Raw genomic sequence first — 67,667 nt, forward strand, 5'->3', positions numbered from 1 at the left:
TCACCACAGTGAAACATAAAGAAAGGATTCTAAAATGTGCAAGAGAGAAACGTCAGATTACTCTGAGAGGATCTCCAATTAGACTCACAACAGACTTCACATCAGAAACCCTACAGGATAGGAGGCAATGGAGAGATATAGCCTAAGTACTAAGAAAAAAACTGCCAGCCCAGAATATTATATCCTGCAAAGCTCTCATTTGTGAATGAAGGTGAAATAAAGACCTTTCATAGGAAACAGAAATGGACAGAATTTATCTCCACTGGTCCAGCCCTGCAAAAGATGATTCAAGTTGTGTTACACACAGAAACACAGAAACATGGCCATCAATATGAAAGAAGATAAAGGAAGAAAATCTCTCAATAAAAAATCAGAGGACGTTCAAAGCATATATTAGAAATATCTTTGGGAAAATGGCAGGGCGAAATCACTTCTTATCAATGGTCAAATTGAATGTTAATGGCCTCAACTCTCCAATTAAAAGGCACAGACTGGCTGAATGGATGAAAGAACAAAACCCATCTATTTGCTGCTTACAAGAAACATACCTTTCCAACAAAGATGCATGCAGACTGAAAGTGAAAGGTTGGAAAAAGATATTCCATGCCAACAGAAATGAAAAAAGAGCAGGCATAGCCATCTTAATATCAGACGAAATAAACTTTAAAACTAAAACTGTTGAGACAAAGAGGGGCACTATCTAATGATTAAGGGATTAATTCAACAGGAAGATATTACTATTATAAATGGAAATGCTCCTAAATGCAAGGCACCAGTTTATTTAAAAGATTTCTTAAGGGACTTAAAGGGAGACTTAGATTCCAATGCAATAGTATTGGGGTACATCAATATTCCACTTTCAATATTAGGCAGATGAATCAGACAGGAGATCAACAAGGAAACAGCATATTTAATTGACACTATAGTACAAATGGATCTAACAGATATCTACAGAACTTTTCATCCTACATGGAAAGCATTTACATTCTTCTCAGCAGTACATGGAACCTTCTCTAGGATTGACCACATACTAGGCCATAAAGCAAGTCTCAGCAAATTCAAAAGAATTAGAATCATATAATACAACTTCCCAGACCACAGTGGAATGAAGCTGGTAATTAGCAACTCAGGAAACCCTAGAGCATATGCAAATACATGCAGACTGAACAACATGCTCCTGAATGAACAGTGGGTCATAGAAGAAATCAAAAGAGAAATCAAAAACTTTCTGGAAGTAAATGAGCATAATAACACAACATATCAAAACTTATGGGATACAGCAAAAGCAATGTTGAGAGGAACGTTTATAGCAATAGGTGCCTACATCAAGAAATTGGAAATGCACCAAACAAATGAGCTATCAATGCATCTCAAAGATCTAGAAAATCTGCAGCAAACCAGACCCAAAACTAGTAGTAGAGATACAATTAAAATTAGAGAAGAAATCAAAAAAAAATTACAAAAGAACAGCAAAACAAAGAGCTTTTTTTTTTGAAAAAATAAACAAATTTGAAATCCCATTGGCCCAACTACCAAAAAAAGAAGAGAAAAGATGCAAATAAATAAAATCAAAGATGAAAAAGGGAACGTAACAACAGACACCACAGAAATAAAAAGAGTAATCAGATATTACTACAAAGCATTGTATGCCAACAAACAGGGAAATCTATCAGAAATGGATAGGTTCCTTGACACATGCAACCTGCCTAAATTGAACCAGGAAGACATAGAAAACCTAAACAGACCCATAATTGAGACAGAAATTGAAACAGTAATAAAGGCCCTCCCAACAAAGAAAAGCCCAGGACCAGATGGATTCACTGCTGAATTCTACCAGACATTTAAAGAAGAACTAACTCCAATTCTTCTCAAACTATTCAGAACAATCGAAAGAGAGGGAATCCTCCCAAATTCTTTCTATGAAGCCAGCATCACCTTAATCCCTAAGCCAGAGAAAGATGCAGCATTGAAAGAGAATTACAGACCAGTTTCCCTGATGAACATAGACGCAAAAATCCTCTAAAATTCTGGCCAATAGAATACAGCAACACATCAGAAATATCATCCACCCAGACCAAGTGGGATTTATCCCTACTATGCAGGCATGGTTCAATGTGCGCAAATCAATCAATGTGATACACCACATTCACAAACTGCAGAAGAAAAACCATATGGTTATCTCAATAGACTCAGAGAAATCATTCGATCAAATACAACACCCTTTCATGATGAAAACTCTAAGAAAATTCAGTATAGAAGGAACATTCCCCAATAAAATCAGAGCAGTTTATGAAAAACCCATGGACAGCATCCTATTTAATGGGCAAAAGTTGGAAGCATTTCCACTGAGATCTGGTACCATACAGGGATTCCCACTCTCATCACTGCTATTCAATATAGTACTGGGAGTTTTAGCCAGAGCCATTAGGAAAGAAAACGATATTAAAGGGATACAAATTGGGAAAGAAGAACTCAAATTATTCTTATTTGCAGATGATATGATTATTTATGGGAACCAAAGAACTCTACTCTGAGACTATTGGAACTCATAGAAGTGTTTGGCAAAGTAGCATGATATAAAATCAATGCACAAAAATCAATAGCCTTTGCATGCAAGGCAATGCTACGGCTGAGAAAGAACTGCTAATATCAATCCCATTCACAATAACTACAAAACAATCAAGTGCCTTGGAATCAACTCAACCAAGGATTTCAAAGATCTCTGCGATGAGAATTACAAAATCTTAAAGAAAGAAATAGAAGAGGATAGCAAAAAAAATGGAAAAATCCTCCATGCTCTTGGATTGGAAGAATCAATATCAACAAAACGTCCATTCTCCCAAAAGCAATTTAAAGTTTCGATGAGATACCAAGCAAAATGTCAAAGATATTCTTCTCAGATCTGGAAAAAATGATGCTGAAATTCATATGGAGGCACAGGAGACCTCGAATAGCTCAAGCAATCTTGTACAATAAAAACAAAGCCAGAGTCATCACAATACCAGATTTCAGAACATTCTTCAGGGCAGTTGTAATCAAAACAGCATGGTTCTGGTACAGAAACAGATGGATAGACCAGTGGAACAGAATAAAAACACCAGAAATCAATCCAAACATCTACAGCCAACTTACATTTGATCAAGGATCTAAAATTGATTCCTGGAGCAAGGACAGTCTATTCAACAAATGGTGCTGGGAAAACTGGCTTTACACGTGCAGAATCATGAAGCAAGACCCCTACCTTACACCTTACATAAAAATCCACTCAACATGGATTAAAGACCTAAATCTACGACCCGACACCATCAAATTATTAGAAATCATCGGAGAAACCCTGTAAGGTATAGGCACTAGCAAAGACTTCTTGGAAAAAACACCGGCGGCAAAGGCAGTCAAAGCCAGAATTAACAATTGGGATTACATCAAATATAGAAGTTTCTGTACTGCAAAGGAAACAGTCAAGAAAGTGAAGAGGTAACCGACAGAATGAGAAAAAACATTTGCAAACTATGCAAGCGATAAAGGATTAATAACCAGAATCTACAAATAGATCAAGAAACTCCAAAACAACAAAACAAACAACCCACTTAAGACATGTACCAAGGACCTCAATAGACATTTTTCAAAAGAGGAAATCCAAATGGCCAACAGACACATGAAAAAATGTTCAGGATCACTAGCCATAAGGGAAATGCAAATCAAAACCACAATGAGGTTTCACACCACCCCAGTCAGAATGGATAACATACAGAAATCTACCAACAACAGATGCTGGTGAGGATGTAGGGATAAAGGGACACTAACCCACTGTTGGTGGGAATGCAAAATGATAAAGGCACTATGGAAGTCAGTTTGGAGATACCTCAGAAACCTGAACATAGGCCTACCATACAACCCCGCCATCCCACTCCTTGGAATTTACCCAAAGGAAATTAAATTGGCAAATAAAAGAGCTGTTTGCACCTCAATGTTTATTGCAGCTCAATTCACAATAGTTAAAACATGGAATCAACTTAAACGCCCATCAACAGAAGACTTGATAAAGAAATTATGGGATATGTACTCCTAAGAATACTGTACAGCAGTAAAAAAAATGAAACCCAGTCATTTGCCACAAAATGTAGGAATCTGGAAAACATTATGCTGAGTGAAATAAGCCAGTCCAAGAAGGACAACTATCCTATGTTCTCCCTGATTGATGACAACTGAGTACTTAAAAGGAAACCTGTTGAAGTCAAATGGACACTGTGAGACACAATGACTTGATCAGCCCTTGTCCTGACTGAAGAGGAACAACTTAATATTTTATTCCTTTTAGTAGTTTTTGTTCTACTTAATACCATTGATTAAACTATTTAATTAACACACAATTATTCTCGGGTGTTTAAATTTAACTGAAAAATGATCCCTGTTAAATGTAAGAGTGGGAATAAGAGAGGGTGAGATGTACAGTTTGGCACATGCTCACTCGAACTTACCCCTAATGGTAGAGCTAGAAATGTACCAGGGGATTCCAATTCAATCCCATCAACATGGCATGTACCAATGCCACCTTACTTGTTAAAGTGATCAGTTTAAGTTCATAATTGATCAAAAAGATAGGATTAAGTGTCAAAGGATCACTTAAATAAGACCAGTGTCTGCAAATAATTGATAGAATTAAAAAGGAGAGAATGATCCTACATGGGTAGTAGCATCCACGGCAGACTCAGAATGGCAAAAGCCCTAAACAGCACTCTGGTCTCAGAATCAGCCCTTAAGGCATTCGGATCTGGCTAAAAAGGCCATGAGAGTTTCGCAAGCATGGAAAGCCAAGACATTGTGGCAAAAAAATAAAATGACCTAAATGAAAGATCTCTGCTAGTGAGATCCCAATGGAAAGAATATACCATCAAAGAAGGCAATACCTTTCTCTGCAGGGAGGAGAGAACTTCCACTTTGACTATGGCCTTGTCTAAATAAGATTGGAGTTGGTGAACTCAAGAGGCTTTCATAGCCTTGAGAGCTCATGACAAGAACCTCGGGTGATTACTGATGTCATAAATAAGAATATCAATTGTTAAATCAACAACAGGAGTCACTGTGCACCTGCTCCCCATGTAGGACCTCTGCTCTTAATGTGTTGTACTGTGAGAATTAATGGTAAAACTACTACTCAAACAGTACTCTATACTTTGTGTGTCTTTGTGGACACAGTCTGTTGAAATCTTTACTTAGTATATACTAAGTTGATCTTCCATATATAAAGATAATTGAAAATGAATCCTCAGTAAATATCAAAGACACATTGAAGGATGGCCTATAAATTACTGTGTCAGCACTATTTGAAAAAGCATTGGTGCCATAAGGACAAGGAAAGATCGAAGAATGTGACAGCTGGGAGGAGACTAAGGAGATTGAACAGCCAAATGCAATGCAGGGCCCTGGATCATATACTGAGCCAGGAAAAGGTCACCACTAAAACCTAATGATATTTAAATAGGCCTGTAGCTTAGTTAACAGTACTGTAGCACTCCTAAGTTCTGGTTTAGATCACTGCATGGTGCTTATGCAAAATGATAATATTGAAGTGTGGACAGATTATCTGCATTGTTTCTGTAACATTTCTGTCAATCTAAAATCATTTCAGAGTTTTCAAAAATCACTCTTACTAGCATAATGCCAGTACCCCTTGCGGGGGAAGTCTCTGAAAGGGGAAGATTCTTTATCCACTCAGGGTCACAGAGCTAAAGCATGCTTATTCAATAGCCAAAGAATGGAGAAGTGGAAGCTTAGCTCAAAAATCAACATCTCAACTCATTGAGTGTAGAGGAGACTTAGACATAGGGCAAAAGGATGTGGAGGGGCAGAAAATGCTAACGAAGCATTTTTTCTTGGAATAGGTAGGGCTACTCAAAACTTGGGTGCCATTTTTTTTGTCCTTTTATGGTCTGATGTTTCCAGTCATGGCAGACAGTGGGTGTGCCATTTAGCAAGGAAATTTCATTACAATGTACTGTGAGCTCTGTGGAGGCTGCTAAGGTGGTCATCTTAGATCAGCTGGTGCTGGCCAGTTGGCCTGAAGAGGACTACAAAGCTTTCTGTTTGCAAAGATAAACACTGTGAGAGTGGAGGAAGAAAGTTAGCTAGGCCACACAGGCATTACCCTAGATAACAATTCCTCCTCAGATTCATCTAGAGAAGGAGGTAGAGGAGGAGGAGAAGAAAGACAGGAAGGAAGGAAGGAAGGAAGGAAGGAAGGAAGGAAGGAAGGAAGGGAGAGGACCAGAAAGAATCTGGGTTTCTTGGTTTTCCTTGTGTTTGTTCCATGAATTTTTATCATCAGGTTGATCAGAACAAGTCAGCCACATGGTGCAAAACCAATCAATATCAGTCTCTGAGCTGTTACAAATCTCTGATCCACTAACCATGGTTTGTTATTCATTAGGGTTGGTGGTATTCCTCTATATTTGCTTCAGATTTTGTTTGGAGATTATAATCCTTCCAAAAAAAAAAAAAACCAAAAATGTGTATTAAAACTACAGAATACATTCTTATTTTAAAAAAATGCATGTAGATGAGAAAAGCAAGCATTCATACCTTCATCCATCAAGAACCCACCCATCAAGGTCACTGATGTTGATGGAATGACAGGGTTTGAATTTTTTAAAACATATAATACCACTGCAAACTAATCTGCTTGTTTTGTATAATATTTGTGAAGCTTCTTCCTTGTAAATGGCTACAGGTTCATAACAAAAATGTTTGCCATGGGTCCTCTACTAGCAGACACTTAAATTGCTGTTACACAAAATATGATCAGGAAGTCTCATATGAACATTTCTGTGCAAGGTAAGAGTACAGCCATGGGATAAAATCCTAACAGAGATGGCCAGTGCAGTGGCATAGCAGATAAAACCACTGCCTGCAGTGCCAGCATCACATATGGTCCCCGTTTAATGTCTTGGCTGCTTTGCTTCCAATCCAGCTCTCCACTATGGCCTGGGAAAGCAGTAGAAGATGGCCCAAATACTTGGGTCCCTGCATCCTCGTGGGAGACCTGGAAGAATCTCCTGGCCCCTGGCTTCGGATCAGCACAGCTCCAGCTATTGCGGCCAATTAGGGTGTGAACCAGTGGATGGAAGACCTTTCTCTCTCTGCATCTCCTTCTCTGTCTGTGTAACTCTGACTTTAAAATAAATAAATATTTTTTTAAAAATCCTAACAGAGGACTGTCCCTTGAAGTACTGACTTTTAAAAAAATTTAGCTTTTATTTAATAAATACAAATTTCATAGGTACAGCTTTAGGAATATAGTGCTTCCCCCCCCCATACCCTCCCTCCCACCTCTACTCCCATCCCACCTCCTACTCCCTCTCCTATCCCATTCTTCATTAAGATTCATTTTTAATTATCTTTATATACAGAAGACCAACTCTATATTAAATAAAGATTTCAACAGCTTGCACCCACACAGACACACAAAGTATAAAGTACTGTTTGATGACAAATTTTACCATTAATTCTCACAGTACAACTCATTAAGGACAGAGGTCCTACATAGGGAGCAAGTACACAGTGACTCCTGTTGTTGATTTAACAACTGACACTTATTTATGATGTCATTGACAACCTGAGGCTCCTGTCATGAGCTGCCAAGGCTATGGAAGTCTTTTGAGTCCACAAACTCCATCAATGAAATACTGACTTTTCAGTTTTGATGTCAAACTGACCTTCAAAGAGCTGAAGTAATTTAGACTTACACCAATGGCATAATTTGAGACCTTGTTCCTCACCCTATTTCCAAAAATAGATTTTATCAAACCTTAGCAGTTCTCACCAATCAGATGGCTAAAAACGACATATCAATATTCTTTGATAAACATTCATCAAATTATGCATGAAGCTATAAATTTTAGCATGTGTATGGGTCATCAGTATTTCTTTCCCTGGACTGTCTCCTCTGTGTCCACTGGTTTTAGAGTGAGTTGTTCAAGTTTTCTTACAGATCTGAATGCACTCTTTCTATTTTAAGGAAATTACACTGTTGTCTTTTATGTTTTAAGTATTTGTCATCTTGCATTTTGCCATTTAGTTTTTTTTTTTTAATTTTTTGACAGGCAGAGTGGACAGTGAGAGAGAGAGAGACAGAGAGAAAGGTCTTCCTTTTGCCGTTGATTCACCCTCCAATGGCCGCCGCGGCTGGCGCGCTGCGGCCGGCGCACCGCGCTGATCCGATGGCAGGAGCCAGGAGCCAGGTGCTTTTCCTGGTCTCCCATGGGGTGCAGGGCCCAAGCACCTGGGCCATCCTCCACTGCACTCCCTGGCCACAGCAGAGGGCTGGCCTGAAAGAGGGGCAACCGGGACAGAATCCGGTGCCCCAACCGGGACTAGAACCCGGTGTGCTGGCGCCGCTAGGCGGAGGATTAGCCTAGTGAGCCGCGGCGCCGGCCGCCATTTAGTTTTGTTGATGGCATTTTTATGCAGAATTTTCTTTCTTTATTAGACAAATTTAGTTTTTAAATATACTAAAAAATGGGCCAGAATTGTTGAGCAGCAAGTTAAGCCACTGTCTATAATACTAGCAGCTCATATGGGCACCTGTTCAAGTCCCAGCTGCTCCAATTCCAATCCAGCTTCGTGCTAATGCACCTGGAAAAGCAGTGGAATACAGCCCAAGTGCTTAGCTGCCTCCACCCACAGAGTAGACCCAGGTGGAGTTCCAGGCTCCAGGCTTCAGCCTGGCCCAGCCACAGTTTTAGTGGCCATTTGGGGAGTGAACCAGCAAATGGAAGTTGTGTGTGTGTGTGTGTGCGTCCCTTTCTCTACAACTGTTTCAAATCAATAACTAAATCTTTAAAATAAAATAAACTTATTCTAAAGGTAGAAAGAGTGTCCATTCACTGGTTCACTCCCCAGGGGCCAGCAATGGTCAGAACCGGGCCAGCCTGAAACCAGGAGCTGGAAATTCAATCTGAGTCTCTCACATGGGTGTCAGGAACACAAATACTTGAGCTCTCACCTGATGCCTCCAAGGTTCTACACTGACAAGAAGCTGGAAATGGCTGCCAGAACTAGACACAGAACTCAGGCACCCTGATACGAGACACAGGAGTCTTGACTGGTATTTTAACCACTAGTTCAAATGCTCACTCCAGCCAAGTTTATTGTTTTAAGAATAAATTTGGGGCCGGAACTGTGGTGTAGCAGATAAAACCTACACCTGAGGAGCCAGCAACCCATATGGGTGCCAGTTCGAGTCCTGGCTGCTCCACTTCTGATCCAGCTCTCTACTATGGCCTGGGAAAGCAGTAGAAGATGGCCCAAGTCCTCGGGCCCCTGCACCCATGTGAGAGAATTAGAAGAAACTCCTGGCTTCAGATCAGTGCAGCTCCGGCTGTTGTGGCCATCTGGGGAGTGAACCAGCAGATGGAAGACCTTGATCTCTCTCTCTCTCTCTCTCTCTCTCTCTCTCTCTCCATGTCTCTCTATCTGCAAATCTGCCTTTAAATTAAATAAATAAATCTTTAAAAATAAAAATAAATTTTACTGGGGTAGGTGTTTGGGAGCTTCAAAAGTTTTGTCACTTTCAGAAATGATTTTGCCACAAAATTTAACTATCCTCATTTTCTTTTTGGTTTCAATTTTGCATTGAAACATTTGGTCAAAGTTGATTTTATTCTTTTACATATTTGATGAGGTGGCTTAAGTTTAGATCAACTCATAAAACTCTTCAGGAGGTCCCAGGAAGAGGCCCTGGTGTTTTGGGTCTCAGTACTTTGTATTTTGTGATCTCCTCAGAGGCCCTGAGGGAGAGACACATAGCTTTCTGCTCTGGGGTCTAACTTTAGGGATAATGAGTATTAGGGAGAATGGTGTGCCTGACCTTTTATTCCATGGTGACTTCTATTTTCTTAATATACCAATACACACATAATACACGCCTCAATCCAGAGATGCTATGTAGACAGGAAAGCCTCTAGCAGAGGGAGCTAAGGTTGCCAGGCTCTTCCTGCAGCCTTACCTGCACTGCAGCCCCAACTGCACCACCCAAACCACCCCTTCCATGCAGGAGGAAACTGAATCTTCTGCTGTTTTGCTACTTACAGCTGGTGCCAGGTAAAAATAGATAACACGGCTGCTGGGTGCATCCCCACAATGACATGTACTTCATTATAAGGTCATTATAATGTAATTATTATGGCTGGGGCTGGCATTGTAGCACAGCAGGTTAAGCCACATATAAGCATCCCATATGAGCACCAGTTCAAGTCCCAAATGCTCCACTTCAGATCCATCTTCCTGCTAATGCACTTGGGAAAGCAACAGAACATGGCCCAGGAGCTTGGTTCCCAGCCACCCACATGGAATACCCAGTGGTAGTTTCCAGCTCCTGGCTTTGTCTTGGCCCAGCCACGCTTTTGCAGCCATTTGGGGAGTGAACCAGCAGCAAATGATCTCTCTCTCTCTCTCTCTCTCTCTCTCTCTCTTTGTGTGTGTCTTCCATTTGCTCTTTAACTCTGGCTTTCAAATAAATTTTTAAAATCTTTAAACAATTGTTGTTGACACCCCTACTCCTATCATGTACCTGATGCCATGACACTTCTGAGATTTCAAAAAAAGGGCAAGAAAATGAGTGTTACTCACCCCAAATTCTACTGTCCTTGAATATTCAATTAAGCTCCACCCCAGGCACCAGCTTCTATGCCTCCAGATCATAAAGGGTGGCACTGAACTTTATGGAGCACAGCTGTCTCTTGAGCCTTTCTCCACTCCTTTCTGGGTGTGTGTATTCACGCTGGTGTAAAAAAATCTTGTTTATCTGCTGATCTTTACCTACAACTCATCCTCAAGTTCTTTTCTTGTGGTGGAGATGAGAACCTGGACCCAGTCATTCCATGGCAGATTGTGTTATGATTTTAATATCTTTACAGTCTTTCATCTGTGAATTTGTTTACATTATTTTTTAAAAGATTTATTTATTTGAAAGACAGAGAGACAGAGAAAGAGGAAGAGAAAGAGAGTGAGATCTTCAATCTACTGGTTGATTCTCCAAATGGCCACAACAGCTGGAGCTGGGACAAGCCAAATCCAGGAGCCCAGAACTCCATTCAGGTCTACCACATGGATACAGGAGACCAAGTACTTGGGCCATCTTCTGTTGTTTTCTCCAGGTGTATTATCAGGAAGCCAGATCAGAAGCAGAGCAGCCAGGACTTGAAGTGGCACTCTTTTATATTGGATGCTGACATCATAATCATTGGCCTAACCTGCAGCATCACAACGCTGGTCCCTATACGCATGTCTTTTTAGGAATAGATTCCTTTTGCACATCCTTTGATTTTCTTTTTTTTTTCCATTTAAAAGTATGGCATCAATACTTGCTATCTCTTTTTAATATTTATTTTATTTATTTGAAAGTCAGAGCAGGGGCCAGCACTGTGGCATAGTGGGTAAAGCTGCCACCTGCAGTGCCAGCATCCCATATGGGCACCGGTTCAAGTCCCAGCTCCTACACTTCCAATCCAGCTCTTTGCTATGACCTGGGAAAGCATTAGAAGATGGCCCAAGTCCTTGGGCCCCTGTACCCAAGTGGGAGACCCGGAAGAAGCTCCTGGCTCCTGGCTTCGGATCAGCACGGCTCTGGCCGTTTCGACCACTTGGGGAGTGAACCAGCAGATAGAAGACCTCTCTCTCTCTCTCTCTCCCTCTCTCTCTGTCTCTCCTTTTCTCTGTGTGTAACTCTGACTTTCAAATAAATAAATAAAATCTTTTTTTTAAAAAAAAGGCAGAGTTATAGAGACAGAGAGAAAGAAATCTTCCATCCACTGGTTCACTCTCCAAATAGCTACAATGATGGGGGCTGGTCCAAGCCAAAGCTAGGATCTTCTTGAGGGTCTCTCAGTGGTGCAGGGGCCCAAGGACTTCACCAATCTCTACTGTTTCCCAGGCACATTAGCAAGGAGCTGGATTGGGAGTGGAGCAGGCAGGACTCGAACTGGCTCCCATATGGTGTGTTGGCACTGTAGGCCACAGCTTTAACCCACCATGCCACAGTGCCAGCTTCTTGCCATCTCTTTGAATGTTCTCTGTAGCTATGTAATGACTACGTAGGATTCTGTTTTTTTCACTATACCACATTTTAATCCAGTAGATCTTGAGCCAAATCTAGCTCAGGGCTCATTTTCCTACATGCACTAAAAATGGTTTGCATGTTTTGAATTGTTAAGAAAAACAAGCAAACAGGAAGTTGTGTGTGGCCAAGAAAGCCTAAAGAATTTATGGTCCATTACAGAAAGGGCACTGAGCCCTGGTTAAACCAATCACCTACTGAGAACTATTTACCACAGTTACAAGTTTTACTAATATAAATTCTGAGGCAACAAACACCTTGCTCAAGCACTAACAATCTGACAGACTAGATAGTCTCACAGTTCTCTGCAAACACGTAAAAAGCAGCAAAACAAAAAGGAGAGAGAACATACTCCCTGAATTCAAGAAAAAAAATTGGTGCCAAGTATTGGAATTTTTTCCCACTTCCCTTCCAGCTTCCTTCCCTCGTTCCCTGATATGGCGTTAATAGGCAGGCAGCTAGTTAGGCCTAGGAAGCTGGACTTCTTGAAAGCCTTTCAACATATACTATCTCTTTACTTGTCTACAACACTCACTTTCCCAGGATGCACCTGTGTCTCACCCAGGACCACGAAGGAGGAGACGCCATGATGACCACATGGCTATTAAACTCCAGGCAGAAGTGCCATAAAATTCCCAGATGTCTTTAGGCAGAGCATTTTTTCTCTCCCTGTGTGCCTAAATTGCCTCTCCTTATAATATTTTTTCCCATAGAAACCTTTTGTCTGGGGCCAGCGCTGTGGCACAGTGAGTTAAAGCCCTGGCCTGAAATGCCGGCATTCCATATGGGTGCCGGTTCTAGTCCCAGCTGCTCCTTTTCCAATCCAGCTCTCTGCTATGGCCTGGGAAAGCAGTGGAAGATGGCCCAAGTCCTAGGGCCCGTGCATCCACATGGAAGACCCAGAGGAAGCTCTTGACATTGGATCAGCACAACTCTGGCCATTGCGGCCAATTAGGGAGTACCCAGTCGATGGAAGACCTCTTTCTGCCTCTCCTTCTATCTCTGTGTAATTCTGACTTTCAAATAAATAAAATAAATCTTAAAAATAAAGATTCCATAACCTCCTCCATTTTTACCTTTACAGGTTTCCCCTTGCCTCAGCTTCCCCAGTCATGCCTATGCCACAGCACCTATGTCCTGGATCTTAATTCTCTGCTGATTCCTTAATTAACTTCTTGGCGATTTACTCTGTGTGGTTTTAGGTCTACACAGTCAGAGAGCTTAGACTGAAAGTGTCTTCAGGGGGCCTCCTTGGCTGACCACCTGCCTCTAGCAAGCATGACCTTGTCCCCACTTTCTAGGTCAAACCGAAGGAGGAGAGGGGCCCTGTTCAGAGCCAAGAAGCTGCTGGGTGAGAGACGGGAGGGCCTAGACCTTGCACTTGTAGGGCAGGCTCTTTGCAAACCTGTACTGAGAGCATCCTCTAAGCCACGCCCATACACACCCCACATATTCATGTGCAGCACATATCTGTTGCACTTTTGGAGGGTTCTATTTTTATTCTTTTGTAGGATCAGAACAGCAGCCCTCACATAAGGAGTCTCAGATTAAAACAAAGAACTATCCCCAGCTGTGACTCAGCCTGCCAGCATGGGTCTCACCTGTCTGCTGGTGACAGTTCTTACGGATCTCCATGGGCCTTCCTTGCCAGTTGGGACCACATCCACAAACATCCTCCCCAGAGGCTGCACAATGCACATGAGGATCTGGAATTTCAGCAAGGAAGGGGGTGTAAAATAGTGGTCAAAGTGCAGGGGTCTGAGTTGGAGTCCTGGCTGTTTGCTGGGTGTATAACAAAGCAGGGTGCACAACAGGGTTGGGCCTCACTGTCTCCCTTACAAGATGGGAGTGAGCATATACTGACCTCATGGCTGTGAGGACTAACTGACCCAGTGCCTATAGAGCCCCAAGAATGGGCTACATAATGAGGATTTGCACAAATGGCCCTGCTGCATCCTGTGAGTCTTCTTCCAGACAATACTTTACCCATCCCGAAATCTGCTCTCTTGTGTGGAGCTCTGCCTGAAGATCCAGGCACAACTTGCTGGGGTTACTGGAGCAGTGACCCTGCCTGGCACTCATGCTGTGCAGACACAGCCCCGAGCCAGACAGGCTACAGAGATCCTGCCTGTCAGTTCCTGCTATGTGAGGAATCAAGCTATCTCCATCTATGTTATGCTTGCATGTGTGTGAGCTCCAAACACACGTCACAAGATGATGAACATGGGCCACGTTGGAGGGTGATGGGAAGCTAGAATTACACAGCACTACACCCAGCAGACAGGGCCCATGATGAGCCCAGGCCTCATACACTCCTCTGGCCAACCTGGGAGTCTGTAATACTCAGAGAGAGGTGTAAGGATGTCAAATGAGCTCCCACAGAAGCTTCTGGGAGAACCTGTCTAGAATTGTGGAATGTGCCCTGGTTTGAGCTAGTCATTTCCATATGTGTAAGTTATTATTTATATACACAAGGTAGGTATACATCTGAAAACAAGCCAATATGTCATCATTACATACCACTAAATTATCGGTGAATTACCTGTTCTGATTTGGCAGCCTTTGAAGTAACACTTGGGCTCTGTACCTTCAGTTTATAATCATTAAACACCATGTCTAACTCAATGTTGGATAATATAGCACCTCACTTTTCTGAAATGAAAATTTGGAACTGCAAAGGGCACTCCAGGCCACAAGAAGCAACCCAGGCCATGAAAAAGTCAGAATTCAAAGGAGGAAGAGTAGCTAAAGTCATGCAACCACAGACCTTTGCACCAGAAGAAGCAGAGGGAAATGTCCTCATTCAGCAGATGAAAAATGTCCATACATATGACAAAGGAAGCCTGAGGTTGGAGGAACCCAAGTTTACCTACCAAGGGTATGGGCCAATACTATCCCCCTGCATGTGGACAGCAGAAGTGAGGGATCCTGGGTACTCAGCTGTACTAGGGACTAAGACTCTGCAAAGCTACTGACCATCAAATGCTCACTTGTATAAGCAGACCCCAACATCTTGGGCTCAGAACAGAGCACTACATGGAGAAATTCATTCTGCCCATATTCCACATGCAAAGTCAGAAGGGACCTTCAGGACAGCAAGTAGAAATGAGGAGGGGAAAACAAACATCTATGGTGTCAAGATGGATGAAATCACCCAGATGCAGAACCTTGTGTCCAGCCAACAGTTTGAAATAACTCTCCCTTCAGTGAGGTATTAGTCACTGTTGGGCAGGCCAACTCCAAGATAAAATCATAGAAACTTATTTTCCTCATGCCAAACATATCCGTTTCAAATACAGGAAAATAATATTTTTCAGAGATGAAGCAGGTGTATTCGGAAAGAATGAAAAATAACTCACGTTCAGAGGGTAAAGCAGTACAGTCCCTTTTAGAAGCAAAACAGAAAGCCTGTCCCATGAAGGAGGTCATGCATGAGTGGCAGAGCTTTGTCGGGATTCTATGGAGGACATCCTGCAGCTTACTTCTCAGCGCAGACCCATGCAGGAGCAACCCCTGTTACGGAATGATCTTAGTGAGTGTCAGTATTGGAAAATGAGGATCAACTGCTGTATTCTTATCCTCCACTACACTGAGCAAAAAAGGAAAACACATCCATAGTCTATTAGCTCACCCTGGCTCCCTCCTTTCATACCAGATTACATGCTCGCACTTTGAAAAGAAAGAAAACCATATCTCAACAGCTCCCTGCTATATTCTTTCCAAAGCCACTCTCATCATCACACATGAAACCAGGAGGGAGTCGTGGTGGGGGAGGGGGCAAATTCCCCCAGGATGCAACTATTTCATTTACACTGGCCAGTCCATGACACAGCTAGGACCCTTCATAGCCTCAGTCCATTACAACAAGAAAAAGATAAAGCAAGAAACCAGCCACTCAACAGTCACAGGTTCTGCTGTCTGTGGTGTGTACCCAGGCGAATTTGCATATTTTAACCCTAACCTCAGAGAAAGCGGCTGTCCCACCTCCACCTTCTGTCAGTTGAAGGGCTGGGCCTCTCAGTGTCCTGTCCACCCCGGTGCTCTTGTGGGCTCAGAGAGCCAGCCCTTCTTGGACCCTTTCTAAATCAACCAAACCAGACAAGTGTCATGATCACTAAGTCTGAACTCTATTCCCTGAACCCTCAAGACAGCCGAGATTCTATCTTGCTTCTCTCATTCCTAACACAAAATTCATCACATAGTTAATGCTCAACAAATAGTTGTAAAACAGAGGATCAAGCTGCTTTAAGGAAAAATCAGAAAAATAATAATTCCTAAAACTTGAAATGTGAGCGAACAAAAATCCAAATGAGACATTTGAGCTCAGCAAAAAATTTTCACAGGAGTTACGTTCTCCCAAGAGTCTATTTAAAAAATGTGATTCATGAGCTTGCCAGGCAGTAAACGAAGTGTCTCTTAAATACCATCTAAAAACATGAAATCAGAAACTTATAGCAATAAGTCCACCTTGAGATTGACTCTGAAGAACACAGGGTTTTGGTTGCTGTTGATGAATACAAGACAGGGAGAGTTGAATGGACTGGAATTTCCCAGTCCTTGGTTTACTGATATCATTTTAAAAAGCTAGCAGAGACAACTCTGGCTATTTGATCAGAAATCTTGCTGCAGGCATTATCTCAGGGACTCCTTACAATGGTATCATGGAGAAGGTCTAATATCATCCTGACTTTAAGTATGGGGAGACCAGGCACAGCCACAAGAAGCTACCTGATGGAAGGTGAGTCCCAACAGTGTGGTTCCAGAGCCTGAAAAATTTTCTACAAATTTCTCAAAGGCAGACAACACAACTCTAAGGCTCATGATGTTCACAGCACATGCAGTGGTAGAAGACACACAGCAGATGACCCGCTAACAACCCAAATATATGAAGGAGTAGGGACCACTTTTGGGTTAGAAGACAATATTCATACTTGACTGGCTACCTCAAATGTGAGGCAGCTTAACTGCTCTGTGATCCCAGGCCAAAGAAGAGTTTCCTCTTCATGTATATGTGTTTGGAAAGATTTTTCATGCTAGTAAGCAGGCAAGCAATTTTAACTGTGCCTTAAATACTGAGAAAATTTGTTCTATTACTAGCAGAAAGCCAAGTTGAAGGCTTGAATTTTTCATGAGGACTTAAGAAAAATGTGGGGAAAAACAAATACCTTTGCTGGTCTAGGAAACATTGAATGCCCTTCCCCATAAGAGGAACCCACACCAATGAGTCATGACAGGCCCCTAATTGACTCCTGAAGGCAAAAGTGATTCTGCGTATATTATTGATGGGCAGGAAGTTGCCAGGTGCTATAAATAAGAGCCAAGGAAAAAGTGCTAAGCATTTGGGTGAGTCTTAGGAGGACCTGGAGCATTTGAGATTTGCAATGCTCCTGAGCCTAAAACCCAGACCCGAGGGGAACACAGTAGGGAGACATGTGGAGCTGTGGAGCACACATGGAGTGGGCAGTTCCCAAACCAGGACCATCCAGCTTGAATTGGCAGCTACAAAGCATTCACTCATTGGCATTTGTCTTCCTAGTGAGGTTACCAGATCATGCACACAAGAGGCTTACTCACAAACCAGGCCACAGATGTCTTAATGAAAATGGCAGGGACTAAGAACTCTGTGTTTCTCATCAGGGCATCCCCTTCCTCCAGAAAGGCAGTTTAGGATGAGGATGGTGGACAAGGATGGTAAGCCTGGGACCAGCAGATGACTGATGACTGATGACTGATGGCATGGGCTGCAACATCCTGTAGACCCCAGCCCCTCAAGGGATGCACTAGATCCAAGAACCAGGGGCCAGATTGGCAGACACAGCCTCTCTCCAAGGATGGTGCGAAGCACCAGGGACACCTCTAATTTCTCTTGCCTCTTCCCTCTTCTAACAGGTGAGCTCTTTAGTTGAAGTATCCACTTTATCAAGTTACAATCAAATTTTTGCTAGGGACATTCTGTCTCTAAAGTCACTTGGCATATCTTTGTCCTGAACAATACTAACACAGGTTTCCAGCTAAATCTTAGTGAGCCAGCAGCTTCCCTCACAAGAGAAGCCTTGTCCTGATATGATCTAATAAACATAAATTCAGGGGGCTGGCACAGTGGCATAGCTGTAAACCCACCACCTGCAGTGCCAGCATCCCATAGGGTGCCAGTTCATGTCCTGGTTGCTCCACTTCCGATCCAGCTCTATGATATGGCCTGGGAAGGCAGCAGAAGATGGCCCAAATCCTTGGGGCCCTGCACCCACATGGGAGACCAGGAGGAAGCTCCTGGTTCCTGGCTTCAGATGGGCACAGATCCAGCCACTGCAGCCAATTGGGGAGTGAGCCAGCAGATGGAAGTCCTCTCTCTGCCTTTGCCTCTCTGTAACTCTGCCTTTCAAATAAATAAATGAATCTTTAACAAAAAATAAACTCAGAACATCAATATTGGTGATCTATGTGCTATGGGAGTCAGATGTGCACAAGATCATAGGGCAACAAAAATTCCAGCTCACAAGCCACAAAAGGGAATGTGAAACTGAATCTTAAAAGACAATCAGAGGGGCCAGCATTGTGGCACAGCAGATTAAGTCTTCGCCTGCAACACCATCATCCCATATGAGTGCCAGTTAGAGAACCGGTCCAACCCAGCTTCCCTGCTAATGCACCTGGGAAAGTAGCAGAGGAAAATCCAAGTCCTTGGGCCCATGCACCCTATGTGGGAGTCCCAGAAGTAGCTCCTGGCTCCTGGCTTTGACCTGGCACAGCCCCAGCCATAGTGACCATTTTGTGGGAGTGAACCAATGGATGGAAGATACTGCTCTCTTTATCTCTCTCCCTGTCTCTCTCCTCCACTCTCTAACTCTGCCTCTCAATTAAATAAATTTTTAAAAAAGACAGTCAAAAGCTACACAAAGGAAAAAGTAAAGAAAGGGTCTCAGGAACATGTCCCACATGGACCACGTGACAGAAAACTCCAAGGGATATTTGAGAAACACAAGCAGCTCAATCTTTGGATGGTGACCGCTTAGTAGGAAGGGATGGTATTGTTCATTGATGTTCACTGTGGAGTGCCTGGACTCAAAACATGTTTATTGAGAGATGAATGAATGGATCATGGAATGTGCATGCAGATGGTGAGAAATGAACCTATCGGTACACAGGAAGACAAGTTCACAAAGCAACTTACTCCCGTGCCAAGGAATCTGGATTTTATGCTGGTGACCATTGGAGATTTTAAGCAAGGTGAATAACATAATTGAAGCTGCTTCAGGACTTCTAGGATCAATGAGTGCTCAGGCTCAGCCATGGCAGTGGAGAAGGCAAACTTGGAAAGTGAAAATAGAAAGTAGAATCAGCAAGGCTTGGCATAGGTGAGAAGACAGACATCATCTAGGACAGCTCCTTCCAGTTAGATTGGGCTAATGAGTGTTATTCCTCAAGCCTGGGAATCTTAGAGCAAGAATCCAGTACTGGAAGAGCTCATTGGTTCTCCTGGGGCAAATGGAGTTTGGGTAGCCTTTGGAACATTTAAAGAAATTTTACAGCTAGCAATGGAAAACATACAAGTGTACTTAAAAAAACTCATGGAAAATGAAATTAAAAGATGCTTATTCCAGTACCAAAAAAAATTGAAATCCATGCATAGTTTTTGCATAATAGGCATTTTCCATGAACTTCTTAAAGTCTCCTTGTTGGTCTGGAGTTTAGGAGAAATGGGGAAGAGGAGGGAGGGAAAATGAGAAGGGGAAAGATCCCCAAAATCTGTACCCACTATGACTGTGAGGGCAAAGGCTTACTACATGATGTTACATGCAACATGATGTGATGGTTCCTATCTCCCAACAGTCTCATTCTGACAATGCAGCTAAAGTCCTTATCCTTGTGGGAGCACAGTGACATGACAGAGGGCAATCAGGTCATCCAGAAAGCAGAGCAGAGTTGAGGTCCTGAGTGTGCAGATGCTCTATTCTCCATGCCCGATGCTCCTGGAGCGGGATGTTATGGACCTCGATCGGGCAGGGTTTCATGGAACCACAGTCATGTCTGGACAACTTAGCCTGAAACAGGACCCTGAATCATTCCCACGCACATGGAAGTCCAAGTGGACAAGCACCCAGAGAGATAGATACCCAGGGATATGAAGGCATGTCTGCAGAAAAAAGGTGGACAGCAAAATCCTGACTGGGCACACTCACATGTCCCATCTTATTAATCTCACTAGGAAGAATGAGAGTATTTGGTGTGTTCTGTGTGAAGTCTGGGGTGTGAGCTTATGCACCCACTTCTAAGGCAGCATTTGACCTGGCCTGGCCAACCACTACTCAGCCTCAACAACTGAGAAGGAGCTGGCTGAAGTGTTTGACATGTTTTTTAACAAACTGTTTCTTTGATTAAATCACTGCGGGTGCATGCCATCCACTCTCTCCTGATAAACCTGTTTATTGTAAAAGTTATCCCTGAGATACTATAAAACTTCTTGCTTCTGTTCCAGCCAGCTGCTAGATCATGTAAAACACTGTTTCTAAACAGACCCAACTGTTGCCCAACCCATTCTCCCACTCCCAGGCATCTCCTATCAGGTGGAGTTATTTATAGTCTCTTTCAGCTCTTGTCTTCTTCCCCAGGAGGCAGCAGAGTCTGAGAGGAGAAGACACTTGGGAGGACTGGAGGATATGAATCGGGGCTCAGGTTTGCTCTGCCTGGAAGCAGGCAGCTGTCTGGCAATGTGTAGGGTCGGAGAACCAGTGAGAGCAACTGTCAAAGGTGGTTACTGTCATGGAGCATGAACGTCCCTGTCTAGAAACATAATTTTGAGTAGAATATCCTTTACAATGCAAATATCCTTGGAATGTTCAGCAAATTGATTCTTATCACATGTCAGTATCTTCATCTAAAAACATTTTTAAGAAATTCTGCAAACCAGCAACTGGATGAGAGGCAGAGATCCTTGCTGAATGAGACCTGTTGGTTGGGTTTTTAGGGAAAGCATGAAGAAGGTGGTTCAGGAAGCACACGGAGGTGGGAAGGTTCCAGCAAAGCCACATTTAGTATCAAGAATGCACTTTTGGGAGATGGGTGTGCCTAGCATCAGAGAGGGGGGAAGGGAATGGAGTACAAGCCCAGAAGCCATTTGGAGTATGTATGAGTCATGCACTGCTCATAGCAAATTTCCACAGGCTTAGTGGCTCAAAATAATACATATTTAATATCCCACACTTTCTGTGGGTCATGAGTACAGGCGTGGTTCCCCTGGGTTCCTAAAAACCTACATTCAGAGTGCCAAGCAATCTGCACATCCACTTAGAGGCAGGGCTGGGAAGCACCTGCTCCCCAGTTCACTTGTTTTGGGGCAGAATCCATCTCCTTTCTCCTGCAGGGGTTGCTTCTTCAAAGCTGACAAGAGAGCTCCTGGGATGTGGCACAAGAATGCTAACAAGATGGAGTTCTTGTATGGTGCTGCAATCCCGGGAACGACGTGCCATCACTTTACCACAATCTTAATCACAGGTCCTATGAAGTCAAGAGTATGGGGACACACTGGGGTCTGTCTACCACAGGGGGAAGCCACATTCCTATGCACAGTCTTCCTGATGCCAGCCTCCCAACTCTAGTCCTTGGGCTACAGCCTCAGCAGATGGTGCTCCCATAGGCTGAGCATGGATGGGGCTTTTAAGATATGAGGGGTACCATAGAATGGCAGATGTCCTAAACAGCACTCTGGCCTCAGAATCAGCCCTAAAGGCATTTGGATCTGGCTGAAAAGCCCATGAGAGTATTTCACGCATGGAAAACCAAGACACTCTGGCAAGAAAAAAAAAAAAAAAACAACTAAATGAAAGATCTCTGTGAGTGAGATCCCAGTGGAAAGAACAGGTCTTCAAAGAAGAAGGTACCTTTCTCTGAAGGGAGGAGAGAACCTCCACTTTGACTATGACCTTGTCTAAACAAGATAAGAGTCAGAGAACTCAGAGGGCTTCCATAGCCTTGGTAACTCATGACTGGAGCATAGGGAGATTACTGATGCCATAGACAGGAGTGTCAATTGGTAAAGTCAACAACAGGAGTCACTGTGCACTTACTCCTCATGTAGCATCTCTGTCCTTAATGTGCTGTGCATTGAGATTTAATGCTATAACGAGTACTCAAACAGTATATTTCACTTTGTGTTTCTATGGGGGTGCAAACTGTTGAAAGCTTTACTTAATGTATACTAAACTGATATTCTGTAAAAAAAAAAAAAGAAATTATCAATTCCCAACTTGACTCTCACTGGCATTAAACATGACAATAGGTCTGATCTGATTTCATCATCATTTAAAAAATCATCTATTATTTTTCACTTTATGTTTCCGTATGGGAGCAAACTGTTGAAATCTTTACTTAATGTATGCTAAGCTGATCTTCTGTATATTGAGAGAATCGAAAATGAATCTTGATGTGAATGGAAGGGGAGAGGGAGTGGGAAAGGGGAGGGTTGCGGGTGGGAGGGACGATATGGGGGGGAAGCCATTGTAATCCATAAGCCGTACTTTGGAAATTTATATTCATTAAATAAAAGTTAAAAAAAGGTATGAGGGGTAGAGGGGTGAGGAGGAGAGGCAGGGGGCATATCAAAAGGCATGGGTAAGGAGCATGTTGGGATGAACACGGGCCATGGGAAGTCTTCAGTGAAGTGATTTCCCAATGTACCTCTGTCTGCTGCATGTATCACTGAGAAGCCCATTTCCCTTGAAACCCTGGTTTTTGTAGTAAGTAGCTCTAGGCCATTCTTATTATTCCTCATTTGTTTCCTCTTTCCCGCCAGACTGGAGCCTGTTCTGCAACAGAACTTGGCTCTTGTCTGTTGGTTCATCTTTACATTGTCTCTCTGAAGGATGCAAAACAACAGCCCTGTGCTTTCATCCATGTCTTCTTCCCGTTCTCCCAACTCTCTCTGTGAGCCCAACTGTATATTCACTTGTTCCTGCTGATCAGCCAATTCCTCTGTCTGTTCTTGCCTATGTGGTGCTGGCACCAACACCCCCCAGAGCCCACACCCAGCAGCTCAGCGGTATAGGCATGAAAGGGCTCTTGACCTGCAGGTCTTGACATTTCTCCCCCTTCCCAAAGCTTCCCAGGAAGAAGACAGCACAATGAATTGTCTTTGGTATAGCAAGTAATTCTCCCCATCAATAAAAATTCAGCTATTTTAATTATCATGGCTTTTTTTTTGTTTTCTGTGTTTTGTATGTCTTTTGCTGTCCAGAACATATGTAGATATTACACTTATAGCAGATATCACACAGTAGTACCAGTGAATAATTTTATAAATAAATTTATGTCTGTTGGGGGGGATATATGCCCAATTTTTTAAACAAACGGGCAATGTGTTCAGGAAAGTTTGGCTACCACTGCCTCATAAGACAGATCTGAGAGACTGTGTGGGGTTGAGAGGACCAAGCTCTGGGGGCTTAGGAGGGTTGAAAGGTGGAAGCTTCATAGCAGAACCCATGGGGAACAGGAAGTGCCTGACAGTGCCACACCCTCTGCCTGGGTCTTTGCAGAAACCTAGTGGTTCCTCCCTCACTCAGCAAGCACCTGCAATTGGACGCAGTGGACCTCACAGAAGGAAGGCAGGGCTTGGAGGATCAGTTGGCTCTTGCAGCTGATAGGAAGTCAATAAATGAGGCTCTTGGATGCAAACAGCAAAGCCTTGAATATTCATTTGATCCCCATAAGCCCCTGAAACATATCCAAGGGGTTGCTTTGAGTGAGACAGTTTACAGTTGTGGACGTTTAAAGAGATTTCTCCTGCAGGAAGAGGAAGTATTCGTCCTCGGTGGGCTGTAAGGACTGCAATGGCTGGAGTGGATTTCAGCCGAATGAAGGCACTTGTAGCCTGAGAAGAGCAATAACACCGAGGGCTTCCTTTGACACTCTTGGTACAAGTTCTTAATACACCAGCTTAGCCAGGACAAAGAAATCGGGCATCCTTGAAAGTGGGCTACCCACACTGTTCCTTCTGATCACCTCCCTCCCTAACAATCAGGAAATGAGGAGGGCACTGTCTTCTGCCTTTGCAGGTGCCTTGCCAACTCTTCCTGCTTTTGTCTCCAGCTATCAAGGCTCAGGCTGAGCAGGAACTGGCCCTGGCATGACTGCTGATGCACTGTGAACTCCAGTGGCCTCTTGTGTTGTTGTCCCTGCCTTCCCTTCACCCTTCGCCACAGGAGCTCACTCCACGGAGGGTCCCTTTGGGGCAGCTCCTCATATGTTGGCCTTCTGGGACTCATATTCATTTTACTTTTAAGGATTTATTTATTTGAGAGGCAGAGTTACAGACAGAAATAGAGAGAGAGACAGAGAGAGGTCTTCCATCAACTGTTTCACTCCCCAAATGGCTGCCATGATCCGAAGCCAGAAGCCAGGAACCAGGAGCCAGGAACTTCTTCTGGGTCTCCTACGTTGCTACAGGAACTCAAGCACTTGGGCTATATTCCACTGCTTTCCCAGGCACATTAGCAGGGAACTAGATAGGAAGTAGAACAGGCAAGACTCGAACCGGCACCTATGTTGGATACCATCACTGAGGCAGAGGCTTAACCACGCCACAGCGCCTACCCCCTTAAATTCACTGTGGTTATGTGAGGCTGTAGGGGAAAAGTCGATACCAATAAGAAAACAGAACCTTGGGGCCAGTGCTGTGGCACAGCAGCTTTAAAGCCTTGGCCTGAAGTGCCAGCTTCCCATATGAGCACAGGTTCTAGTCCCGGCTGCTCCTCTTCCGATCCAGCTGTCTGCTATGGCCTGGGAAAGCAGTAGAATATGGCCCAAGTCCTTGGGCCCCTGCACCCACATGGGAGACCCTGAAGAAGCTCCTGGCTCCTGGCTCCTAGCTCCTGGCTTTGGATCGGCACAGCTCCAGCTATTGTGCCCATCTGGGGAGTGAACCATCGGATGGAAGACATCTCTCTCTTTCTCTCTCTCTCTGTCTCTCTCTCTCTCTCTCTCTCTCTCTATATATATATATATATATATATATATATGGAAAAGAAAACAGCACCTCTACAGGATGAAACTTAACTCCCACCTCTTTCCAAGTCAAGCTGTCTTTACATGTGGAAGGCAAGATCCCTAAAAAGGGCTCAGATTGGTGCTCTCTGTGGAGGTTTTGGAATCCAGGAAGGTGTGTGTGGGTGTGATACTTAACATGATTTATTAGCAATTCTTTCTCCTGAGAAAGTAAAATACATCATTTCTAGAGCCAGAGACTTTCTCAATACACACATAACTTTGTATAATTCATATCATGTCTTGCATGTCTGTTTTTTCTTCCTAGAATTTACTTTTTTGTGCATTGGTACTTTCTGTATCTATGGTACAACTTCCCGGAAGTGAGACTGAAAAGTCAAAAATGTATTTTGTGTGCTCGCTTCTGCAGCACGTATACTAAAATTGGAATGATACAGAGAAGATTAGCATGGCCCCTGCGCAAGGATGACATGCAAATTCGTGAAGCATTCCATAATTTTAAAAAATGTATTTTATTTCCATTTTATATGAAAGAGTGTGGGAGGAATCTTCCATTTCCTGGTTTACTTCTCAAATGCCTGCCTCTAACTGCCAGGGCTGAGCCAGTCCAAAGCCAATATCCCAGAGCAAAATCCAGGTTTCTCACATGGGTGGCAAGGACCTAATTAGTCCAGACTTCATGTGCTGCCTCCCAGGAAACACACAGGCAGAAAGCTGGATTGGACCCAGAGCCGGGCACTCTGATGTGGGATACAAGTATCCAAAGTATTGTTTTAACCACTGCTTCAAAAGCCCACCCCAAAAAATATCTGTATTCTTTCTCTCAAGAGATATCACTAGATTGTTTCCCCATCACCAGCATGAAAGACAATGCCTCTCCATAATGGCTCCGAGCAGCTGGTCTTTTCCACCCACTGGACTCCCTTTTGCTGATGGAAGGGGCTCGAAAGAGTCAGTGACTTTCTGGACCACTCTCACATTTCCCCTCTTTACAAATTTTGTTGCTAGAGCAGGTTCTGTGTATTACTGCTCTTGGGCTCCTGCTTTCAGCGACATGTTCTTTTGCAGTACAGAAACTTCTCAATTTGATGCAATCCCAATAATTAATGTTGGCTTTGACTGCTTGTGCCTCTGAGGTCTTTTCTAAGAAGTCTTTGCCGGTGCCAATATCTTGCAGTGTTTCTCCAATGGTCTCTAATAATTTGATGATGTCGGGTCATAGATTTAGGTCTTTAATCCATGTTGAGTGGATTTTTGTGTAAGGTGTAAGGTAGGGTCTTGCTTCATGCTTCTGCACATGGAAATCCAGTTTTCCCAGCACCATTTATTGAAAATGGTGGAGTTAGAAATGTGCCAGGGGATTCGAATACAATCCCATCAAGATTGCATGTACCAATGCCATCTCACTAGTCCAAGTGATCAATTTAAATTCACAATTAATCGCACTGACAGGTCTAAGAGTCAAAGGGATCACATAAACAAGACTAGTGTCTGATATTATTAACTGATAGAATAAAAAAGGGAGAGAACGATCCAACATGGGAAGCGGGATACACAGCAGACTCGTAGAATGGCAGATGTCCTAAACAGCACTCTAGCCTCAGAATCAGCCCTTAAGGCACTCGGATCTGGCTGAAAAGCCCATGAGAGTATTTCAGGCATGGAAAGCCAAGACACTCTGGTAAAAAAAGAAAAAAGGACCTAAATGAAAGGTCTCTGTGAGTGAGATCCCAGTAGAAAGAACGGGGCCATCAAAGAAGGAGGTACCTTTCTCTGAGGGGAGGAGAGAATTTCCACTTTGAATATGACCTTGTCTAACTAAGATCGGAGTTGGTGAACTCAAAAGGCTTCCATAGCCTTGGAAACTCATGACTAGAGACTAGGGAGATTACTGATGCCATAAACAAGAGTGTCAAATTGTTAAGTCAACAACAGGAGTCACTGTGTACTTACTCCTTGTGTGGGATCTCTGTCCTTAATGTGTTGTCCAATGTGAATTAATGCTATAACTAGTACTCAAACAGTATTTTATACTTTATGTTCTGTGTGGGTGCAAACTGATGAAATCTTTACTTAATATATACTACATCGGTCTTCTGTATATAAAGATAATTGAAAATGAAACTTGATGTGAATGGAATGGGAGAGGGAGCGGGAGATGGGAAGGGTGCAGGTGGGAGGGAAGTTATGGGGGTGGGAAGCCATTGTAATCCATAAACTGTACTTTGGAAAATTATATTTACTAAATAAAAGTTAAAAAAAAAACATTAATCAAAGTAACTGAACCAGACACAAAGAAATGGGAGCACATACCATCTTCATGGTTTGAAGAATGAGTATCATTTATTTGTCTCTACTTCCCAAAGCAATTGTTAGATTCAATGCAGCTTCTATTGAAATAATAGTGTGTTTTTTAAAATACCTAAGGAAAACACTACTAAAATTTGTATGGAAGCATAAAAGATTCCAAATATGAGGAAAAACCACATATCATGAGGCATTGCTCTAATTTAAAATAAATTACAAGGCTATAATAATTAAAACAGCACGGCATTGGCTTAAAAGTACACACAGACCAAAAGAACAAAACAGAGATCCCAGAAGTAAACACACACACACACACACACACACACCTATATCCAACTGATATATGACAAGAGTACTAAGAAAATGTATTGTCAAAAGCAGAAACTCTTCAATAAATGGTTATGCATGCAGAAGACTGAATCTCCCATCTATTACAATATACAAAAATCAACCCCAACATAATTAAAGATCAAATATTAGACATTAAACTTGGAAATGCCTGGAAGAAAACATACTGGAAATACTTCAGGACATTGGACTAGGCAAGGATCTTTTAAGTCAGACCTCAAAAGTATGGGAAACAAAAGCAACATTAAAGAAACGGAATGTCATCAAAGTAAAGAAGCTTTGCAAGACAAAGGAAACAGAGGGAAGAGACAATCTACATAATAGGAGAAAATATTTGGGTAGCCACTATATACAAAAAACTCAAGTAATTTAATAGCCAGAAAAAAAAATCCAGTTGAAATATAGACAGTATATCTAAACATATTTCTAAAAGGAAAACAAGCAAGTGGCTAACAGGTATATGAAATCATAATAGCACTAATCATCAGGAAAATGCAAATCAAAACCACAATAAGATATCATCCTACCCCAGTTAAATTGACCATTATCAAAATGACAAAAGATAACGAGTGTTGGCAAGGATGTGTAGAAAAGGGTACATTTGCATACTGCTCACTGTAGGTGAAATGTAAATCAGGACCACTGTGAGAAAGTTCATCAAAAACCTAAAATTAGAACTACCATATGATCCAGAAATATCACTCCTGAGCATATATCCAATGGAAATGAAATCAGTTTGTTCAATAGCTATCTGCACTCCCACATTTACTGTAGCACTATTCACATTAGCAAAAAGATGGAAACAACCTAACTCTCTATCCACTGATGAATCGATAAAGGAAATGTAGAACTCAATGAAGTACTACTCAGTCATATAAAATGGATGAAATCTTATCATTCATATTAATATAGATGGATCATTATTTTAAGTGAAACAAGCCAAGCACAGAAAAGCAAGTATGACATCATCTCACTTATATGAAGAATCTTAAAAAATCATGCATGTATCACATAAATTAAAAAAAAAATAATGCTGGTCACCAGAGGCTAGGCAGGGAAGGAGAAATGTACTGAATATTTATAGAAAAACCAGAAAATAGGATTTGGAATCTTTTCACCATAAAGAAATACTCTTAAGAAATAATTCTTATGAGATAGGTATTTTCACCCGTTTTGGACAGTACACTTCATACACATGTATGAAAACATCACATTATACCCATACATATGTGGAATTTCATATCTATTATGACATCTCTAGCAAAAATGAAACCTGGACTCATTATAGAATCAGATATATGTTAATTCAAAAACTTTTATGAGGAAAATGGCATATATTAATAAAATTAATTTACTTAAGAAGTTATCAAAATTATAAACATAAATATGCCAGTAATAGATCCCCATCATATTTTAAACCAACTTTAACAGAATTGAAACAGACTAATAGATAATTACACACTAATAGTTGAGAGTTAAAAACCTTACATTCAAAAGTGAATAGAGGGGCCAGTGCTGTGGCGCAGTGGGTTAACGCCTTGGCCTGAAGCACCAGCATCCCATATAGGCACCAGTTCGAGACCCGGCTGCTCCACTTCCAATCCAATCTCTGCTGTGGCCTGAGAAAGCAACAGAAGATGGCCCAAGTCCTTGGCCCCTGCACCCACACAGCAGACCTGGAAGAAGCTCCTGGCTCCTGGCTTCGGAGAGGCACAGCTCCAGCCGTTGCGGTCAACTGGGGAATGAACCATCAGATGGAAGACTTCTCTCTCTCTCTGCCTCTCCTCTCTCTGTGAAACTCTGACTTTCAAATAAATAAATAAATAAATATTTTTAAAAAGTGAATAAAGCATCTAAGAAGCTCAGTGAGCATTATAAACCCATTAGACATGACATCAGCAGCACAATACATAGTCTCTCATTTGCATATAGAACTTTCCCCTGAATAGAATAATTCTCTGTATTTCTAAACATATCCTCAAAGATTGAAATCATACAAAGTGTTTTTCCTGATCACAATGGAAGAAAGTTGGAAATGAATAACAGAAGGGAAACTGTTTTATACACTTAAAATCTGTGCATTTTCTAGATATAATTATAGCTTGATTATATACATGCTAAATTTCTGTGTTGGGACTGTGGAAATCATCAATTTCAATCCCCCGCCCACTTGCTAAACATAATGAAACTAAATTGCTGTGGAATTATTCTCTCTTCCCTCTCATCTTAATTCAAATAATACATATTTACCTCTATGCATTTAATAGTCAATCCATTTTCAATTTTATTTTGTAGGGTTTTATATCCATCTTTTATCTCTGCTACTAGCTGGAAAGGTATTTAAAAAATTAAATATCATGTCTTATACATTCCTGTACCAAAGCATTGCACCAAAAACGTATTTGTTTTATTCTATGAACAAATGAGTGATTAAATAAAGTAGTTTTGATCAGAATAAAGCCCAATTTATGAGAAACTCTTTGTGGTTTCCTTTTGAAATTGCTTAGGTGTCTTTAAAATCCATATAATTTTTAAATATCAGTTTAAAATAAAAAATCAATTTTTGAAAAATCAGCCTAAGTGCTTTATGATATGAAAACTTAATTGGTGAAAGAAAGATCCTGGGGAAAATTTGTGAAGAAAACATGCTTTCTATTGTAAATAAGTAAATATACTTCAGGAAACAAAAAGCAAATCCAAAAACAGAATTCATATATTCATTAAAATGATCAGCCAATTTAGAGATAAGATACTTTTTTCCTATCTTTAAAGAAAAGGTTCTGTCCTGACAAAAGACAATATAGACATTTTTTTTTAATTTCATTTATTTGGTTTAATCTTTGTGGACACAGACTAAAATAAAATTCTAAATAAAATTTTGCACTTTTATTTACAAATTATATCCTAAATCCTGTGCTCTTTCCTTTAAAATTCACTCTCAAAATCTTGTCCACTACCACACTTTAATTCTGATTTCTGCAAATGGCTCATAAACATAGACTTTGATCACTATGTAGTCACTTCCCTTAAGGAGTTAGTCAGGCACAATGTTAATTTCTCCTCATAATTCACTTTAATATTTATTTTAAAATATTTATATATGAATTGCTTCTGTAATCTGCAAGCTAAGATCCTTTGCCTTGAGATTTCAACAATGTTGTTAAAGAATATTTGGTGGAATTCTGTATTTATGGAGTTTGAATGTTCACTTTGACTTCCTCTTCCTCCAACCTCCTTCTCTGAAGAAAGCCAAGAGTCAGCATTTGCAATCTGACAAAGCCAGTGCATAGATTTATATGTAGTAAGCTATCCATGGATCTCAAAGGGAAAAAAAAAACATATGGGCCAATGGGACAAAATAGACTGGATATAAGTGTAAGTCAGATTATTCAATGAGTGACATAGGGATGGTTGTTAGGCTTCTGCTGAATACTGGTGACTTTCCATCTTCTTCAGACTAAAATCCAAATTTCTAACAGTCGTCTATAACACTGTACAAGAATCTGGTCTGTAATTAGATCTCCTACCATTCTCTTCCTGGCTCACTTCCAATTTGGCCACAATTGGCTGTTACCAGAAAACTCCAGGTACACTCTGTCTCAAGGCATCAGCAATATGGTTTGGTCTATAACTTATCACTTTTTCCAGGTTTTCTGAGACCTCTTCTTTGTCTGTCTATATTAAGTAGCACACCCAAAAAGGCAACTCTGTCACTCTGCTTACTTATCCCACTCTACTTTTTTCAAATCAGCCATCACAGCCTTATGTTTAGAGAAGGAGCTTGGGATTTGTTTCCACCAATCACACATAAGTTCTAAGGACTAAGGAAGCAAAGGCTCTTGCCACCCCTTCTTCCCCTCTCCATTAGAATAGTGCCTGAGCCATTGTAAATTTTCCTTCTGACTAAGTACCAGGATGAGATAATTACAATTTCACCATGTAATAATGTAAGACTTGAATCTAGGACTAGGGACTTGTTGGGGACAGGATCACTGCCTCCCCAGAATAGGATATAAGTCTCAAAAAAATAGGCAGTTGCCGCAGCTCACAGGGTAAACCTCTGCCTGCGGCGCCAGCACCCTGGATTCTAGTCCCGGATGGGGCACCAGATTCTGTCCCAGTTGCTCCTCTTCCAGTCCAGCTCTCTGCTGTGGCCCAGGAAGGCAGTGGAGGATGGCCCAAGTGCTTGGGCCCTGTACCCGGCTCCTGGCTTCGGATAGGCACGGTGCACCTGCCTTAAGCGGCCATTGGGGGGGGGGTGTGAACCAACGGAAGGAAGACCTTTCTCTCTGTCTCTCTCTCTCTCTCTCTCTCTCTCACTGTCTAACTCTGCCTGTCAAAAAAAATTAGACTGACAGTTTTGTTCGCTAGGTGATCGAGTGAGTCTTCCTTTAAATCAAAGCAAACTGATGTGATATCAGTATCACCACAGAACAATCCAAAATTTTGTTCTGGTCTAGGAGCCAGAAATTTAGGAGATAAAGGCATAGTTGATGAACACAATGTTTTATACTGCTTTTGTCTGCTTCTTTAAAAAAAGATTTATTTGAAAGGAAAAGTGTCAGAAGGTGTGTGTGTGTGTGTGTGTATGTGTGTGTGCATGTGTGTGTGTGTGACAGAGAGAGAGAGAGAGAGAATGAGAAACTTCCATCTATTGGTTCCTTCCCCAAATGGCCACAATAGCCAGGTCTGGGCCAGGCTGTAACCAGGAGCCAGAAATTCCATCTGGATCTTCCACATGAGTGGCAGGAACCCAAGTACTTGGACCATCATCTGATACCTTCCCAAGTGCATTAGCAGTAGGCCAGATCGGAGGTGAAGCAGCCAGGAATCCACCTGGAACTCTGATATGGGATGCTGATGTCACAAACAGCAGCTTAACTCACTGACCCACAACACTAGCCCCTCCGTTATTCCACCACTAGCTGACCTTTTGCACCCACAACCTTTAAATCAGTTAGAACTAGAGTCAAATCTTGCAGAGTGACAGGTTTGTCAGATATCTCCAAATCACCATGAGAAAAGGCAATATAAGGCTTAAAGACTAGAGATGTATGTGTGGTAATGACTGTTTTCCTTTCCCCATTAGAATACATGCTGTAAGAGAGCAGGGTTTTTATCTGAACAGGACACCATCTGATCTCCAGACCCTAAGCTAGGAATGAATCTCTCCTTTTAAGGCCTAATGTCATCAAGGGAAAATCCAATGTTTGTTTCAATACTTGGAGTCTCCTGGTACTTCAGCTACAAGGAAGTAATATTATATATCCATTAGATATATACTAGATATCACATACTCTAGACATTATATGTACATATATACACACATATATTTATATATAATGTACATATATATATATAACATATATATGTTTTCTACAAAAGGAAGATTTTGTTTTGTCCACCTCAGTGTCTCAAATTTCTTTTAAAGGAGTGCCAGGATTGGAACTAGCCTCTCTCTGAGTGTTATAAAATGGAATAGCCCCAGTTTCATCACAGAAAAATATTCTTTAAAGATTTATTTATTTATTTATTTATTTGAAAGGCAGAGTTATGGAGAGAGACAGACACAGAGATCTTGCATCGCTGGTTCCACAATGGTGGGAACTGTGCCAGGCCAAAGCCTGGAGCCTGGAATTGCATCCACATTTCCCATGGGTGGCAGGACCCCAAGCACTTTGTCCTTCCCTGGCTTTCCCAGGTGTATTAGCATATGGGATGCACAGGCAGAAGCTTAAGCCACTGTGCCGCAACACTGGTCCCAATCACGAGAACATTAAAGACTATCTTGCCTAGAAGTCAGGCGTGAGAGGGAGATAAATGCCTCCCTATAAATATTGTGCAAGCCCTGTAAAATTGAGAACTTTATATTTTTTATTCCATTACCAGAGCCATGACAAGGCCAAGATTCTTCGAGTGTTAAGAGTGACAAAAGTGCCTAGATCTAAAATCTTAATTTTAAAAATAGCAAAGTGAAAACCACAATACAACAAAAACCTCACTTTCTGTCTCACAACTTATAAAGGTAATCTTATAATGTTCACTCTTAGGAGGAAGTATAAATTAGCAACTTGGGGACAGCAGCATGGCAATGTATAGTAAAATTTCGCAAGACTGTATTCCTTTTTATTGAAAAAATAATAATCATGAATGTGCCAGATTTGCTGCAAGATGATTTATTATAAAATATTACATGATGAAAAATAAAAGTCCCAATATTAAAAAATCAAAAAGGTGCCTAGAATAATAACTAGCCTTTTAAAGTCAATGAGTCCTATTGGTTGATTTTGTTGTTGAAATCTGTTTCCAAGTGGAAAAAAATCCCTAAAACAACAACAAAATAATTTCCAAATGGTTTAAAGTTTATCATCTATATTGAAATATTTAAAAAATATGTATTAGCTATGGTTATATTTGTAGTAAGTATAAAACATGAATAAGAGTGATAATAAATTAATGATATCATCTGTCTCTTTAAGAAGTGATATGATATCAGGAAAGGTATTTGTTATCTTTACTGTTCTGATTGTTTAAGAACACACGGTCAAGTGTTTGCCCTGCTGCTTAAGATGTTGCCTGAGAAACCTAGATCCCACATCAGAGTGCTTAGAGTAGTCTCAGCTCTGCTCCAGATTCCATCTTCCTGCTAAAGAACACCCTGGGAGGCAGTAGGTGATGGCTCAAGCAGTTAAGTCCCTGTCACACACATGACAGGCCTGGATTGAATTTCTGGCTCCTGGCTTCAGCCTGTCCCAGCCACAGCTATTGAGGGCATTTGGAGAATAAACCTGCAGATGGGAGATCTCTGACTCTCTGCTTTCCAAATAAATCGAAATTTTCAATATATGAAAATCTATATCTAAAGAAATATGCCAAAATGTTGACATTTGTTAATTTATAAACAAATTTTGGACATATCTTTCAAATTTTCTATATTTCATTTTAATATTTTAAAATTAAAAAGACTGCAAAGAGAATTTAAATCACCATTATAGCTGGTGGTTTTATTATGACATTTTCAGAACTGGACAGATCTAGTTGACATAAAATACACAAGGACATAAAGCATCTGAATAATCTGATCAACACACCTGTTAATAGAAACAGCATTGAATTTTGTAGTTCAGAGAGTATATTCCATTTTATCTTTTCTTAAAAAAAGCTGGAATAAGCCAATTACCATTGAAGTATTCAGAAAGCCAATTAAAGATCTATCATTAAAGGTGTTACCAGGATTAGAGTGCTTTACAGCTTTGTATTAGCTAACTTTCAAAGAACCAATGGTTCTAATGCTATTTAAACTATTCCGGACCACAGAAAAAGATTGCAAACTCACCAATTCATACTTTTTAAAGCTAGCACAATCTTAATAATAAAACTTGATAATGACAGTATAAGAAAAGTACAATGTCACTTTGGAATGTAATTTTGCTAATTCTAAATAAAATATTGGTTAAAAAATCCAGCACTGTAGCAAATGATCATTTCACCGTAATTGAGTAGGATCTATTCCATAAATATAGGTTTGATTCAACATCAAACACCTGTTATTCTAACTCATTGCATCAACAATTTAATCAACAGATGCTGAAAAGATATTTGATGAAACCCAGGAGCTACATCTGACAATAACAGCATTATGTAAAAAAAGAAAGAAGACACTCTGAAATATGTTGAGTTTTTACCAATAACCAATATTACATATCATACTAATAAGGAACACTAAAGACATTTCCATGAAAATTAATAATAGGACAGACATGTCTGTCATCATCATTATGCAACACTGCTTTGGAGAATCCAGGTAATATTATAATAATCAGTATAAACATTAGAAGAAATAAAATTATATCTATTTGCAGATAAAATGATTGCATATCTAGAAAGTCTACTATATTCCATTTTGAAAAAAAAACTATTGTAATTCAGATGATTAAATAATTCATTAGATAGAAGGTAATAATATAAAAATCTGTTGATTTTCTATATTGCCAAAAATAAGAAGTTACAAATAAGGAAAAATATTCAATTCCTAATGTCAAAGTGTGACAATTGTAATACTTAGAAATGAATTCAATCAAATACGATGGATCTATATGAAGAATATTACAAAAACAAGGCCAAAATATTTCAGTTAGGCACCAAAACTCTTGAGTGTTCAGGATTAATGTTAGTAACTGATCCTCTAATCAGGAATGCAGAAATTTAACACAGTTCTTATTAAGATATCAGACTTTTAATTGTTGAGATAATACTTTCAATTTTCATATGAAAGAATGAATATCTATGGAAAATCATATTTTTAAAAAACTAACAAAGATTTGCTTTACTAGATTGTAAAATCTATGGTCAGTTCTACCTAATTAAATTTTTTGATTTTGGCTCAAGCATTTGAAAATGGCCATTGTAAAATAAATGGTACTGATATCCACTGTGAACAAAATGTAAAGCTGGATCTCTATGTTGTACCACATCCTTGGATAAAAATAAATTTCAGGTAGATGAAACATTTAAGCTCAAAATAATAAAAAAGATTTTTTAAAAAAGTAGTTGAAGACTTGTAGCAGTTGGGGTGGCAGCATCTACCTGAAAAAGAGAGGAAACCAAAATCTATAAAACACATAGTGGTATACCTAATTTTTTTAATTTAAAGTAAAAGATATCATCAATGGTTAAGATCAATGACAGGATATAAAAATCATAACACATATGATCTACAGATGATTAAATGCTATGTAGTAAGAATTCCTACAAATATATAAGGAAAGGATGAAAAATTCAATAGATAAGAAAGAAGTGGCAAATCACAAAACAGAAAGATCTAAATAGAAAATAAAAACAAGCAAATCTCCATTAAAGTCAGACAAAACCCAATCAAAGTAAAATGTAATATCAAATAATTTTCACCTTTCTGATTTTAAAGAATTAAAGAGTGCTGGAGAGTATGCCGGAAATAGGCACTTGATTTATGGATGGTACTCTTGTAATAATTCTTTAACATACACCTACCTAGCATTTCTAGGAACCCAACCTATAGAAATAAAACCACCAAAATATATTGCAGCAGTGCTAAAATGGAGAAAAAAAGAAACAAATAGCCATCAATAATGGAATAGTTAGTTGAATACCTTTTTGATTGAGTACCTTTTCAGTACATCCACATATACTCTATATGCAGTTGCTTATGGAGGGGGGTGGAAATAGGGGAAAGAGAGAGGGAAATGGGTGACAAAGAGACTGTAGCTGCTGATCAGGTGGGATGTCATCTATTTTTCTAGTGAAAAAAGCAAATAAAAGGAAATGCATATGGCTTATCATTTTTAACGAAATTATTACAAAAGATTTTCTGTATGAAGATGGGAAAATATATAGAAGGGTATCTCAAAACTTGTTACCTGGGCAGAACAGAGGAGAGAGATAAGGAAAGGCTTGTTAATGCTGACATAACATTGATTTTTCTTATTCTACTGTTGTATTGTTACAATGCTTGCAAACTTTTTAAAAATTTTTCTAGTAGCACCCAATTTAAATTTTAAATTACAAAAGAAAACAATATCAAAAGTACGGAAATACACTTGGGGCAAAACTGTGGAATTAGTCAATGTAAGATTTCGAGATATAATAAAATTAAGCCACTTTCCTGAATTTGACACCAAAACTTTTCTCAAAGTTCACAAGCAGGCGAAGTCGAAACATTTTACATCTAATGTTTCCACAATTTTTGCAAAGACCACAATGAATTTAGGGAGTTTTGACCAAACCATAGACATAGATGTGAATATCATCATCAAACTTAATAAAATAGACAGATGGCTTGGCCACCACTTGATGGATGAAAATGCCGGTTCTCTTGGATCCGTCATCTTTTGCGTGTTCCACCTGTTTTCCCACGAGACTGTCGACCACCTCCCCGGGCTCCTGTTCTGCGGTGGGGAAATAGTAGTTGGAATCTGGAATGATGCGTAAGTCACCATCTTTGTAGTCATCCAGCAGAGTGTACATATAGAGGACCGGATCTTTCTCGTAGGTTATGTAAAACCAAGTATCCATCACGGGAGCTCGCGCCAGAACCATACCCTTCCACTCATCTTTGGTGCCATGCTCGCCTTCAAACACATGCCCCACTGCCTTGCCAATCAGGGAATCTGCCAGGCGCGAATCGATGCGAGGACTTGGTACTCTCTCAGGAAGAATCTCTAGTGCTAAAACTCTCTTATCTCGATGCAGTTCTAGTCCATACACACTATCTTTGCCATCATATTTAATGATGTAGAGAGTGGGCTTCACGGAAACCTGCTCAAGCACGGTGCCCTTCCACTGCTCCACAGGCTCGTTGCCTTCCTTCCACCCATGTTGAATGCGGCAGCCCACGATGTTCCTACGAGTGAGAAAAGTGGGCTTACGCCGCTGCTTCTTGTGGGTGTGCCTTTTCTTCATCAGGTATGCGGACACGCCATCTACCCCCATCGGAGGGACAGTTGGAGGAGACATGGCTCACGGTTTAAGGGGACTTAGGCAAAGCTGCGGCTTGTTGATTAGTGTGACAAAAAAGTCAACACTATCCAGTGTGAGATTTTTTTTTTCTCCACCTCAGAGACGGGGTCCGTCCTACCTTCCCCAAGCTAAAGGCTCTCACCAGGGATTGACAGAAACGCTGTAACTCTGACCCTGGGCAGTGGGACAGTTTGCGCCCCTCGACAGTATTTTCCTCTCCTGCCTGGGAGGGGTGACTGCAGCTGTGGCTGCTCCTGCTAGAGATGGCGGGCTGGCGTGCGCTGTCTGCGCCTTGCGCCCTTCCCGGCTCCCAGCCCCAAGTCCCGAATCGGCCACTTAGCTGTTGTTGTCAATGCTGTTGCGGTTGCGGCACGGCGACTGAGGAGACAACGGGGGCAGGCAGTTAACAAGAAGGATGGCTGCGGTGGCAAAGGTGCAAGCGGCAGCACGTCCCTGGAGTCAGCGCGGCCTGGACTTTGCAGAGCTAGTCAGCTTGGCCTCGCTCTGGCGCCGCGGTTTTTGCCGCTTAGGGAACCCGCCCCCTCTGAGCCCGCCTGCACCTCGGCCCCGCCCCCCACCATCCCGCCTTCCGCTCCGCGGACTGGAGCTGGGCGGGTCAAAGCCGGTCAGCTCGCAGGCCCGCGCTCAGTCCGCGCTGGAACAGGCGCGCTCTCCCTCATTTCCTCTTGAGCCCCCTGACCGTTTCTCTGTAGCTCCCTGTAACTGGAGCCAGACAGGCGGACTCCCCTCCTCCTCTCAGGCCGCCTGCTGCACTCCGCCAGCCTCCTCCACAGCGGCTCCATCTGCTTTCTATCTTCCAGGAATTCCTCACAAACCTTTTATTATTATTATTATTATTATTATTATATTATTATTATTATTCAAAACACAGACTGAGGGCGCAGGAGAGTGAGAGAGAGAGAGCTACAGCAAGGAGGCTAGAGGAAGAGCGCGACAGCAAGAGTGGAGTTTGTACATACAAATTATTTTTACTCAATTTAGGATTTTAGACCAGAGAAGAAAATGCCTGTGTGTAGTCCACCATCTTGATCCAAACGCTTCTTTATATTTTCTACCTGATGATTCTTGGTAATGATTTTAAATTTTTTTCTGAATGTAAAGGAAGTGTACTGATATTGTAGAGATTTTCTAAACCTTAGTGAAATAAAAGGGTAAGTAAATATAAATCTTACCATCTAGACATACACAAAAATGCTAACAATGCTAAATTCTCTCTTCTTAATAAGTCTGTGCTCATATTTTACAACTGCAAGCATATTCTTACTTGTACAGCTTTTTGTTTTCATTTATGCCAGGAGCATTTTCTAATGTGCTTACCTACTCTGAAAACATGTTAAGAATTTCATAATATTCCTTGGTAATACTTCTTTGATAGTCTTTATTTTAAATGGTGCATTACAGAAGAATGGATAGTGAAACTTTACCTTCAAATATGGATTTCTGAAACTTGTCTAAATCGTGTTTTCAAAAGAATATCTAATAACATGGAAATCTGAATATAAAATGGCAATGTTTGGGAAAGCATAATATTGAAACAAAATTATGGACTCAATTTTGGAAAGCAAGAAACAAAGGGATTTCTGTGTGTGTACATATGTATTTTCTATTTTTCTGATTATAAAATTATTGCTTATATGAAAAATCTGAAGGATAGAAAAAGAGTCCATAATTATACTTACCTCAAGAAACAGGATGGTTATGAAAATTAAAAAAATTTTAACATTATATCCTGCTTACAAGATGTCAATAAAAACTTTCTCATTCCTCCACCCTGCACTGGTGTGAAAAGAAGGCTTCATAACATGAGTCTACAAAGGCAATTATTTCATCTGTAGAGGAAGGGAAGAAATCAGAAGTGAGAAAACTGCAAGGCAGCAATGTTGACTGCCTCCACATTTCATTAGCTTCTATGTCAGTGACAGAAAAACCTAGTCCTCTCATCATTTACTTGCTGGTTTGGTAAAATATGTGAAGATCCTCCAGTTGCTCATATTTCCTAGGCCAAGGACTTTGGAGATAGAATCTAATAACTCTCTCCAGTAATCTATCACAAGAAAATAATCCTAGGGAGGCGTGAAAATTAAATATTAATCCCAGGACCAGATTTGAGGCATAAGGAGTGGTCCCACCACCTGTGTTGCCGGGACCCCATATGGGAACCAGTTGGAGTCTTGGCTGCTCTACTTCTGATCCAGCTCCTTGCTAATGTGCCAGGGAAGGCAGCTGAAGATGGCCCAAGTACTTGAGTCCCTGTAGCCACATGGGAGACCCAGAAGAAGATTCTGGTTCCTGGCTTCTGCCTGGCCCAGCTCAGGCCATTGTAGATATTTGGAGAGTATATCAGTGGATGGAGGATGGAATAGTTTATTCTCTCTCTCTCTCTCTCTCGCTCTCTCTCCCCCCCCCCAATAAATAAATAAATCTTGAATTTTTTTTTTAAATTTCCAAGGACTCTTGAGGTGCTGGCATCCCATATGGGCACCAGTTCCAGTCCTGGCTGCTCCACTTCCAAACCAGATCCTTGCTAATATGCCTGGGATAGCAGTGGAAGATGGCCCAAGTACTTGGACCCCTGCCACCCACATGGGAGACTCAGAAGAGGTTGCTGGCTTCTTGCTTCAGATCAGCCCAGCTCCAGCCATTGTGGTCATTTAGAGAGTGAACTTGAGTATGGAAGATCTCTCTCTCTCTTTCTGACTTTAAAATAAATAAATATGAATTTTTAACTCTAGAATGGTGTGATATTGTACACATTTTCACACATATATAAAATCTAGATATGCATAAAGTCAGAAGATGACTATGCATAAATTTCATGCCATTATTAGATTCCACAAAAAAAATTTCCCCAAAATTATTCCACAAAGATGCACAAAGATCTTTGATTTTTAAATTTATTTATAATTAATTAATTTATTTATTGAGTAAACACACAGAGAGACAGAGAGAGATCTCTTCCAGCTGCTTGTTCATTCCCCAAATTCCTGCAAGGCCAGGAGACTAGAACTCCATCCCGATCTCCCATGTAGGTGGAAGGGGCCCAAGCAGTTGTGCCATCTTGCACTGCTTTTCTAGGTACATTGGCAGGAAGCTGAATCTAAACAGAGCAGCCAGGACTTAAACTGGTGCTCCAACATGAGGATGGGGTAGTAGCATGGCAAGCAGCAGCTTAACCCATTGCACTGAAACACCAGCGCAAGCACCATGTTCTTTTGCTTAGAAGAGCAACTAACAAATGAGAGAAGATGATCATCCACAGGGCACAAGGATTCAGGGAAAACGATTTCTTAAGGCCCTTTGGTTATATCCTTCAGATAAATTATTTGTAGCCCCACAAACCAGCCTGAGGAGACAAAGGAGTTCCTAATACCCTTTCTTCTCTGAAATTGTGATTCTAATAATATGAATTCAAAAAGTCTTATATTGATATTGATATAATGCTTACTTTATGTGTCTCCAAGTAAACAAAATTCATTCAAAAAGTGACCTTGACCTTTCATCCAAAGTGCCTTAGAGTAGGTAGTCAGTGTTTGTTAAATGGATAAATGTTTTCAGCTACTCTGTCCCAACCCAAAACAGCTCTCCTCAATGAAACAAGAGGTCTTACACAACCCTCTAAGGACTACAGTCCTTGTGACTCAGAACCTCCTATGGCAGCTTTATCCCTTGAAAACACCCAGGGTACCTTGCTTAGGAAAACTCGCTGAAGATGAAATTAGATATAGGTAAAGCTCTTAGTACACAAACTGACACATTTTTAAGTATTCTGTAGTCTCCTAACAAGTCATTTCCTGAAAGAAGTCATGTTTCTTATCAGGTCTGTCTACAAACCACTTGGCTCTTGTCCCGCCTTTGAACCTTTGTTCTCTTTTACACTCAAATCCTCTTGGTCAGGGTCTGAGTGTGATTCAAGGAGAACAGGATTTTGTATTTTATATCCAATTTTAGAGCAGACTTTCAAATGCTGTAAGTGTATGCAAGTTTGATTTCTGAAAAAATAATACATTATTTCAATAAATTTAAATGATACATGATTATTTATAATTAGAAGGTGGTGGAGGTAGATATAAATGCTTTCAGTACAATGTACAAAGCAGATCATAGTACGTTTTCTAAAAGAGGTGCAAATGAAGTAATGAGAGAGTCAAAGGAGGTATTTATGTTATGACTGAGGATATCAGCAAAGGTAACTTTAAAGGGAGAAACAACAAAAAAGAAGATATTCAAATAATTTCAGAGTAGTGATGTCTTTTTAGTCTAAGAAAAACATCGATAGAGGGAAGGCATAAAGATGAGTGGGCATAGGATATATAACAAATGGTCAGGAACTTCTCATAGCAGAATTTACCATGCTAACTTATAGGGGGTATGGTTTGTGGTGGTGATCAAGGTTATTCAACAGCCTCAAAAACAGATAATTGATTTTCCATTCACTGCTAGTGGAAGGAGATGACATGCCAATTCCCATGACAATATAAAGTTGGCAGTATCAAATGGAGAGCTGTCCTATCATGCTCATTTGAGAGAATCAGGCAGTATTCTAATTCTTTTGACTGATCAACATTGGTAATGCAGAGCAAAGAGCTGATCCTTCCATAACATGGAAAAGCAAGTGCTGCACTGGTTCCTCTGCCATGGTAATGTCAGTGAGATCTAATGGTGAGTTGTTCCTTCACATCCATTTGGTGATGTGAGGTACTGCTAGTGAACATTTTGCTGCAATCCAACTTCCCTTCCATCCCAGAAACCTGATAACAATGAGTGAATAAATTAGAACAAGGTAGAGCTAGTCAGCGCTTTGGTTCCCTAAACCCCTAGTGTCAGTTAAAACTCAGTCAGAAGCTGAGATTCCATCCCCATCCAACAGCAATGACACTAAAAGAAGGGGAACATGATCGGACTAGATGGTACTCAAGTTTCCCTGCACCCTTGTTATCAGTGAAACCCAGTGATTAGATGACCCACCACTCCCGCTTTGAGAAAATCAGGTGGTATGATTCAGTACTCCACTGTCACTGCACAAATGTCAGAAAATCTGAGAAAGGACCTAAACTTCCATCCCATTCATGTTCAATGAGAAGGTCTAATTCACTGTTTCACTATGACAATGGAAGTGCCAGGGGAGCCCAAAGAAGCTGAACAAACATACTCATCCAGCCCTTTAGCTGCATAAATGTACATTAGGGGGAGTGGGTGAATGCTCCAAAAAATTAACAAACAAGAAAGTTAATTATTACAGTCTCATAATAAAAAAATATCAAATAATCAGGACACAATTAAAGAATTTTAAAGCAGTCTTATGAAAATTATTCAAAAATACTTATGAATTTCCCTCAAAAATATCAAAGAAAGCAGAAAAACATTAAAGAAATACATTAAAGAGTAGATATGCTGGACATATCCTAAAAATTTCCATTTTTAGGCCAGTGTCTTTAGACAGCCTCTGGGATTGCTCCAATTATCAGATAGAGACCTGACCATGGTGATACAGATTTGTTTTGGCATGCAGCACCATCAGTCTCTTACAAACCTGGTGTGCACCCTCAAATTTGTACAAAGCCTGGCGACTATGAGACCTAAGTGTGATCCATCTAGGGCCTGCCTAAGGCGCTGGTGGAGCTGCCTCTTTCATTCTTCCTACAAACCTGGGCAGACAACAAAGTATCACAAGACTTATGGAACTCTGTGCCAGTCTTAAAAAATCTAACACTGAGCAGATTCTAATATTCTCTGTCCCCAGGCCAGTGCCAGCAGACAGACTCTGGAATACTTCAGTGATCAGTGGAGTTCCATGGTAATTTTTGAGCAGTCTTACATTGCATCCAGCATCACCAAGTGAATAAATGATAGTTGTTTAACATTTGGCAGTAAGCCCACATCAGAGGCAGAATAGGATGCTTAGAATTTTCAGAAGCCAGCCACAAACAGTTAGATGACTATAACTAAAACTTCAATGTGCAGATGATGTTGTACTCTAACAAGCATCAGTAAATTCTAGGGAACCATGACTCAACCCAAGGACAAAATAAGGTGCCAGAAACCAGCCATCTAGGAACTAAAATTTTCAAATTCTCAGATGAAGAGTTCAAAATAGCTGTTTTAAGGAATAAAATTAAGGGGAAAAAAAGAAGCCATTCAATATTCTAATAGAGAGATTTGATGGGTTAATGGAATTAATTGAACAACAGCAAAATGTTTCAGCTGAAAATTAAACTAAGTGCAATTAATGATGTGATAAAAGACATAAATAGAAGAATAGATCAAATAGAAGGAAGAATCAATTATCTCAAAGACAGGCTATTTGAAACTACAAAGTTGGAGGGGGAAAAAGAATCAAAAGGATTAAATTAAGCTCATAGGAAATATGAGACAGCCTGTGAAAAGCACTTATTTGTGTCACTGAGATTCAAGAGTGAGTTGGGAATTCAAGAGGGATATAAAGTATATTCAAAGAAATGGTCACAAAGAAGTTCCTAAAGCTGTAGAAATATACAACTATCTAGGTACAGTGTTCAATAGTTAGATTCATACCAATTAAGTCTACCCTAACACAAATTATAACACAACTCCCTATTGTTAGAGATAGACAGGATTCTGAAAGCTTCAAGAGAAAAGAAGCAGATAACACATAAAGAGGTGCTAATTTGCCTGACTGCAGACTTCTCAGTAGAAACATTACAGGTGAAGAAAGAGTGGAATGAGATATTTACAGTATTGAAGAAACAAAATTGCCACTCAAGAATACTGCAACCAGCAAAGCTATCCAGCAGGTGTAAGGCAAAGATAAAAATATTCCCAGACAAACAGAATCTGAGAGACTTTATCACTACTAGACCTGTCTTACAATAAATGTTAGAAGGAGATCTTCCAATTGAGAGAAACAAATGTTAAAAAGGAAAAAATTATATCATGAGGTTAAAAAAAAAAAAACTCTTACCAAGGTAATTACATAAAAAATTCAGAAAGCTCTAATACTATAAATACGGTCTATAAATCATTTGTATCTTTACTATAAATATATTTAAAAGTTAAAAATACTACATTAAAATATTAAGACAGACAACATAGAAAATGGTCAAATATAACACTAAAAATTCAAAAAGTAGGGAGGAATGGAGTACAAATATAGAGTGCTTTATTAAGATTTCTCACCTATTTATTTCTTTGTCTCCTTTTTTCTATTTTTATAATCAAAGTGAAATCATCATTATTTCTAGACAGTTTGGCACAACAAAAAGCAGTATTTTTATAAGCTACAAGACAGTCACAAAAAAACCTCAACTCCTATATAATAAGAATATTAAACAAGGAATCAAAGTACCCTATTAGGGAAAATCAATAACAAATGAAGGTTGTAATTTAGGGACAAAAAAAAGATAAGAATTTCAATAAAAAATAAGTACCAAATTTCAGTAGTAAGATTTTATCTACAAGCAGTTAGCCTTAAATATGGAGAGACTAAATTATCCAGTTAAAATACATAAAGTTGACTGAATGGATTAAAAACAATACATCAATAATGCTCCTTACAAGAAGCTAATTTTACCTCTAGGGACATATTTAAACTATAAATGAAAGGATATAACAAGATATTCCATGTAAAAGGAAGTTAAGGAAACTAGCAGTAGCCATACTTTTGTTAGATAAAGTAGGCTTTAAATCAAAAACAGAAAAGGAGATCAGAAAGGTCAGTATATAATAATAAAAGCATCAATACAGGAAGAGGAATTAGTAGTTGTAAACATATATATACCCAATATTGGAGAAGCAAATACATAAAGCAGATATAAATAGCACAAAGAGAGAGAAATACTCCAATATAAAAATAATAGTGGTCTTTTAACACTCCACATTCATAAATAGACAGATTATCTAGGTAGAAAATCTGTCTGAAAAGACAAACTAAATTGAAAAATCTTTAGCTAGATAACCAAGAGAAAAAGAAGTTTCAAACATACTGAATTAAAGAAGAAAAAGTAAATAACATTGACACCATGGAAATACGAAGAAACCTTGATAGAAATTACAATGAATAACCATGGCAACAAATTTGATAACCCAGAAGAAAGCAAAAATTCTTGAGCACATACACTATATGGCTTGACATGTGAGGAAATAGAATACATAAAATGACCAGTAGTGAGTAGTAAGACTGAATCAATAATGAGAAATCCTCCAACAAAAAAAAGCCCAAGACCAGATGGTTCACTGCTAAATTCTACCAAACATTATAGGAAGAATTAGCACCAAACCTTAAATTATTTCAAAAATTAGACAAGCATAGAATTCTTCCAAATTCATTCTGTAATCCCAGCATTATCTTGGTACAAAAACCAGATAAGCACATAACAACAACAAAGCTAAGTCCAGTATCCTTAAATTACATAAATGAAAGAAATCATCAACAAAATACTGGCAAATAGAATTCAACAGCATATTAAAAATAATCATTCACCATGTTCAAGTGACATCCATCACAAGGATGTTAAGTAGGATTTAACAGGTGCAAATCAATTATTGTAATACACTACACCAACAGAGTGAAGGGGCAAACCATAAGTTTATTACAATAGATACGAAATGGTTATTTGGAAAACATTATGCTGAGTGAAATAAGCCAATCCCAAAGGGACAAATACCACTTGTTCTCCTTGATAGGTGACAACTAACTGAGCACCAAAAAGGAAACCTGTTAAAGTGAAATGAACACTATGAGAAATGGTGACTTGATCAGCCCTCACCCTGACTGTTGATGAACAACTTAATATGTTATCCCTCTTAGTATTTTTTTTGTTTGTTCTACTTAATACTTTTGGTTGAATACTGTAATCAATACACAATTCTTCTTAAGTGCTGAAACTTAACTGAAAAGTGATCACTGTTAAATATAAGAGTGGGAATAAGAGAGGGAAGAGATGTGCAATTCGGGACATGCTCAAGCTGACTTACCTCAAACAGTAGAGTTAGAAACATACCAGGGGATTCGAATTCAATCCCATCAAGGTGGCATGTACCAATGCCATCTCACTAGTCCCAGTGATCAATTTCTGTTCACAATTGATCATAATGATAGGATTAAGAACCAAAGGGATCACATAAGCAAGAATAGTGTCTGCAAATACTAGCTGATAGAATCAAAAAGGGAGAGAATGATCCAACATGGGAAGAAAGATACACAGCAGACCCATAGAATGGCAGATGTCCTAAACAGCACTCTAGCCTCAGAATCAGCCCTTAAGGCATGCAGATCTGGCTGAAAAGCCCATGAGAGTATTTCAGGCATGGAAAGCCAAGACACTCTGGGGGAAAAAAAAACCCTACATGAAAGATCTCCGCGAGTGAGATCCCAGTAGAAAGAACGGGTCATCAAAGAAGGAGGCACCTTTCTCTGAAGGGAGGAAAGAACTTCCACTTTGACCATGGCCTTGTCTAAATATGATCAGAGTCGGTGAACTCAGGGAGCTTCCATAGCCTTGGCAGCTCATGACAAGAGCCTAGGGTGATTACTGATGCCATAAGCAAGAGTGTCAATTTGTTAAGTCAACAACAGGAGTCACTGTGCACTTACTCCTCATCTAGGATCTTTGTCCTTAGTGTGCTGTACATTGAGATTTAATGCTATAACTAGTACTCAAACAGTATTTTTCACTTTACGTTTCTGTGTGGGAGCAAACTGTTGAAATCTTTACTTAATGTATGCTAAACTGATCTTCTGTATATACAGAGAATCGAAAATGAATCTTGATGTGAATGGAAGGGGAGAGGGAGTGGGAAAGGGGAGGGTTGCAGGTGGGAGGGACGTTATGGGGGAGAAGCCATTGTAATCCATAAGCTGTACTTTGGAAATTTATATTCATTAAATAAAAGTTAAAAAAAAGAAACAAAACAAACAACACAACAACAAAAAATCTTTACAAGAATGGAAAAAGAAACGATAGATACGAAATAGTTATTTGATAATATTAAATTTCTCTTCATGATAAACACTCTTAGTAAATTAGGTAAAAAGGGAGTATACCATCGACATAATAAAGGCCATATACAACAAACCAAAAGTTAATATAGTACTGAATGGGGAAAAGCTGAAGGCTTTCTAGGGTAGGAAACAAGAAAAAGATGCTCATTTTCAGCACTTTTATCCAACACAATATTGGAGACCTTTTTTAAAAAAGTATGTTTTATTTGAAAGTTACAGTTACAAAGAGATAAGGAGAGACAGAGAGAGAGAGAGTAAAAAATGGGTTATTTAAAAAGAGGTTATTTCATGAAGATATCTATATGTATACATACATATGCATATATATACACTAGAGATTGGGGAGGGACATGGGGAGAGAGGATTGGGTAATGCTAATTGACAGATACCCAATTATGCCTACATAGAAATAAAAAAGTTTTAGGTTTCTATTGCACAGTAAAGTGAAAACATACAATGTTTTTTTTAAAAATTTATTTGTTATTTATTTGAAAGTCAAAGTTACACAGAGAGAAGGAGAGGCAGAGAGAGAGAGAAAGAGAGGTCTTCCATCCACTGGTTCACTCCCCAGTTGGCTGCAACAGCCGGAGCTATGCTGATCAGAAACCAGGAGCCAGGAGCTTCTTCTGGTGTCTCCCACGCGGGTGCAGGGACCCAAGGACTTGGGACATCTTCTACTGCTTTCCCAGGCCATAGCAGAGAGCTGTATTGGAAGTGTAGCAGCCAGGACTTGAACCGGTGCCCATATAGATGCCGGCACTGCAGGCAGTGGCCTTACCCTCGATGCCACAGCGCCGGACTCAACATATAATATTAATTTATTGTATATTTTCCCTTAAAATAAATCATCACAATAGGATTTTTGGATGTTTTTACTAAAATGAATTCTTAAATTCTTGAAAGGATAAATATATTTACTCTGATTGAACATTATACAATATGTATGTGTAAAGAAATATCACATAGTACCCCTTAAGTGTATATACTTTTTATGTCTCTTAAATTTTTAATAAAAATTTAAAATATAAAAACAGATGTCCTTCAAATAAGAAATTTGGTAAAATTAATATATAAACATTTTCCTTGTTCCAAATTTCCATGATTCAAAGAATATAGACAAGTTGTGGTTAAGAAATGAGTTTAAGTAATAATCAGTTACCAAGGAAATACAGAAGAAATTAGGTAAATTGAATGCAAAGTTACAGAGAACTTTAAATCTTGAAGGCCAAGATTTTTGTTTTCTCTTTTGGAGATCTCAGAACTGAAGATTTCTGGACGTGTGTAATTGTTTATAAAAGCTAGTCCTACAATATTTGTTCAGGGATGAATGCAAGAGCTAATAAGAATAATAAAATTCTTTGGCTTTCCTTTTTGAGGATGTTAATTCAAAATGTGACAATGGATTGCATGTCTGGGGAGACACACATTCACACAAATATCAAAGATTTCTTCTCACTTTTATATTGAAGATAAATACCTGTTATTAAAAAACAACGGAGTTTTCTGTCATTCTCTTTATTCCCATATGTAGTTAGCAACCTTTTCTTCTTATTTTACAAAAAAAAAAGTTTTTGAAGCTATAAAGGAATGGCAAGAATTAGTGTGCCGAGACAAAAACCTCATATATCATGGAAAGTAAAAAACTAGCACTAAAAGTCCCAGTTTTATTATTCTGCCCAGTTACTAAATTGTGTGACTCAGAATTTCTGTGTCATAATTTAGGATATATAACAGAAGAAAAATACTATCTACCTCCTACTATGCAAGAAACAATATGAAGTAAAAATTATGTTCAATTGTTTAATCAACTTAAAGAATAACACTATGTGGGGCCATTGCTGTGGTGCAGCAGGTTAACACCCTGGCCTGAAGTGCCGGCATCCCATTTGGGCATCAGTTCTAGATCCAGCTGCTGCACTTCTGATCCTGCTCTCTGCTGTGGCCTGGGAAAGCAGTGGAAGGTGGCCCAAGTCCTTGGGCCCCTGCATCCGCCTGGGAAACCTGGAGGAAGCTCTTGGCTCCTGGCTTCCGATAGGTGCAGATCCTGGTACTTGCTGCCAATTGTGGAGTGGACCATCGGATGGAGGACCTCTTCTCTTTCTCTCTGCCTCTCTTCTCTCTGTGTAACTCTGACTTTCAAATAAATAAATACATCTTTAAAAAAGAGATTAATATGTGCTTAAAAAAAGAATAACACTATGTAAATATAGGACAAACCCCAAAATTTTAAAGTATGGAATGGATGAATTTTGATAAAACTGGAATGTGAAAGTTTACTGTGTCACTTGGTGTAATGAATTTCACTGATTTTGTTGTCTTTATTTATTACAGAAATAGATTAACTTCAATCAACATTAAGTTATGAATATTTCATAAATTTTATTTCCTAAATAAAATGGAAACAAAGGCTTTTACCACTCTGAAGTTTAACAGGGTAAAGTTTAAAATGAATTACTTAAGGTTAATTAAAAACAAATATTAAAGAAGGATGAGATGGGAGAGGGAGGAGGAGGTGGGACGGGAGTGGGCGTGGGAGGGCAGGTATGGGGGGGAAGAATTACTATATTCCCAAAGTTGTACTTATGAAATTTGTATTCATTAAATAAAAGATTTCTTAAAAAAAGAAAAATTTTGAAAATTATTTTGAAAACAGTAAATTTTCTGACAAATGAGAATTATCTTAGGGACCAGTCCTTGAATTTTGTTTTCCCTGATATATCAATTATTTTTCACAAAAAGAGAACAATAACACAATAGATCCCCATCATAAACTTGAAACTGTGTTACCAAAAAATTCTTTTCAAAGGAAGGCTTGGATCACTATGAGGTTAATAAAAATAACAAATTTATGTTCATCTGCTTTGAAAACAAAACATAGATACAAAGTTAGTGAAATTTAAACCAGACATAACTGAAATGAAAAATTCCAAGATGATCATTGTGAAGTTGCTTCCCCAGTCCCACAGCAGGTATAACAACTTAAAACCACATACCTTCCTGAATGCTAGGGGGAGAAAGAGGAATACAACTTCATTACAAAAGACTCAAGTTGGGGCCATCACTGTGGTGTAGCAAATAAAACCTCTGCCTGCAGTGCCAAGATCTCATATGGGCTCCAGTTCGAGTCCCAAATGCTCCACTTCTGATCCAGCTCCCTGCTAATATGCCTGGGAAAGCAATGGAAGATGGCCCAAATTCTTGGGTTCCTACACTCACGTGGGAGACGCAGAAGAATCATCTGGCTCCTGGCTTCAGATTAGCCCAGCTCCAGGAGCTGAGGCCATTTGGGGAGTGAACCAGCAGATGGAAGATATTTCTCTCTCTCTCTCTCTCTCTCTCTCTCTCTCTCTCTCCTTCTCTCCCTCCATCCCTCCCTCCCTGCCTTTCAAATAAATAAATAAATAAATGTGATGTAATAAAATTAAATATTAATGGAGATAGTTTTAGGAGAACTGTGCATTTATTTTTCATTCTTTCGTGATTATTTTTGTAATTTCATGTAACTAGTATATATTATTTTATAATGGCAAAGAACAAACACTTTAATCAAAAAGTAATGTTTTGGGGGCAGGCACTGTGATGCAGCAGGTTTAGTCACCATCTGCAGTGCCAGCATCCCATGTGGGTGCCAGTTCATGTCCAAGCTGTTCCAGTTCTGATCCAGCTCCCTGCAGACGGGCCTGGGATAGCAGTGGAAGATGTCCCAAGTCCTTGGGCTCCTGCACCCCTGTAGGAGACCCAGATGAAGTTCCTGGCTCCTGGCTTCAGATAGGCTCAGCTCTGGCTATTGTGGCCATTTGGGGAGTGAACCAACAGATGAAAGATCTTTGTGTGTGTGTGTGTGTGTGTGTGTGTGTCTGACTCTTATTTTCAAATAAATAAATGAATATTTTTTTAAAAAAAGTAATGTGATAAAGGCTACTTTTCTTCCTAAGTATCTTTATTTATATTCTGAGACTCCAAGTCATATTGGAGCATCCCAGTTCTAAGGTGTTCACCATGTTTTCAGGAAGAAATCAAGTGTTTAATCTTTTCTGTTTATTTTTATTTAATTTTTGGTCTACAAAAATCAATCCTTTTTCAAATACAGTTTTATTATAACACATTCACACTCAATGGTTCATTCAGCATTGTCCACAATGACTACGACTGGGTAAAAGTGAAATCAGAATACAGGAATTCAATCCAAGTTCCCCATGTTGATGGCAGAAATCCAAGTATTTGAACCTTGTTGCTCCAAGACTCTGAGTTTACATTATCAGGAAGCTGGAATCAGGAGTGAGAGGAGGGTATTAAGCTAATGGATGTGGACTTCCTATTCATTCTTAACCACTAGACCCTACCCAACTAGTTTTTTTTTTCCTTTTTTTTTCTTTTTCTTTTTTGACAGGCAGAGTGGACAGTGAGAGAGACAGAGAAAAAGGTCTTCCTTTGCCGTTGGTTTACCCTCCAATGGCCACCGCGGCTGGCGCGCCGCGCTGATCCGAAGGCAGGAGCCAGGTGCTTCCTGGTCTCCCATGCGGGTGCAGGGCCCAAGCACTTGGGACATCCTCCACTGTACTCCCTGGCCGCAGCAGAGAGCTGGCCTGGAAGAGGGGCAACCGGGACAGAATCCGCTGCCCCAACAGGGACTAGAACCTGATGTGCCGGCGCCACAAGGAGGAGGATTAGCCTAGTGAGCCGCGGCGCCGGCCATCAACTAGTTTTATTTTTGTTTTTGTTTTTGTTTTTTTTTTTTTAAGCACCAGGCAAGCAGGTCCCTCAGATCACTCTAAGTACAATAAAAGAACAGAGAGCTTCAAAAAAATTTTTAGATCCAATAATTACTGTACACTTTGCAGTAAGAGCAAGAAGTTTGTTGGGGAAAAAACCAATCCTTAGTCAATAGTTGCTTTCCAATTCTCTTTTTTTAAAAGCTCAGTGAAAAAGTGAAAACTAAAGGAAATAAAGGAAAAGGAAAATGTAACTCAAGAAATCATTTTTGATACAACTAGAAGACTCTGTAAATACCTAGATAAGTCTTTGTATCCAATGGCATGCTGGTAAACTCTTTAGGGAAAAAGAAAATTTGTAATGCTTGCTAATTCCCATGGTGTAAATATTCCAAACTTGTCTAATTTTAAGATAGATACAGTTTAACAACCAACTCTTGACTATTCAACAATCAGCTCTGTACACCACTGTCAATGAGTACAATAATTTAGATCCTATGAGATACAGATCCATGTGTGCATGCACGTGCATGTGTGCAGGAGATATATGTATATGTTTTCCTTGATTAAAGTGCTTCATTGCTTCATTTCTCCAGCTCTCTGATCCTTCTGATGCATGTATAATCAAAATACAAATGAAAACGTAAGATGCAAAATTATGGTAATGCCTATTTAGCAGGTCATAATTTTTCTCTTCCTTTTGTCTTCAGAAGCCAAAACTTGATCATTAGTGACTTTGTCTTTAAATTCTTGGGCAAATGGGCAGGCTACCCTGAGATGCATTTTTTAGTAGTCCCCATGTTTGTGCACAGTTTTCCTAATTATCCAGTAACAAGAGTCCTAGTAAATTAGAGAGAATATCCCAACATTAATATCTGATTTTGCTCATTCCTAATCAAATTCTCCATCCTCCCAGCCTTGATATTTGATCACCCTAGTCTGCCATTAACAAGACTTTCCTCTTCATTTGCTTGTTTCTCTTAGTAATTTTCAGTCCACTGACTCCCTAACTCTGCTCACTCGATATAAATTCCAAGCTTTTTCCCCCATATTGTCATATTCCTGAGATCTATCCCACCAATAGTCCTTACTAAAGTTTTTATAACTACTTTAACAAGTGTCAGAATAAATGTTAAACAATTAATGTGCTGCAATTTAGACAAGATTAGACTCATTATTGGACTCCCAGATTTTCCACTGAAGAATCTAAGTGTGAGCCATTGAGGTATTCATCTTCACAACTGACTTATGGATCAGGGATCCATTGGTAAGACCAACCTCTGAACCACTGCTCCAGTTGCAAGTCCACTGAAGCATAATAAGTATAATTTTGATTATTAAATTTCTGAGTTCATGTCCAGGCTTCTTTGTTGAAAGTTAATTCCAGGACTAGAAGTTCCTGGATCTTTTTTTGGAAATTCACTCATTGCCTCCTGGTCTGTAATTTTTTTTTCCTAGATCTCTGTGAGATGTCTTTGTCTTCTGTATTTGGTCCTTTTTCTCCTATAGAAACTTTTCAGAAAATTGAAACCTCCTTTCTTGAAACCTTGGTAACAGTATGTTCCATCTACTTTTATTTTATTCTTGTTAGCAAGATTTTCTAAGGATAATTTAGGTGTCTGTTTGCTTTTATGGGGAACTTAAATCTCCCCAAACAGGCTCATCTAAGACTTTTCTCTTCCAGCAACCCTCTACTACTACTCTTTTTTTCATCATTACAAATCTTCCTAAAGGAAGGTGCCTTAAGACTTTTGATATGTCTCCCTTTAAACATGTCTATATCCTTCACTTCTGGGTCCACCCACACCAGAATTTTTCCATCTCATTCCAGTTTTCATATTCCCTATAGTCACTTGAACTTTAGGCCCCTGTCACTCACTGGGGCTCTCAAGGGACTTAGGGACCTCAAAAGTACTATATATCATGGAAAAAAATCTTAAAAGTCTACTCTATAAATATTGGTAAGAAGCAATAGTACTAAGCTGGTAACAAGCAACATAATTCAGATAAAAAATAGAGCAAAACTGAGAGCCAATTATTTCTTATAAACCACTGAGAACTGTATTACTGTTTATCAGGCTAACAACTGAAGTTTTAGAATGAAAGCTGTAAAGCCTCCATTTGCATCAATCAGTATGCTTATGTCTCGGTATATATGTATATGTACATGTCATATATATAAATATATATACACTTGATATTTTTCTTATCTGGATAGCATTTCCAAATTAATTAATAAAATACTGTAAAAGAGGCCTATTATAATTTGCTTAGCAATAAATACCTAAGCACATATTTAAATATTTTTTTACTTATTTGACAGGTATAGACAGTGAGAGACAGAGACAGAGAGAAAGGTCTTCCTTCCATTGGTTCACTCTCCAAATGGCCACTACGGCCAGCGCTGCAGCGATCCAAAGCCAGGAGCCAGGTGCTTCTTCCCGGTCTCCGATGTGGGTGCAGGGGCCCAAGCACTTGGGCCATCCTCCACTACCCTGCCGGGACACAGCAGAGAGCTGGACTGGAAGAGGAGCAACCAAGACTAGAACCCCGTGCCCATATGGGATGCTGGCTCTGCTGGCAGAGGATTAACCAAGTGAGCCATGGCACCAGTCCCATAAATTAAATATTTTTAAAACTCCCAAAAATTTAAAAACTAACTAAAACTTTGAGTTCATGCAATTTAGGTAAATATTGATATATATGACTAACTTGTTAGTATTGGTTTAATAAACATGGGCGTGTCTTCTTAGTTATCAGAATTAAATGTGTATGGCCAGCGCCATGGCTCACTAGGCTAATCCTTCGCCTGTGGCGCCGGCACCGTGGGTTCTAGTCCCATTCAGGGTGCCAGATTCTGTCCCGGTTGCTCCTCTTCCAGGCCAACTCTCTGCTGTGGCCCGGGAAGGCAGTGGAGGATGGCCCAAGTGCTTAGGCAGTGCACCCACATGGGAGACCAGGAGGAAGCACCCAGCTCCTGGCTTCGGATCAGCGCAGCGCGCCTGCTGTTTGGGGGGTGAACCAACGGAAAGGAAGACAGACCAAAAGGTCTGTCTCTCTCTCTCACTGCCTAATTCAGCCTGTCAAAAAAAAAAAAAAGAATTAAATGTGTAGAGTAAAATAAACACGTTTTCCTTCTACCCTTAGAAGTTCCTAGCTAGGGTCTTTTAACAAAAAACACATTAAATGGAGAAAAGCAGACAAATTTATTTGATACAAATTATATGTGACATGGCTGCCTGCATAAAGAAATGAAAAACTGAAGAAATAATAAACTTATTGTTATTTTTCAAAGATTTATTTATTTGAGAGTCAGAGTTATGGAGACAGAGGGAGAGACAGAGAGAGGGCCTTCATCCACTGGTTCACTCCCCAGATGACTGCAAAGGCCAATACTGGGCCAGGACAGGCTGAAGGCAGGAACCAGGTCTCTCATGTAGGTCTCTCATCTAGGTCTCTCACATGAGTGCAAGGACTCAAATAATTAGGTCATCTTCTGCTTTAGAGGAGAATGGTAGAAGGTGAAATAGTTCTTATTGTCTCTCAACTTTCTTCTCTTAAATTATTTAATAGGGGCAGGGGTTTGGTGTAGCAGTTAAGACTCCACTTGGGATGCCCACATCCCATATCACAGTGTCTAATTCAAGTTTTGGCTCTGCTCCCAATTTCAGCTTCCTACAAATTCACGTCCTGGAAAGCAGCAGATCAGAGAGCTGGATTCTTGCCATTCATGAATTCCAGACATTTCACTTCATCCTGGTCTGGCTGCAGCTGTTTTGGGTTGAGTGTTTGTGAAGTGAATCAGTGGATGGAAGATTTTATCCCCCCCCCATCTATCCCCCTCCTCCTTCTCTTTCCCCTCCATCTCCCTCTCTTTCTCCTCAAATAAATAAAATAATTAAATAAGAATCAAATAAAATAATAGATCAAGGTGTCATATTTTGGTGAAGCATGTTGTAAGCTCTCTCAATTATGAGTTTACTTGGGTCTACTAGTGAAATGTGGAAAAATAACAACTAGATGTTTAAAATTATGAAATCATGTGTTCAAACTAAGAAAAATGCACAACTAAAGACAAAATTTAATTAACTTCATGCAGTAAAAAACAAAATACAAAAATATATGTTTTTAAGTGTTCTTTTACTTTTTGTTACTTTACCTCATACACAAATATTGTAAAATATTTAACAATGAAATAACTTGAGATGATGGATATCTTGGTTTAATGTCACACGGTTTACTTGAAAGTGGTTTTGAACATCTTTTTGATGATAGCAATTTAAAATCATTCTAATTTGTTTAGTAGATTTTCATTAAATACCCAAATTATTTTTTTAAAGATAAGAGTTTAAGAGAGAAGGGAGAAAGAGAGTGAAATCAATGTTCCATTTACTGGTTCACACCCCAAAGGACTTCAATGGCTGTGGCTGGGCCAAGCCTAAGCAAGGAGCCAGAAGCTTCTTCTGTATCCCACCTGAGTGACAGGAGCCCAAGGACTTGGATCATCCTCCTTCTGCTTTTCTCAGGCCACTAGCTGGGAGCTGGATCACAAGTGGAGCAGCCAGGACACAAGTTGCTGCTCATATATATGGGATGCTGGTGATGCAGAAGGCAGCTTAACAATCTTTATGCCATATCTCCAGCCTGCAGATCATTTTTAAGTAAGATGCCATAAGTATAAATTTTATATTTGAGTTTTCCTATTTTTTATGATAATCAAAAGCTAAATCTATTTGAGTCAGTTATAAAAATGTTTTTCTACCATATTGAAAAATCATAGTATGAGGTAAGATAAAATTTTGAAATGTTTGTAATATTTCCCATCTGCTACAGAATCCTGATAGGTGCTAAATAGCTCACAATCATCTACTTATTAGTTTTCTTTGTTTAAAAAACAGTTAAACTGTTTGCTTAACAAACAGTTAAATTTTATAATCAATATATGAAAATAAAGCTATTAGAAACTGGGAGGGTAAAGGGAAAAAACTTTATGTATAAAGTATGCAAGGAATGTAGGATGTGTTTTTGATAAGGAAATATTTACAATGTATGAATGATGGGTTTTTGTTAAAAAGAAAGAAGTAATTTTCATCTAAAGTAAATTACTGTTTCAGAATAAGCCAGGGGAAAATATAGGACAAATTTAAATAGAATAAAAAGCTGTAGAAGTGGGCCTGGAGCTGCAGCATAGCAGGTAAAGCTGCCACCTGCGGAGCCAGCATTCCATATGGGTGCCGGTTCAAGTCTCGGCTGCTCCACTTCCAATCCAACTCTTGGCTGCTCCACTTCCAATCCAGCCCTCTGTTGTGGCCTGGGAATGCAGTAGAGGATGACCCAAGTCCTTGGGCCCCTGCAAGAAAGCATTGGCAGAATATGTTGTACAACAAGAAGGAGTAAAGCTAACAATGGCGATTGTAAGGCCGTCAACTGTTGATGCCAGTTGGAAAGAACCTTTTCCGGGATGGATTGATAACTTTATCGGACCAAGTGGTCTCTTCATTGTGGCAGGGAAAGGAAAGGAATTCTTTGAACAATGCGTTCCTCCAACAATGACCTTGCAGATCTTATTCCTATAGATGTAGTTGTCAACACGAGTCTTGCGGCAGCCTGGTGTTCTGGAGTTAATAGACCAAGAAATATCATGGTGTACAATTGCTCAATAGGCAGCACTAATTGTTTCTGCTGGGGTGAAGTTGAATACCATTTAATTTCCACATTCAACAGGAATCCTCTAAACAGGTCTTTACACGGCCCAATGTAAATCTAACCTCAAATCACCTTTTATATCATTACTGGATTGCTATAATAAGGCCCCAGCGTTCTTGTATTATATCTACCTCAGGATGACTGGAAGAAGCCCTAGGATGATGAAAACAATAACTTGTCTTCACAAAGCTATGATGTTCATTTTAATTTATCTTATTTTTTAGAAAACTTTTAATTAATATAGATTTTGAAAGTACAACTTTTGGATTATAGTAGTTCTTCTCCCAATAACCACCCTCCAACCTGCAAACCATCCCATCTCTTACTCCCTCTCCCATCCTATTCTATTAAGATTCATTTTTAATTATCTTTATATACAGAAGATCAACTTAGTATATACTAAGTAAAGATTTCAATAGTTTGCACCCATACAGAAACACAAAGTATAAAGTACTGTTTAAAGACTATTTTTACCATTAATTCTCATAGTACAGCACATTAAGGAAATAGATACTACATGGGCAGTAACACCTGTTGTTGATTTAACAAATAACATTCTTGTTTATGACATCAGTAATCACCCAAGGCCCTCGTCATGAGCTGCCAGGGCTATGGAAACCTCTTGAGTTCACAAACTCCAACTTTATTTAGAGAAGGCCATAATCAAAGTGGAAGGTCTCTCCTCCAGAGAAAGGTACCTCCTTCTTTGATGGCCTTTCATGGCCCGTTCTTTGCACTGGGATCTCACTCACAGAGATATTTCATTTAGGTCATTCTTTGCCACAGTGTCTTGGTTGTCAATGCCTGTGAAACTCTCATGGGCTTTTTAGCCAGATCCGAATGCCTTGAGGGTTGATTCTGAGGCCAGAGTGCTTTTTAGGGCATTTGTCATTCTATGAGTCTGCTGTGTAACCCGCTTCCCATGTTGGATGGTTCTCTCCTTTTTAATTCTATCAATTATTATTAGCAGACACTAGTCTTGTTTATGTGATCCCTTTAACACTTAATCCTATCTTTATGATCAATTATGAACTTAAACTGATCACTTTAACCAGTAAAACAGCATTGGTACCTGCCAACTTAATGGAATTTGGAGTCCCATGGCACGTTTCTAGCTTTACCCTTAGAGGTAAGTCCTAGTGAGCATGTGCCGAACTGTGTATCTACTTCCTCTCTTATTCCCACTCTTATATTTAACAGGGATCAATTTTCAGTTAGATTTAAACTCCTAAGAATAATTGTGTGTTAAATAGTTCAACATGGTGTTTCTTCAGTATTTCACAAGTAATTCTTGGGTTTGGAATACTGAAAATGTTCATGAAGCCACTAAATCCTGAAGGCAAAAGGACCTTCAATATTGATGTATGGCAATTACATTGAGCAGAGTATATAGAGAACTACTGCACGGGAACTAAGAAATATGGATTGAATGAAGAAATGTCTGGCCTCCCTGCTGCTAGAAAGCATCTGAACAAATTTCAGAACATCCATTAAAGCTTCAGTACTATTCTTGTGATTCTGATCTGGCACATTTTTATTGCAAGAACACAAATGGCTGGAAACATCTGGTACTTTGTGGTTAGTCTATGTTACAAGTTTCTGTCACACTTCCGAACATCTAGCACTATTAGATAATGAAGAAGAAGAATTTAGTATTAGAACATCTATAGGCACAAAATGTAAAATGCACTTAAGTCATCTCACCTTGTGTCAAGATATTAAACCATCTTAGATTGGAGTACGGAGTAAATTATGGTACATTTTATGTAACATTTTAATGTTTATGCTCATGAAACTTAGTGAACACATTGTGGTATGGCAGATCAACTTTACAGTTTCCACCAAAACCATGACTTAAAATTTTGATCCTTGGAAGAAAGAAGTAGAGATGAGAGCAGGGTGGGGAAATAGGAACACTGATCAGTATAACTGTGCAATTCTGGAACATATTATCAAAATATGCCTTAACAGATAGTGAATTTCTAATTCAAATATTCACTGCAATGGAAAGCATCTATTTGAACAGGGATACTAGATAAGTTGGTAGATATTTGATTCTTCAATGTTTAACTTTTTTGTCTGCTAAAGTGTGTTTTAGTTTTGTTAAAATTATACTCAGACTATTTTCACATCATCCTCTAAGTTACTGAGTGTATAAAATATGACAGACATGTTCTCTTTTTTGTTTTCTGATTAAACATCTGGTGCATATCATTTTTATAAGCAATTGGTTACTGTCTTAATCTGAAGGCTGCCTATTATTCTGAAGAACCTACTTGCTCTAAATGGGTTAAAGAATCTGTATCAATATATGCTATGTGTTTTTAAAGGAAAGTGAAAATAAAATCAGTCCAACTGTTAATATTACAAGAAATAGGAATACATTTTGCTTGTCCACGTTATGATCAAATAAGAACCAGGTCTGTGATGATGTGTTGATGTTTTGAAGCAGGAAGATTTTTTGTAAGAAGTGGGAGTGAGGACTGAGTCACCATACCTGTGCTCACTTCCCTTTTTAAAATTTTACTCATAGGACCCTTAAAAGACACGTACTGTCTTCTAAATGAAATCTGAAAGTAAATTATTACTGAAGATTGTATTGGTAAGAAGTAATAACAGTAAGAAAACGTCCTTGTGTGCAAACACATACTAATTTTGACCTTGAAAGCTGAATTCCTTCAAGAAAAATAAAATAATGAATAAATACTGTGTATAAAATTAAATAAAGGATTTTATTTACATACCACATAAAACAGCAAACTATTGAATAAGTTTGAAGATATCATTTATTTTTTTGCTTGTGGCTTTAGCTTTAGAAAGGAAATGCATTATAGAAACAAATATAGAAAGAAAATTAATGTATATTTTAATGATAATTATAATGCCCTTTAAATCTTAATAGTAGTAAACACTACTTATTCTTTTAACATACATTTGGTTTAACAAATTGCTAAACATAACACTGTTCTAATGAAAATGATCAATTTATATTATAATCATCACCAGTCTGTCTTCAATATGCTTAGAGATGTCAGTTCAGAATACAAAACGTTACATGGAAAACTACATCTTAATTTTCCTTGTCTAATGTAATGTATAAGAAGTTTATTTTGCTATTATGAAAAAACTAAATGTAAAGGAAATCACCTTCTTCCATACAGGTGTATAATCTTGAAAAGAAAAAATGCTTCCATATTGAAGCCAGATTTTCTGTAGTAAAATTTTTAAATATTATTTTCAAATAAATATGTATATAAATATCTATATATTCTTTGGAATGATACTTAAGTTTTGGTCTAGGACCATACCTTGTATAAGGTATGAGAGAACATGATAATGTCTGAAAATGGAATAAGTGATGATGAGTTTGATTTACAGTGGCTCATGTGATATGCACTGAGTATGCTCTCTGTCCGAGAAAACATGCTAATGTTTATATGATTTTTTTACTTCTGCTGACAATATCTAGATTCTGGTGAATTCTCTGTCTTGCAAAGAATGTGGTACAACTTGGATAGGTGTGTGAGATACACACAAATATATGTCTTCTGAAATTTGTATTCATGTAATCTAATTTAAAAAATGCTGACTAAGATAGTGAGGAGGCCATTGTGTTATAATTTTGTGTGTATGTTTATGTAGAATTGTGTTGTCAAATGAAGGCTAATGAATAAATTAAGCAATCAAAAATATTTTTTCTTCAGATTGTAAATAATCTACCTAGGGAGCAAAGATTAGTGTGTTTTTCAAAACATGTTTTTAACGTATTCTACTTTAGTGTTTATTATGTCATTGTTTATTTAACAGAACCAAGTCTTTCCAATACTAAGAGCTTTTTACAGCTATTCTATATCCCATAGTTACTTTTGAATTATGTTATGGGCAAAAGTGCCAATACATACTTTTTTAGCTACTAAAAATGTAGCTATTTTATTAGCTAGCTATGTATTATTTCACAGTGATCTAGGATTTTCCCAGTCCAGTGGTAAAACTTTATGACACTTTTTAAAACTTTTGCTATTTTCCTTCCCAAATTCAAATTTTAAATAAAATCTTTTAAAATGGTTTATTGTTAATTGACAAATAATAATTGTGCATGTTTACAGAATACAATGTGATGTTTTGAATTATATATACATTGCAAATAGATCCTATTGAACTAATTAACATATCCATCAACTCACCAATTTACCGTTTTATGGAGAAAACAGTAAAATTTATTCTTTCAGCAATTTTGAAATATAACATGCTATTATTAACTGTGGTAAACATGCAATACAATAGATCATTAATATTTATTTCTACAATGTAACTGCAACTTTTTACCTTTTAATCATAGCTTTATTACTCCCCTCACTCCAGAGAATCTCTGGAAAATCTCAAGGGATATGACCTAATTCTTGTAAGAAGAGAGGTTTTAAAATAATCATTTTTCTTTAATGCTTAAAGATGCGTTACACACAGAAACACAGAAACACAGCCATCAATATGAAAGAAGGTAAAGGAAGAAAACATACCAGTAAATGAACCCAGGATGTTCAAAGCATACATTATACATATCCTGGGAAAAATGGCAGGGCAAAGTCAATACTTATCACTAGTCACATTGAATGTAAATGGCCTCAAAACTTCAGTTAAAAAGCACAAACTGGCTGAATGCATGAAAGAACAAAACTCATCTATTTGCTGCTTACAAGAAACACACCTTTCCAACAAAGATGCACGCAGACTGAAAGTAAAATGTTGGAAAAAGATATTCCATGCCAATAGAAATGAAAAAAGAGCTGGTGTAGCCATCTTAATATCAAACAAAATAAACTTTAACACAAAAACTGTTAAGAGAGACAAAGAGGGGCACTATATAATGATTAAGGGATCAATTAAACAGGAAGATATTACTATTATAAATGTATATGCATCTAATTACAGGGCACTGGGTTGTTTAAAAGATATGTTAAGGGACTTAAAGGGAGACTTAGACTTCAATACAATAGTATTGGGGGACATCGAACATAACTTTCAGCAATAGACAGACCAACCAGACAGAAGATCAACAAGGAAACAGCAGATTTAATCGACACTGAAATCCAAATAGATCTAACTGATACCTACAAAACTTTTCATCCTACTCTTGAAGAATACACATCCTTCTCAGGAGTACATGGAACCTACTCTAGGATTGACCACATACTAGGCCATAAAACAAGTCTCAGCAAATTCAAAAGAATTAGAATCATGCCATGCATCTTCTCAGCCCACAAGGAATGAAGCTGGTAATTAGCAATTCAGGAATCCCTAGAGCATATGCAAACACATGGAGACTGAACAACATGTTCCTGAATGAACAGTGGGTCATAGAAGAAATCAAAAGACAAATCCAAAACTTTCAGGAAATAAAAGAGGATAACAACACAACATATCAAAACTTATGGGATACAGCAAAAACAGTGTTAAGAGGAAAGTTTATAGAAATAGGTGCCTACATCAAAAAATTTGAAAGGCACCAAACAAATGGGCTATCCATGCGTCCCAAGAATCTCGAAAAACTGCAGAACACCAGACTCAAGACTAGTAGAAGAAGGGAAACAATTAAAATTAGAGAAGAAATCAACAGGATTGAATCCAAAAAAAAAAAAAAAAAACATTACAAAAGATCACTAAAAGGAAGAGCTGGTTTTTTGAAAAAATAAACAAAATTGACACCCCATTGGCCCAACTAACTGAAAAAAGTAAAGACCCAATCAATAAAATCAGAGATGAAAAAGGAAACGTAACAACAGACACCACAGAAATAAAAAGAGTCATCAGAAATTACTACAAAGAGCTGTATGCCAGCAAACAGGGAAATCTATCAGAAATGGACAGATTCCTGCACATATGCAACCTACCTAAATTGAACCGGGAAGACATCAAAAACCTAAACAGACCCATAACTGAGACAGAAATTGAATCAATAATAAAGGCCCTTCCAACAAAGAAAAGCCCAGGACCAGATGGATTCACTGCCTGAATTCTACCAGACATTTAAAGAAGAATTAACTTCAATTCTTCTCAAACTATTCAGAACAATCGAAGCAGAGGATATCCTCCCAAATTCTTTCTATGAAGCCAGCATCACCTTAATCCCTAAGCCAGAGAAAGATGCAGCATTGAAAGAGAATTACAGACCAATTTCCCTGATGAACATAGATGCAAAAATCCTCAATAAAATTCTCGCCAATAGAATACAACAACACATCAGAAAGATCATTGACCCAGACCAAGTAGGATTTATCCATGGTATGCAGGGATGCTTCAACATTCGCAAACCAATCAATGTTATACACCACATTAACAAACTGCAGAAGAAAAAACATATGATTATCTCAACAGACACAGAGAAAGCATTCGATAAAATATAACACCCTTTCATGATGAAAACTTTACCAAATTGGGTATAGAAGGAACATTCTTCAATACAATCAAAGCAATTTATGAAAAACCAGCATCCTAGCTTGTGCCATGGCTCAAAAGGCTAATCATCCACCTGCAGCACTGGCACACGGGGTTCTAGACCCGTCGGGGTGCCGGATTCTGTCCCGGTCGCTCCTCTTCCTGTCCAGCTCTCTGCTGTGGCCCTGGAGTGCAGTGGAGGATGGCACAGATCCTTGGGCCCTGCACCAGCATGGGAGACCATGAGAAGCACCTGGCTCCTGGCTTCGGTTCAGCGCGGTGTGCCGGCCACAGCACACCAGCTGCAGCAGCCACTGGGGGGTGAACCAACGGAAAAAGGAAAACCTTTCTCTCTGTCTCTCTCTCTCACTGTCTACTCTGCCTGTCAAAATAAAAAAGAAAGAAAAACCAGCATCCTATTCAATGGGGAAAAGTGGGAGGCATTTCCGCTGAGATCTGGTACCAGACAAGGATGCCCCCTCTCAGCATTGCTACTTAATACAGTTCTGAAACTTTTAGCCAGAGCTATTAGGCAGGAAAAAGAAATTAAAAGGATACAAATTGAGAAGGAAGAAGTCAAATATCCCTCTTTGCAGACAATATGATTCTTTATATAGGGGATCCAAAGTACTCCACTAAGACACAATTGAAACTCATAGAAGAGTTTGGCATAGTAGCAGGATATAATATCAATGCACAAAAATCCACAGCCTTTGTATACACAGGCAATGCCATGGCTGAGGAAGAACTGCTAAGACCAATCCCATTAACAATAGCTACAAAAACAATCAAATACCTTGGAATATACATAACCAAGGATGTCAATGATCTCTATATGGGAATTGCAAAATCTTAAAGAAAGAAATAGAAGAGGAAACCAAAACATGGAAATATCTTCCATGCTTATGGATTGGAAAAATCAATATCAAAATGTCCATTCTCGCAAAAGCAATTTATAGATTCAATGAGATACCAATCAAAGTACTGAAGACATTCTTCTCAGATCAGGAAAAAATGATGGTGAAATTCATATGGAGGCACAGGAGACCTGGAATATCTAAAGCAATCTTGTACAACAAAAACTAAGCTGAAGGAATCACAATACCAGATTTTAGGACATACTACAGGGTAGTTACAATCAAAACAGCATGGTCCTGGTAAAGAAACACATGGATAGACCAGTGGAAGAGAATAGAAACACCAGATATCAATCCAAACATCTGGAGCAACCATATTTGATTAAAGATCTAAAAGCAATTCCTGGAAAAAGGGCAGTCTATTCAATAAATGGTGCTGGGAAACTGGCTTTCCACATGCAGACGCATGAAGCAAGACACCTACCTTAAACAAAATTCCACTCAACATGGATTAAAGACCTAAATCTATGACCTGATACCATCAAATTATTAGAGAACATTGGAGAAACCCTGCAAGATATAGGTACAGGCAAGGACTTCTTGGAAAAAACCCCAGAGGCACAGGTAATCAAAGCCAAAATGAACAATTCGGGTTACATCAAATTGAGAAGTTTCTGTACTGCAAAAGAAATACTCAAGAAAGTGAATAGGCGCCCGACAGAATGGGAAAAACATTTGCAAACTATGCAACCGATTAATAACCAGAATCTACAAAGAGATCAAGAAACTCCACAACAACAAAAGAAACAACCCACTTAAGAGATGGGCCAACAGCCTCAATAGATTTTTTTCAAAAGAGGAAATCCAAATGGGTAACAGACACATGAAAAAATGTTCAGGATCAGTAGCCATAAGGGAAATGCAAATCAAAACCACAATGAGGTTTCACCTCACCCCAGTTAGAATGGCTTACATACAGAAATCTATCCACAACAGATGCTGGCGAGGATGTGGGGGAAAAGGCACACTAACCCACTGTTGGTGGGAATGCAAACTGGAAAGCCACTAAGGAAGACAGTTTGGAGATTGCTCAGAAACCTGAATATAACCATACCACACAACCCAGCCATGCAACTACTTGCTATTTACCCAAAGGAAATTGAATTGGCAAATAAAAAAGCTGTCTGCACCTTAATGTTTATTGTACCTCAATTCACAATACCTAAGACCTGGAATCCACCTAAAAGCCCATCAACGGAAGCCTGGAGGAAGAAATTATGGGATATGTACTCTATAGAATACTATACAGGACTTAAAAAAAACTATGAAATCTGGTCATTTGCAACAAAATGGAGGAATCTGGAAAACATCATGCTGAGTGAAATAAGCCAGTCCCGAAGGGACAAATAGCGTATGTTCTGCTTGATCAGTGACAACTAACTGAACACCTAAAAGGAAACCTGTTGAAGTGAAAAGGACACTATGAGAAACAGTGACTTGATCAGACCTTGTACTGACTGTCGAGGAACAACTTACTACTTTATTCCTTTTAGTATTTTCTTTGTTCTGCTTAATACCATTGGTTGAACTCTGAAATTGACACACAATTATCCTTAGGTGTTTAAATTTAACTGAAAAGTGATCCCTGTTAAATATAAGAGTGGGAATAAGAGATGGAGGACATGTACAGTTTGGGACATGCTCAC

General features: G+C 39.3%; 1 protein-coding gene, 1 non-coding gene and 1 pseudogene across 2 annotated transcripts; 2 read left to right on the top strand and 1 right to left on the bottom strand.

Annotated features, from left to right (window-relative positions):
- The first annotated feature begins 25,501 nt into the window (after window positions 1-25,501).
- Window positions 25,502-25,608, top strand: LOC127485106 (U6 spliceosomal RNA). The gene has a single exon (XR_007912280.1). It is a non-coding gene; the product is annotated as a U6 spliceosomal RNA (small nuclear RNA).
- A 9,132-nt stretch (window positions 25,609-34,740) lies between these two features.
- SPIN4 (spindlin family member 4) lies at window positions 34,741-38,771 on the bottom strand. Its single transcript, XM_017350011.3, has one exon. The coding sequence runs from the start codon at window positions 38,252-38,254 to the stop codon at window positions 37,505-37,507; it is 750 nt and encodes a 249-aa protein (XP_017205500.1). The 5' UTR covers window positions 38,255-38,771; the 3' UTR covers window positions 34,741-37,504.
- LOC103351883 (fatty acyl-CoA reductase 1 pseudogene) lies at window positions 38,673-60,307 on the top strand (annotated as a pseudogene).
- The last annotated feature ends 7,360 nt before the right edge of the window (window positions 60,308-67,667 follow it).

This window comes from Oryctolagus cuniculus, chromosome X (assembly GCF_964237555.1).
Source record: "Oryctolagus cuniculus chromosome X, mOryCun1.1, whole genome shotgun sequence".
Lineage (NCBI taxonomy): Eukaryota > Metazoa > Chordata > Mammalia > Lagomorpha > Leporidae > Oryctolagus > Oryctolagus cuniculus.

Bases quoted from the DNA above. Each gene is read 5' to 3' on its own strand.
- SPIN4 (XM_017350011.3), bottom strand. From the start codon at position 38,254: ATGTCTCCTCCAACTGTCCCTCCGATGGGGGTAGATGGCGTGTCCGCA.